Source organism: Pseudopodoces humilis, chromosome 21, assembly GCF_049639895.1.
Source record: "Pseudopodoces humilis isolate 2021_Gansu_Grassland_sample_001 chromosome 21, ASM4963989v1, whole genome shotgun sequence".
NCBI classification, from domain to species: Eukaryota; Metazoa; Chordata; class Aves; order Passeriformes; family Paridae; genus Pseudopodoces; species Pseudopodoces humilis.
This window is the reverse complement of record NC_142220.1, coordinates 142,939-209,510: the sequence shown is the minus strand read 5'-3', so window position 1 is coordinate 209,510 and position 66,572 is coordinate 142,939. Positions and strand designations below refer to the sequence as shown.

Genomic DNA, 66,572 nt, shown 5'->3' with positions numbered 1-66,572 from the left:
TCAGAATCACAGTCCAGTTCAAATCGTTTCTGGAGCCAGCTGCCCTTCCACTCTGAGAGCAGCTTTGGAAGCAGCTGCAGATTCTGTTGGGGGAGTTGTGTCCTTGTGTTAAACAGCATGTGATTTTGACGGCTGCTTTCAAGCCCTTTGATCTCTGGTACTTTTGCTGCTGATTGATTACATTTTGTTCCCTCCTCCACTCCTGCCATCTTCCACTCTCCTCCCAGCAGCAACAGCCAAGTAGGGCTAGCCACATGGCATCTGCTTTTTGTCCTTTTTCAGTCCTGAGGAAAAAAACCCAAAACAAAACAATTTATTTTTAAACATCAAAGGTCCATTTTTTAAAAGAATCTTCCCATTAATGCTTTGCCTGTGTGTGGTTTTTGAAGCTGAAGAGAGGCTGGATAAAATCTGTGCTGGCATCCCTTCGTTTCTTAGGCTAAAGATGGTTTACAGACAGCTGCAAGCTGACTTTGATGTCAGAATGTTAATTATTAGAAGGTAACTTTAAACCAGATTCACCATGAGATTAGAGCTCCCAGAGGTGGTGTGGAGGAAGTGGGTCTCTGGAGAGAGCTTGCTGCTGTGGAAAGCACAATGACCATAATTTCACTTAAACCGTAAGAGTTCTTCTTAGCTTACCTGCTTCCCTGGGACCAGGATGGTGATCACAGAGTGAACTGCATTCTTCCTGACACCTGGTTTTGTCACATGGGCTGCACATATGTAGGTGTTGCTGTGAACATACGACTTCAGCCTCATGGTGAAAAGTGCCTGACATTTCAGCTTTGGTAGAATAGACTTTGTAAAAGGAAGGTGCCAAACCTTAGCATAGCATCTTTGGCTCCTGGAAGAAGCAGGACAGCAAAATGCACAGCTTGCTTTCCTCCAAGTTTACAGGATGGAAAGTAGAACATCCTTGTGGTGGCCATTTATTGTTACAGGAGATGGTTATTGTTTGTCACAGTTGCAGAAAGCACTGCATGTGCGGTGGGCTGGGAACTGGGTTAGTATTCCTGGAGTCTCTTTTGTAATCATTGTGGGAAGTTAATTTTTGGATGATCTGTCTGTGCTTTAGGGTTGTTGGAGCCCACAGCAAGGAAGAGGAGTGAACACTTAGGACTGGAGTATATGTCTGCCTTGTGCCGTCTTGTGATTGCCACTGCCTTGGCAGATGCCATTAGCTGTCAGCATAATTTGTATGGGGACTGGCCTTTCCCTGTGGAATCCCACTGCTGTTGGGATTAACTAAAGTCCTTGTTAGAGCCAATACTAAATGGTAACTTTAGGATTTGCTAATGCAGACTTTGGAGTTCTCTCCATTGTATCCTAGCACCCTTCACAGCATGCCGTAGGATATGCCTCCTCAGTCTTTTGGGTTTGGGCTTTTTCAGAAGATGTCTGTTTTTGCTACATGTTTAGAATGAAATGAAATGAAACTCGAGCCTGTTTGAGGAGATTAAAGTACACTGGCTTCTTGGGGAGGCCTGATTAATATCTCCTCTGGGCTCTGACATAGATGTGCCCTCACTGGAGCATCAGTGGGCAGTGGTTTGGATCACAGTGCAGCCTGCTTCTTCCCAGCAGGTGGTCCTGGGCACTTGGGGTCCTTCCTGCAGCACTGGCACCCCCAGCCCAGCCCGGGGAACGCTGCAGTCGGGCTCCTTTGCCTGCTCCCTAGGGTTGACCCTGCTCAACTTTCTAAAAGTAGCCAAAGGCCCCACCCACACGACCTCGATCTTTTAATTTCTCAAATTACCCTTTGGTGCCCACAAGTAGAGTGAACATTGCCTTGTAATTTGTGTTGTGCTTTAGACAATTGAGAAGACTCCTGTTCCCAAGTGGCCAGTGCCAGGGGGAGGGGTGAGTGGATGGAGGGAGGACATCCGGGTGCTAATTAGGATTGGAAAGAGTGTATGAGAGAATGAGGGGAGATGAGGGTTCATTCACAGAGCGTGTGGTATTGTTAAGCTGGCAGCTGACTAGGAAGAAATGCTGGATGAACTACCAAAATGTGTTCCTGTGAGCCTCTTCAGCCATGAGCTGGGTCCTCCCTGCATCTCCTGTAGCCTTCAGTATGCTGTTCACTGTTTGCAAGCTTTGTTCCTTCCAACAGTTTGGGAATGTACAAAGTTTGACTTGTTTGAGAGCCAGGAGGTGTAACTGCCTCTCATATGCTTGTTTCTGGTCGTGGTTTGTTTTCTCATGCAGGCGCAGCTGCTGCTTTGGCCAAAAGAGAGAGTAGCCAGCACATAACCTTTCCTGGGGAGGGGTCTATTAAAGTCCTACTGCCTGCAGAGATGACAGATGCTCTTAATCTCAGTGGCTGGGTCTCTGGTTTGGGTTTCTTAGGGGATTGTGGGTTTTGGTATTGGCTTGTTTTGGTTTGTTTTTTTCATAGCTGCAACCACAGTTCTAGGCTAGGCCCAGTTGCACTGTAAGGTTTACCATCGTGACACCCAGCTCTGGGCTCTGGAGGCTGAGGGAGCAGGCAGCCAGGCTCTCTGTGCCCTGCTGGGCAGGTGAGAGAAGTGTCTGTGTGCAGCTTGGAGTGGCTGCTCTCAGCTCTGGTTTGTAGGAAAAGTTGGCAGGAAATGTATCAAGTACCTCCATTGCAGCTGATGCCTGCCGAGAGCTGCTCTCCGGCATCTGCGTGCTCTGGTTGCAGCAAAGGCTGATCTCAGGGTGGAGTACTTACTTTGTAACTGCAGAAAGAAAGGGTTTCACTGTTCAAGGGATCTTTCTGCACACCAGAAATCAGGGTAAAATTTTGAAAGGTGTGCAATGAAACCCTGTAGAGGTTTAGTTCAGAGAGCTGAACAGGTCGAAAGACAGTTTGCAAATACTGTTCTTTTACTCTTTTTCAGCAACCTTATAAGATAAGCAAAGCAGTGCATTTAAAACTAATTGAAGCGCATTTTTTTCCTCTAGCTTGTAGAACGTGAGCCCCTTATATGTCACCTAGACCTACTGGAACAATTTTCTGATGGCCCAGAAGAGCTTCCTGATGAATTTTTTGAAGTCACAGTGGACGATGTACGGAAACGTTTGGCACAGCTGCAGAATGAGAGGCAAGTTCCCTGGCTGCTGGGAGCGAGATTTGCTGTGTCCTGTTGTTGAGCAGAGCGACGGTGTTCAACAGAGCTTGTTGCATTTTTGGCCAGTTAGAAACACCTTATATTCTAAGTAGCAGAATTAACCTTTTGTTAGACCTCACCAGAAAGACCAACTTAGCCACAAGTCAGGACCTGAGAATGTTTGGAACAGGCACACACACGCACATATAGAAATTATAGGAAGCTGACAAACAATGTATTGCACTGTTCAGGTAGCTTGTTTTCAAATATCCATGATTTTACTTCATCGAACTTCAGTTCAATAAAAACTCAGATGAAGATAAACTGGCCTTCCTGTCACAGCAGGATTTTGCTGTCTGTATGTTCCATAAAGAAATTAATTTCATGAATGTATTTAGTTTCAAGTGAGTAAAAACATTCCTTTAAGCATTACAATAACTCTCCAAGACTATGAAACAGTTTCCTTTATGCTGTAGCTAAATCCAAGTTGAACTTTTTACTGAGAGTTGATTTTTTTTCCTACAGGCCTCTGAGAACATAGAATATGGCCTGAAAATTGTTCTGCTGCTTGTGGGTCTGGAGTATTTAGTGGTACAAATGTAGAGTCATTTCGTTGGGGGATTACTGAAATACAGGCCTCTCAAAAAAGACCCAGTTTCCAAATTTGGTGATGCTTTCTCCTTACAGCCAGGGATAAAAATAAAAGCAAATTACACATCAGTTACTCAAATACAATGAAAAGGTACTAAAGCTGAGCATGGGATCTGTTTGGTCTAAGCTAATTTCTTTACTTATGGGCAAATATGTAATTATTTTCTTATATTTATTGTTTCATCTTGAATACAAGAAGACTTTTATTTTGTTCCCACTATTCCTTTTAAGAGCTGCCTACAATGCCAGTTCTTGAAGAATCTGAAACTCTTCATTTTTTTTTCCCCTGTTGCTACTTGATACTAATTTTTTGTGCCGGTGTTATTTTTCAAGTTCAGTAACTCTTCTGCTGCTGTGTCATCATGTGCAACCAACTTTATTTGATTAATAAGTCCATCTCTTCTATAGTTGCCTCAGCAGACTTTCCTGTCCTCTTAGGATCTTTTCTTGCATCTGCTGTCACAAACTGACTTTTAAACTTGTACACTAAAAGTAATTTTATATGGTATTGTTGCTGATGCTCAGTAGTTTCAGGAGGTGGGGAAAATGCTGTGAGAAATGCATCGAACAGTTGAGCAGTTCTCATCAGCCCTGCTTAGGTCTTCTGCTAGCTTAATAAAGGAAAAATACATTGTAAAATTACAGACAACTTGCCTTCTTCCCATGTCTGTAGAAAACGTCTGGAAGAAGCTCCATTGATGACAAAGTCTTTGAAGGAGTCCCAGCTGAAGGAGAAGTTGGAGCGTTACCCAAAGGTAGTGTTTGCTCATTTTTCAGTCCCTCTGGCTAGTCCAGACTTGGGGATTGAGTACCTTGGGATTTAGTTGTGATCAACATGCCCTTAAGCTACTTATAGGAATATTTTTCAAATTCCCATCCCTATTAATTGTCTGTGGGACTTGCATAACAGTTGTGCCTTGTGAAAACAGCTGTACTGTGATATGGTAATATGTCACTGGTTGAGTGGCAGGCAGTAGAGTTGCTTCTGTTCTGTTCCGTTCCAGATGTCTCAAAACCCTTCTGTTGTGCGCTCATCAGTCTGTATGACTGAGCCTTCCCACCCGCCTCTCTGTAGACATCTTAAAATCTCATTGAAAGTTCAGTGATTCAATGTTACAAGTTAGATTTATTTTACTCTGTAACTGTGACCCTTATGCAGTTCTAAAGTTAAGTGCTTGCTGTCCAAGCTAGAAGTACAAAGGTCAGGGGTGTGTCAGGAGGATTCTTACTGCTGTGGACACATTAGGATGCCAATAAACTGTCTGCACCTCCCCATGAGGGACTGTCTTTGTTGTTTGTGCATCATTTAGCACAGGGAGCTCCTACTTTCTCAGCAAGTGCTGCTGCACTTTACATCGTAGTGCTTTGACAGATGAGCTCTTGTGCCCCATTTGACAGCCAGACAGCCCTTGTTCCCTGAGAAGGTGCACAGCACTGTTAGCCAGGTTGCTCTTCCATCCCTGTAAGTACCACAGATCTTCCCATTAAAAAAAAAAAACAAAACCACAAACAACTTGCAGACTCTAAGCCAAGGGCAGGTGTAACAAGCTGTTACAGGGCAGTGATAAACCACTGTCCTAATCAGCTTTGTCTCTGCTTTAGGTGGTGTTGAGAGTTCGTTTTCCAGACCGCCATGTTCTACAAGGGTTCTTCCATCCCACTGAAACTGGTAAGACCCATCACCCCTTCAGCCTGTGCAGCTGTAACTCATGACTCTCACTCATGACAGGAGAGAGTGTATCTGAGCAGGTCTTTCTGTTGCCTGGCGAAGTAAAGCTGCTCTGAAAAAGCAGCAGTAGGTAGTTACACTGTTGTTGTAAGGCCCCTGAATGGGCTAAGATGGGACTTGGGGCTAGTTAAGTTAGCTAAGGGCTACTTGGTGGAGGTGACAAAATACTTGTCCTTGTGTGCAGAGGAAGCTGTCCCACTTGCTATTCCCTTGTTTGTGTCAAAATGATATGTTACTGGATGCACTTGGAGACTTCCTCTGTGTTAATGCATAAAACATTTTTGGGGAAAAAACACCCCCTTCCCCAATCCAAATCAAACTCCAAAAAGCAGGAAGGAGAAAAAAAACCCAACTTTAACAACTGTTCTAAGAGAGGATGTGCCTTTATGGCTCTGTCAGTTCACAAAAGGTGATCAGACCATGCACCAAGTAGCTCTTACTGTTATTACTGGAGATCCTCTTATTTTCAGCTGTCAGCCAGGGTTACCTGCACAAACTTTTTTTGATAATTTTGCAGGCATCCTTAGATTTTTCCAGGGCACCAACATGCCAAAGTAATTTGTTTTGTTTGTTTTTTCTACAAGAAATTTGTGATAGTAACTGTGTACTTTGGAGGACAAGGCAATCTCCATACCTGCTAGAGGGAATTTCTGCTGTTACAAGTTAGCCTTCTTGCCCAACATTTGAAGAACCAAATGTAATTTAGCAAACCTTTCTCTCCTTTTTCCACAGTTGGCATTTTGAGAAACTTTGTAAGAAGCCACCTTGCCGATGCAGAGCTGCCATTTTACTTGTGTGAGTGCTGTTGGTAATATCTGGCCTTATTTTACAAAGGCTGTTTCTAGCTATGGGATGTTGATGCCTGAGAAATGACCTGGGAAGGAATGCCTTCCCTAAAACATAGCTTCACAGTGCAGAGAAGGTGTAACCTGCTCCCTTAGTCATGTTATGCTTCTGCCTAAGAAGCAGCATCTGTGGGCATGGGAACGTATCTCCCCTTCAGAGGGCAGGGATGCCTCCCATACCTTTGTCTGATGTTCTGGTTGCTAGGTGGTCCTGTTTTATAACGTGTTTTTTAACTTCAGTTGTTGCACCTCCCAGAATCGTCTTGAACGATGAAAGTCTGACGCTGTTTGAGGTAAGGACTCCCACGTGGGCTCTGATTCTCTCTGGTCTGTGCTCCCCTTAACCCTGCCTCAGGCTTTAGTTACTTTTAAAAGAAGCTGTATAATGCTGTGATCCCTGTAGGCTTCTGCTCAGCTAAGGCTAGTGGAACCAGGTGTTTTGGAGCACAAGCTGTTCACCAGAAGAGGTCCACCTTGTGCAGCAATAGGCAGAGTCACACTGGGGGCAGGGGTGGGGATTTGCATTGTTCAGTACACACTCCGTGCCCTCCAGAGCTGGAGCTGCATTTAACCTGGAATGTTAAAGAGAGCTGAGCTCGGTGGGCTCTGTCTGTAGCTAGACTAGGATAGTAAAAGATGAGACTCAGAGTGGACAGGGAATTGTTTTCAATTTCTGCAGTGGGAACTAGAGGCCGTATTAGACAGAAATCTGACCTTTTTGAAATCACAATGTGAGAGTCAATGTACACTGAGGAATATTCATTCTCTTTGTGTAATTTTTCTCTGAAAGTACTGAAATACAGGTTTTCAAATTCAGATTCCTGGAGGTTTTTTGCAAGTGTCAGGGTGGTCTTGAAGTCCCTGGCCAGAGACTATTGGCTGTGTAGATCACACATGTGCTGGGAGTGGTTGAATGATTTTGCCAGTGACTTTGCCCCAAAGTCACACTCTTTAAAATGTTCTGTCATTCAGATCTGCATGGACCATTCCAGACTAATGCACCAGAGATCATTCAGACTAAAGGCTCATGCAAACAAGAGAATTCTTCTTCGATTCCCCTGAGGGAGCAGAAGAGCTGGGGTGGGGAGGGGGATAGAGAAAGGGACTTTTCAGACAGCATGGTGAATTAGGTAGTGATTGGCATGCCTCGGAAGTTGTTTGCAATGGAGTTTTCCAAGTCTCACAACTTCCCGACCAGGCCATGTGGAAGAAATACACATGAAGATGCTTTTAGAGGTTTGAATGTTCAGATATGTATCTGCCTCCTGTTGATCCCCTGATGCTGGTTCTGGTCTCCTTTGTTAACTTTGGTCTGTTTTCTAAAATGTTCTAAATCTTCTGCTTACCTTCGTTTACCCCTTGCCTGCCTCCCCCGCCCTGCAGTGCTGTTCTTTTATTTTCTCTTCCTCAGTGCACATCTTGTATTTCTCTTTGAAATAAGAAGCCTTATGGCAGGAATTTTGTTTAATTTACTGCGTTAAAGCCTTTGTTCTGTACCTGGCACCACTACTGGTGCTTGTTACACGTGTGGCATTTTCCTGGTTTCCTAGTTGTGACATTTACTATGAAATTCATTCTCGTGGCAGGTCCCTGAAACATGAAAACATGTTCAATTAGTGCTCTTTAAAGACTTGGAGGTGCCTTACAGCTCAGTCTTAGGGATTTCATTAGAAATCACAACTTTGTGAAGAACCTGGTCAGTTTTAGTGTCAAACATCTCCAGTCTGCAGTGGCCTTCCGTGGACTGCAGTGCTTGTTGTGGCACGTGGCAAAGGTGCAAAGCCTTGACTTTGGTACAGAACTGGGACTGTTCAAGATGCTATGCTTAAAAGTGGAAAGTTCTTTGCAAATGAACTGTTTTAGGGAAAGGATTTTTTCTCATTTCTCATATCCTCTCTGTCACCGTGAAAGAGGAATAATGTCCAACTAAGTTAAAGGGTGTCAAATCCAAACGTGATTTAAGATATGTTTTATTCATGCCACATGTAATCACACCATAGTCAAATTAAACTAGTGGTTATGTTGAGAATTTGGGTGTAATTAAATAAAATTGAGTTTTTAAACACAATCTTAATTATACAGAATCAGTACAATTACTTGCAAAATGTGGAAAGCAAGTAAAATCTCATACTTAGAATATTTTTAGGGATTGTAACATGACATTACAAAGAGATTATTGTCACATTAGTTAACAGTTGGATGACTTCGCATTTTTGGCTTACCCAGCTGGCTCAACATAGGTAACTGTGATGATGTGCCGGGAAAGTAATCTGAGCTTCAAACACAGCTCAGTGAACTCTTGTGTTGATCATTATGGCTTTGGAGCAAAGTCTTAAGGTGATGAAATCATCAGCTCATTACTGAATAGCAGTCAAATCAAAAACAACCTCCTTCCAAAGCAAAGTATTCAGAACAAACTAGAGAACTTTGCTGTGTATGGACCAGAAGTTTGTCTGAATAACATCCAGATCTGGTCTCACAGATCTTCAAAAGGAACTGGTGAAGGTGCAGAGAAGGGAAATTGAGGTTCATCAGAGATCTGCTGTCAGAGTCTCCTGTCCAAAGAAAGACTGAGTAGGTTGGGACTTGCCAGTCTGTAAAACATGTGAGTGGAAAGGGAATAACATGCCAAGGAGAAGCTGAATGCATTGAGTTCTTGTTCTTGAGTATGAGTGAGTGGCGTCAAGTGAGACAAGCAGGAGCTAGAATAGATCAAAGAAGGTAGTTGCTCGTGTGTCAGAAAACTGAGGCATAGAATTCCTTGTCACAGGGTGCTATATACTAAAAGCATATAATGATTTGAGAGAAGTTTGGACAAGTTTGAGGAAGATGCTTAGTAAGTGTGTCTTAATATATTGAAACCTTCTCAGGAAGATTCTAAACTGCAACTGTCATTTATAAGCAAGGATACTATTTTCAGTTCATCTGGTTTTTGTTCACTATTAGGGTACTGGCTGGATTGAATGAACTACTGCTCTGCCTGTGGTTCTTCTGTCTTTGGTCGAGCTGTGTTTAATGCCAGTGGCTGTGTAGCCTATGTGCCTTGCTTGGGGCCCTTCAGCCCTTTCAGGTCATGGTCTGTCACGGCAGGAATGATTCTGTGTGTTTATAAACATTTTACTTGGATGAAGCATCAAACACGAAAAAAACAATTCCTAATGAGAACTTGTCATGCTGTTCTGGTTATCCAAACTGCTGTCAAAGAACACAGAACTCTGACCTGTGAGGATGGTGCCTTATTCCAGTTTGGGCTGGCTGATTCTGGGAGAAGCTTTGCTGCCATTAACCAATGTAAATCCTTATTCTTCTTTAACTTTCACCATGTTAGGGCAGGCCCCGTGCCATAATTTTCCTGCTCAGATAAGTTTCCCGTTCTGCTGGGGTCTGGGTGCCTGGAAGGAAGGGGCTGGAGGGCCTTTCTTTGGACAGAATCAGGTGTGGAAATCCCTGCAGCTGTTGTGTCCATGCCCACTCTGTCATTGTTGGATGCCATGTTTAGAGGCATCTGTTCTCAAGGAGGCTGCACTGCCTGAGCCTAGGGGCTCTCAGTAAAAATAACCCTGGCCCAGAGCAGGAATGAAAGAGCTGGGGGTGCGACCTGCTCACTGCTTCTCACATGAGCTTGTGGCCTTCTAAAAATCTTCAGTCAGGAGGTTTGTGTGGGCCAAGGGTTCCTGTTGGCTGCGAGACTGAGTGCTGTAGAGCAGGCTGCAGTGTCTGACTGTGCCCTGGATGGGGCTAGGCTCTGCGCAGGGGGGTTTGTGGAGACGTTTCCCTTTTCATTCATCTTGTGCTCCGTGGAAGGGAAACATCTTGTACTTTAGGCAGAGCTCCCCTCCTAGTCCCTAATCTGGAAGGAGGGATCTGAAAAGACAAAGCTGTTCTGTAAAGATAGGAGGGAGATGCTCAAGGTACTTTGTAAAATAGTGTGGCGTCAGGGCTGCAGCACCCCTGTAGTGAGAAAGCTTGTTCTGGAATAACAGTGTTTGGTGCATGTGAATGTGAATGAAGTGCTGTGGAATATGAAGTTCCTCCAGACATCGTAGGGAAAAGAGAGCTTGGGTAAAGTAACAGTACAACTAATTGCTCAAGGTTTTTGATGTATCTTTTTTGGGTTTGGAGGATGTGTGAAAGGTTTGGGAGGAAGTTTGTCTTTAGCAGTAATACATCTCTTTAAGGGTTCAGGTTGTATCATGCAACTGCTAAAATTCACCACTTTTGCCCCAAGTCATGTTAGCTGTGGTCTCTTGGGATGCTTGGCACCTGATGTGCTCCCCTTGCAGAGATGCCTGCACATAACCTGACGCTTGATTTTTCCAAAGCAGGTACTACCATAGTGTATCTAGCCATTCAGGATTTTTTTTCAGCATTTAATTTTCATGTTATTCCAGGTCCTAAGTTAGCAGTAGGCTATCATCTACTCTACAGACTATGTTGGTGTTGTTGGTAAGGAAAAATGGATGGTGTCTGAGGCAGTAATGTGAGCACATTTGAGCATTCAAATATTTATGAATTACTGAAATTTGTGCTGAAGCCAGTAACAGAAGAGACTGCAGATGGTGGAGTACCATATTACCAATACTTCTGCTCTTTCCACCTTCTCCCTCCATTCAAGCTGACAAGTTTGGCACCACATTCATTACATTTGATCACTTACAATGAAGGAAGAACCTTTATGCTGCTAGCAAAATCAGGAAAAAAGACAAATGTTGTTGACTTGTTTGCCAGGATACTTGGACTGAAAGAACTGTCTGAAGTGAATTCTCCCAAAATCTGTGTGTATTTACAGTATAGTGAACACACAGATTGGCAGCAGTGTGGAGTTTTTGGAACCCATAAAGACTTCAAGGCATTGCTTTGATTTTTTGTTGTTGCTGTTTTTGCTGGCAGCCTTCTCCTCATGTCCCTTGAAGTGTTTTATAATGTTCTGCTCTCCAGAGCTGATCAACCGCAGGCTTCCCTCTTGTAGCACTTGGCTTAGGGTTCTTTATAGCTTCAGTGGCTTGTTTGTGTTTTTTCTAGGCAGTCTGAGCTTTTCAGAGTTGCTTCTTAGCTTCTTTCTCCTCCCAGAAACAGGCGGTTTTGTAGTTGCGTTTCTGGGGTGGGTTAGTGGAAAAAAATCATTGATTGCTGTGTTAATACTAGGAAAGATTTAGCAGAAAGTAGGAGTACCAGTCACTGGAAAAGTGGAGGCAGCAGAGAGGGCAGGAGGCCATCCTCTGTTTACAGAGGAGCTAAAGGAATCCGCAGGCTTCCACGTAAATATTTAGGTCTTCTAGTCAGATCTTAGAGTGCACTGAGCATTTACTGTCATATACCACAAGGCAGAAATCCAGATGAGCTGTTTGTTCCTTTTTTTGACTTCGGTTCTCTTTCCATATCCTATTTGTTAATGCCAGTTTGGGCAGTGTATCTGGCATGCTTGTTCAATCAACCTGACTACAACCCAGGCAGTACAAAGCCTTCTCTTTTGGCAAGAGTCTGAATGCAGTTTCAGAAAAAATTGCTTCATCAGAGTCAGTCCATCAGAGGCATTTCCTGTGGCAAGCCTTATGGTACACTAGCAAAGAGAATTGCAATTAATACTGAAATTCATCCAGCACAGAGGATGGCATTCACCTGAAAGCCTTAGTCTTCTTCATCCAGGATTTTGTCATCTGACTGCATTTGGAAGCAATCTCACTTTCTCTTTGTGATGAGGTCTGTTACATATGCTCACAGAGACTGTCCATGCTTGCCTCATGATGCTGGCCTTGAGGGCAGCTGGGTTCTTCTGTCCCAATGAGAGGCTGCTTGCACAAGTGAACTAGGAATTGAAATCCTGCCCAAAATCTTCACTGCTACTATCAGTTTTGAAGGCCAGATCCTTCTGATCTCAGCTATCAAGGTCTCAATGAATGCTCTTTATACTTGGATTCCTTCATAAGTAGCCTTCTCAAAACAGTGTTTTAAAGTCTTATCTTTGCCTTATCTGCCCTAGCTGGATCAGACCTCCTCCATGCTGGCCACAGAATATCCATCTCCTCTGGCAGCTGAAGTCCACATTGGGCAGCTTTGTTGTCAGGTTATAAACGTGAGCTGTTTGATCTACCTCTTTCACCATGACTGTGGTGTTTATTTCTGTTTCAGCAATGCTATGCAATCCTGCTGAAGAAACTTTGATCCACCGGTCTTCCAGTTGAATTTTCCAAGAGGTAGTTTATGTGCTTGGGGTGTGTGTACTGTGCAGTATTTCGTGTTGGTAGCTTGGGTTTCTCCTTCCATGCGCGTGTTCCTTTGAAGTGCTTATTTTCTTATTCATCTTCCTAACATCAGTCTAACAGCAGACCTGTGGCACTCTGATCTTCTCAGATTGTGTAACGGAAAGAATGCTGCTCCTTCTGGCAGCTGCAAGTTCCAGCAGCCTCTGCCTGGTCTGACAACATTGCTCTGTCAGGGAAGAGAACAGCTTCCTGGGAATAATGTACATCATCTGCTATGCTCTGTTCTAGGATTTTTTTGCATATGTATGTCTGAGAAAGAGGAAGTATTGAGGTGTTATTTGGGGAGGGTTCTGCCTGAAATATCTTCCATGTTCTAGAGAGCAAGTTACTAAAACATGCAGTAAAACAAAGCAGAAATGCCTCTCTGCTGTATCACAGCTGGATTCATAAGGGACTGTTGTTCTAAAGTGGGTATTTTTATCATGGAATGTGAGATGCAGCAGCCCCAGTGTGCCACTCCACAGCCAAGATGCCATGCTGTCACAAACCACACTCACCACCGCAGTGTCTGAGTAACTGTTCAGTATCTCTCTGAGTAAAGCCGGAGTTACTCAGCTGCATAGTTTCAGACTAAATATGGCTTTATGAGTAACAGGCTGGTCTTCAGATCTCTGAAATAGAAAGTGTTCATTTAAACTTCTGCAACTGTAACTAAGCAAATGGATGAAGCTGTGTTAGATATTTTCAAAATCTGAGGAGCTGGTTATTTAGAGTGATACTTCTTAATTAAATGAGGAGGATAATAGGCGGGACATTGACTTCCTTTTCTCCTCGTCTCAGTGACTTTCTAATTCCTTCAGAAGAAAGCTGTCCTGTGATTATGATCTTGGATGGGGCTCTGGAGACTTGAATGTGTAGTTCTCATTGCTGCTGCTGCCATCCTGTGTGACCTTGAGTAAATTATCTCTTTAGGTCTCAGTTTTTCATCTGGATAAAAAAGAAAAGCCCCAAAAAAACTGAAACAAAGGGAAACCCACAAAAATGAAAGCAGCCCACAAACTCAAAGTATTCTTATTTACATCGCATCTATATAATTGCACAATGGGAACACGGTTTTCAATTGGATTTCTGGTGCAGTAAATCTAACTGTATGTTGTAAATATGCTTTGCACAGTGTGATTTGAACATTATGGTTCAATAGATTAATAGCATCTATTTCCCCAGTCAGAATGGCAGTTTTTTTGGCTGGAAATCAAAGCAGCAAGGAAGAGAAATGCTGTAGCAACTGGCTGTTGGCTCAGTCCTATTGTAGTAATTCTCTGCATATATGTGAGTGGAGCTTTTGAGTTACATGTTTTGAACATGCTTTGATTCTTTTGGTCAATCTGGCAGCTCAGTGTGATTCTAAGAGTTCTCAAAATCTGTTCTGATTCACAGATGTTCTTGCAAGAACTCTGTGCAGTGAAGAACTGCAGAGTTGTTCTTCTAGGAGCCTTGGCAGATGTATTAGAACAACTGCAAACATTAGAATAGCTGACTTGAGGTTACAGTTTTCAGGTGATAGTCTGCCCAGTGTTTGATCATTACATTCTTAGGTGCATTAGAGAATGCTAAAGGCTTTGACTTCGGGCTCATATGTTTTCATGGACAGAATCTACTAAAACCTTCTCATCTTTATGCCGAGACAGTCCTTGGACAGGTGGGATCATTCTGCTGGACTGCTTTTATTTTTTAATGTGAAATTGCTGCTGATTTAAATACTTTCAGATTATAAAAAACTCTGGGACAGCATTAGGTCCTGCCAGTGACTGGCTAGAGAATTCCCAGGTGAGGTGTAGCTCGCTGCCTTCTGCGCTGCACCCTCAGGGAGTGCTGGGATTGGGATGATGCCTGATAATTCCGTGCAAAGGAAGCTAGAGCAGGAGTTCTGTGCATGAGCCAATAGTTTGTTTGAATTGAAGAGAGATAACTTTGGAAAGAAGGAACTCCATGTTGGCTGACTCCTAGGAAAGGATAGGGATGCAGGGAAAGGAGCCACGGGAAGGACGTTGCGTTCTGTGTACTTGAGGGCTGCTGTCTAGCTCCTTTAAGTTTCTTTCAATTAAGGTTTTGAACTGAAGCATTTGGAGTGATGTTTTGCCAGCAATGGGAAATGGTTGTGGACGTGGATCCTGAAACTGAACTATGGTTATTTGACGACCTGTGAGTAAATAGGGTAGAGGTTTATATTGGGGCACAGTCTGTCTATGTGTTTGTTGGTTGAGTGAGTCTGTCTAGCTCTTGATCTGTTTCTCACTCTCTTTCTCTCTTTGTGCCTCACACAGGCCTTGCCATGAATTTTCTCTGACCCCTTGGGGCCATTCCCACATGAGGCTTTGATGTGTGTGCCCAGAGCTTGATTGACAAGGAAGTTTCGGTGGCAGCAGCAGGGAAACTAAAAGAAAAGGGCAGGGCTTTGAACTAAAGGGCTTTGAGTTCTGAGTTTCTGTGCTTACTTATCTCCTTCAGAATGTTAATTATTTACCAAGATAATTGGTCGGGAGGCAAAAAAAAGAGAGGGAAGGTTATTAAAAAATTCCAACACTAACACACTACAAAACCCTCATTTTCCAACTTGCAGCTGGCATGAAAAGGATGTTGTGTGTAAAAGGGCTTGAGTATATGTGTGTTGGGGGGGCCCTTTTTAAGGCACCCATTTCCTAAATAGATGAGTGCTGTAGAAACATCAAAGCTCCTGTGAGAGTTTTTTCTGGGGTTTCTAAACCGTGTCTGGTACTTTGTAATTAAAAAAGTTTATGGAGAGCTGTCTTTGTGACTGGAGCACAACCAGGCAATCTTAGGCCCTTTTGATTGAGGAATGAAATGTTAAAAGACCTAATAAATAATTATTTTGCTAAAATGTCAGTTCAAGGATGTGAATTCCCCTGGATGCTTTAGCAGGAGCCGAGTCTTGCAGTAGAGTGATAAATATCTCCTGTTTCAGCGTAGCGTGATGTTGACTGTACTGCATGACACAGTATCCTATGGCCTCTGGATTAATGTCAAAAAAATGCCTAATACCACATGCTTATCTGAAGCTTGTAAGCAGGAAGGGAGGTGAAGCTATTTCATTTTGCCTTAATGCAATTAATGTATTAATTTGCATTAATACAATTTTCTTAGTCTCCATATTAGACTATTATTAGACATATTAGCCTCCTGTGTGAAGATCAGGGTTCTGTTGAGTTCTGGTAATTGCTGTGCTGGATTGGGTCCAAGGACCATCATTCCAGTATCCAGCTTGGGCTGGTGGTGGCAACAGAGGCTCAAGATAACTCCAGAGCAGTCAGTCTGCCCTGCACAGTTTCCAAGTATGTATGAGTGATACCAAGTGGGGCAGCAACTTGCGTTTATCTGGTTATTTATTTATTTATTTATTGGATCAGTGTGACAAGTTTAGTGTTACTGTTTTGCCAGGGAAAATGTAGACCATAAATTAACATTTGCTGTATGGTTTCTGGCTGTAGCGGTACTTGCTTCTTTTACACCATGATGATTTAGTTTCTTTACCTGTCTCTTACTACAAGGCTTCCTAAAAACTTAATAGAGTTGTTTCAGCTAGTTATTCTTTATGTGGTATTATACTGGCATATAATGCAGGTAATAAATATGATGGTTATTTTTTCAGAATCCTTTCTGGTACAGCTGGTTATGCCATGTCATATTAATCTCCTGCATATCATACCCTCTTAAAAATCTAAGTCTGAGCTTGCATTGATGTCTGTTTTTAGCATGAAATTTAATAACTCTAACTCTCTTGCTCTGTATTTCATTTGGGAACACTTGGATGCACCATGGGATGTGATGGTGTAATGTTTTGTAATGTATCACTGAGTTTTTTGAAGATGTGGTGTGACACTGTGGTCACTGAAGGCAGCAGAGCAACCTCCCTAGCTAGGTCCCTCCTTTATACCCACAGGTGCCTTTGTGATTCCTTAGTTGAACAGGGGGTGTGTGAGTCCAGTTTCTCTGGTGCCCAGAAAAGGACCAAAAGATAATGAAGGGTCCTGCATCTGACATATGGGAAGAGGTAGGGAGAGTGTCAAGGTTGTTCAGCCTGGAAAAAAGAAGCTCTGGGGGGGTCTTGTCAATGTGTGTAGTAAAAGAGATGGGAAACAGCAAGGGATAGTCTTAGCAGTGCCCTGTAAAAGGACAAGATGAAATAGACACAAATTACAGGAACTTCCATTGACCATTGAAATAAAAGGAAAAAAAAAACAAAGCAACCAAACCTACTGGATAGAAAAAAATGTTTGAATGTGGCAGGTATTCTGATAAGTAGGAACTAGAAATTCAGGTTGGATTTATAAAAGGAAATACTTAATCCTGAAAAGGTGGTGAAACTAAATAAACTTCAACTATAGACAGGGTGTAAGTGTAATAAAATTATTTAGAATAGATTTTGGACGGGCATAACTGGATTTTTCTTCTCTTGGTGTCACAGCCACTCAGGTCTTAGATGATTCTTCATCATATTGATGCTATCTGCTCAGCAGTGGAGAATCTGGGTGCAGTACAATGGCCTGAGATATGGGGACGGAGGAGGAGGAGTGGCGGGGCATTCCTGCAATGAGCACTTGCTGTAGAGGTCTCATCAGCTGTTCACTGGAACAGACCATAACATTTTCCTTCATGTCTTACTCTGAGTGGCCTGTGCTCTGCACAAGTTTAAGTTTTCATGAATTACAGATGGTTAGTAACCTTGCCTTGAACTCCATGAATTTCTAGCTGTCTAACCTTCCTCCAATGTTGACAGTGAACTGTGTAAGCAGTGAACAGGCAGTGATACCTTATTTTCCCCTTTTGCTGCAGGCTAAACTTTTTCCAGCTGCTGTCATTCATTTTGGATCAGAGGAGTGCAGGGGTGAGTGCATTTCCTCTCTCCTTTAGCTGACTGTATAGTTCTTACAGTAGACTCAGTATTGCATCCTTACTGTCAGAATTCTTCTGTCAAAATAAACTGCAGTCCTTGAGAATGCTGGTGAATGTCCCCATTCTGACTGGCTAAAGGTCTTCAGAGGTGGTTTGGTCAGTTAGCTTGAGCACAGCTGTAGACACTGTACCTCTTTGATGGGATTTGATAGCCTGGGGAGTAGGCTTTGTCTGCCGTGGGATCAAGAATGACAGAAGAATGACTCCATAGGAAAAAAAAAATCCTGTTGTTCAAAATGCTAACTAGACAAATGTCTATGAAATGCTTTTGCAGAGCTCCTGTGGTAGTAGACTGGCTGGACATGGTAGAACAGATCTGAATCCTTGGTTCTTTGGCATCTCTGGTTTATGCCTAGAATCCCTGTTTCTCCCAAAGACCAAAGTATGCTCTGCCTTCACAGAAAAGTTCCAGGGATGTAGTGAGCGCTGAAAGAAAAAGTCAGGGTCTTGAGGTTTGGATGATGAAATAGACTTTGGAGTTGTGAAGAAACTGGCATGGTTTAGTTACGTTCTGGGTCGTTGGGGGAAGGTGATGTAGGTTTACTGTAGTATACAGGAGGTACTTTTTGAGCTGAGAGCTGTGTGATACTGTGGTGATTGATGTATCTGTGTTACCAAATCAGTTATTTGGTTCCATTTCTAAACAGCTTGTTACCTGAAATCAGACCTGCTGAGCTCTGCAGTTTCTCCTTCTGCAGCTGATTTATTAGTAGCCAGGTATGTTGGGGTTGAATACAGTTGCAAATGACTTAATATTTCAGGAATGGGAAGCATGAAATGAGCCCATCTTACTACCAAAAAAATATGCTTTGAAGGTACTAGGACTTCCTTCTCTCCAGAAACTTGACTTCATAGCTTTGTGAGTCCTTTGCAAAGTACGATTTCAGTGACTTAAGTAAATACTAGTGCTTCTATCATGGAAAAAGAGGAGCTTTTTCAATCTAACTTTAAAAGTTTAAAGGTGGTGGTGGTACAGGGGGCTATTATGAAAAATGAAGCTTAATTCTACTTGCTTGTTTCCTTTCTCCGATGTTTGTCCAGATCACTAGTTCCTTCTGCTTCATCAACTTTAGCATCAGTGGCTCCATCCCTGTCTGAACCAGAAGTGGGAAGTGAAAAAAAGACCACTGAGCAGCCAGAAGCAGCCAGCACTCAGGGAGCTCCGCAAGTGTTTAGAAAGGCCCCTGGGAAAATACCCAAATGGCTGAAGCTTCCAGGTATCAGTGAATCATAGGAGAGCTCTGCTCGTTCTGAGCTGCCCCAAAAGGCAGCCTCCTCTCTGCCAAACATGTTGGATATTGACGGTATTGTTACAGATGTTGGCTTGTGCTTGCAGGACATTTGGTTCACCACTTGTCATTCACAAATTTGTTGGTGACTTGAACCTCAGCCTTCACTGGAGAAGTATCTGAATGCAGATTCTGAGCATTGGGAAGTCTGATGCTTAATCCATATGCTTGTAGCATTTTTAACTGTGTTCTGAGCTTGTTGTGCTAAGCTCTTATCTCTGCCAGTGTAGTTCAAATATTAATAGGCAGGATATTCTGCATACCAAGGGCCCATGTAATCTGTTAAATCTCTGGCATAACTTTCCTTTTGCTGCTGTGGTCTGTTTTAGTACTTCCGCTTCTCTTGAATTTTTTAGTTAGTCATCCTTTTTTTAATCTTCACTGCACAGCAGTAGGGGTTTTCCATCATTCAGATTGTAACCAAGTGTCCATTATGATTTTTTTTCTTGTTTTATCCTGATCGGAAAACTGTGGCCTTGTTTTTAGTCCCAGAACCAATGGCTTATGTGTGTATTTTAGATGAGAATTTTTACAGAATGTGAAGTAATTATAAAAAGAATTACTTTTTATTGGCAATATTTGCTTTTTGATGCAGGGGGAAAGACAAGGGGAGTGGGGGGGAGAGGAAGCAAAAGAAAGGGGGGAAAAAAGAAAAGACATTCAGTCTGTTCCCTTAAGGGCAGCAAGTCTAGCAATTCTGATATGGAGTGACCTGGTTAATAGTGCCAAATGTTAACTTCAAGGATGAGAATTTTAGTATTTGTTTCTGGAGGACAGGGTGAGGCTATCAGCTCCAGCAAGCAGAGGGGAAGGTGCAAAGGCTGCGAACAGTGGGGTCAGTGTCTTAACCTTCTGTGACTGGTCTGATTTAGATTGGTGTTGAGATGCTGATGTGGTGGGAAACAGGATTTTCACTGTTTCCCATTTCCAGTATGTTTGAAGCATTGCACTTGAAATAGTTTTCTTTTCCAGGATTATCTGGATAAAGTACAAAATATCATCTCACCTACCTCTGCAGGTTTTCCATTTAACAGCTGTTATGGAAGGTTAATAATATGCTCTAAGCTGCATGTTAATAACATGAAGGATTATTAGGATAATAAGAAGTTCCCTGCTCCAAAAGTAGTGATGTATTTACCATTCCATCTCCCCAAGTGCTCTCTTGGGGTCCCCAATGCTGCCTGAGCACAGCAGTAACCAGAATCCTGAACCACCAGATCAGAGTTACTGAGAAATGAGTAAGTGATAATTACATGTTAAGTGTTTTAATGGTGCTATGTTTATTTCGTAGGTGGAAAGAGATGAAGCATCCTGGGCTGCTGGATCACTGAGCTGTCAGCTGTGCCCTTTCCTCTACAAACTTAATAAGAATGTGCAAAATGTCTTGGTGGCCCTGGAGAGATCTAATCTGTATGAACATTAGTTATAAAAAGAGAGTGGCTATTTGAGATACCAGTTGCACCTGGTGGTACCTGTTTGTGGTCTGTGTAACTAGAGAAGCAAGGTTAGAGGTTAAATTTAAGGTTTCTTGCATGCAAATATAAGAGTAGAGAATTAAGGGGGGCATGATATCTATATACTTTCTGCAAAGGACCTTGTTTCTATCCATATTTTTAAATTCAAATCCTCTCACTTCCACCTTCAGAGATCACTTGAGTCTAGCTGCCTGTTTATCTGTTCAGCTGCTTGATTGTCTAGCAGCAAGATACAATCTGGTTCAGCTTTACCTATAATTAAGTGGTGCCTAGAACAAGACTTCTCTCTGCCTCTTAGTGATTAGGGTTAGTACTGCTGATAATTCTGGACATAGATGGCTGGAGAATGAAGAGGAAGCATTTAAGTTACTTAAACCAGTTCAGATCAGTGAACTTACCTGTGAAGGACTTGGGCTGCTGCACTCAGGTTGTGTTCGGTTGCCCAAAATGTGTTAGCAAGCAACACAGGTGTCTGTTCATGGAATGCCTGTTGAGCTTGTTTCTGCCCTGAGCTCTAGTTCTATTTTCAGTGTGCCATCAGTAATTAGTTACAGCAAGGGAAAAACCATCCAGTTAAAGAGTCTCTTCAAATGACAGTTGATGGGTGGCCTGAGTATTCCCAGGGCATGGTAGCTGTGCTCTGCACTGCAGTAAATGTACAGGGAAAAGACCCAGTCCAGATCTTTCTCTCCTGCAGATGCTGTGGGGGGGATGAATATTGGTTAGAATTGCCCTTACACTGGAGATGAACTCTGTAGTGCCATGACAGCCATGGTGTTGGGCCTTTTTTGAAGTCTTCTCCATGGATCAGTGATCTGTAGAGAGCTGGGGTTTCATGGTACAGTAATACCATGTTTCCCATTTTCCTTATTTCCTCCCTGCACTACGTGTGCATCTGCACAATTTGTAGTTGTAATAAAGCAGAGTGGTCACGGGGGCCCTTTTGGTCGGTCCCTTTGATAGCTTCTTGCCCTGGCACTTGGTGTGTCTGTCAGTTCACAGGAACCTACTCTCTTTTCAATAGGCCTGTCATGCCTCATTCCCTTCCCCCCAGTTTTTTCAACAAAGCAAAACGGAACTTTGTACCATCTGAATGAACTTCAAAGTGGCTAGAAAGGGCACCCTGGGTTCCTGGCACTTGTCATTGTCTCCCTGCCTGGCCAACATTTCCCTTCAGGTCTAATTACTTCCAAATGCTCACAGAATGCTTTGAAGAAACTTGGAGGGAGGGAGAGGCATGAAAGAAAGGTAGAAGAGGGAGATTCAAAGCAGAAGGAGCACAGAATGCTTTACCAGGAAGGTTGATTGATGTCTTATATGACACCCAAACATAAACAGGGAACGTGTGCGGCCACTGGCAACAGGAATGCAAGAGCACTGTGTGCAGCTCCTGTCCTAAATCCTCCCTGTGGAAAGCAAGCCCTTCTGCCACTTGATAGGCTATAAAAGACATACCACAGCAAACCAAAAAAACAGTCAAATAATATTTAAAGTTTATTACTGTTTAGTGGATTAAGTGAGCCTATGCTGCATAGGACTGTTGGTATCTTGGTTCAAGTGCTGTATCAGGCTTATTCATGTTACACAAATCAGAGGTAGGCAGTAGCTGGAGCTGCCTTGCTGAATTTATACAGGATATCTGTGGGGAAACCAGGAGCCATTGCTAATGACAGGTGGTGAAATACTTCTGCTGGTGTTTTTGGTTTCCAGGATTAGAATATGCAGAAGCAGTGTGGTTGGGAGGAAGTTGCAGTGTGCCTTCAGATGCGCTAGTCCTTGTTTTTTGAAGAGCACAGGTGACATCAAATAGTACAATCTGCTTAACTGATTTGCTTAGCTGTTGTAATTATGTCAGTTTTTGTAAAGGGTTAGCACTATAAGTATCCCCTGCAAGTACATGACATGGCAAAACAGGTTTAGGGACACAAGCAGCAATATCAGTATTCCTGGGGCGGTTTCATGGCTTAAGTGTAGGGGTTTTACACTGCTGACTGTGTTCCCTCAGGCAGTTCTGCCCATGCTTGTCCCTTGTGTAATTTAGCTGTGCATCAAATCCAGTTCAACCACAAGAATGAAAAATTGCTACCTTCAACAGCTAGACAAGAGGTGTTATTCCCTTTCCTGATACATAGAGTTAATTTTAGCTGCTGCTGCTATTCAATTGCTGCTTTACTGTGAACGTCCACATCAGCAGTTCTCTGTGTGTCAGGGAAGGGAACTTGAGCATTTTTAGGGCAGCAACTTGGGGACTGCTGTTTCAGTAGCAGTCAGAGTGGAAGCAGAGATGAGGATCTGAAATCTGGAAAAGGCAAGGAAGTAGGAGTAAATTCTTTAAGGGGGACAGGACATCCCCACATTTAAAACAGAGGGCTCTTCACTAAGGTACTTGCTACAAGGATTCCTGCCCTGCCAAAGAATAGCACCTGCAGATACCTGATGAACTGGTTTTGTTTCAGTACCACTGCTGCTATAGTAGCTGAACTCATTCCTGGGGTTTTAGGGCAGTCAAAGGTAGTATCACTTGTTTTTTTGGTTTTTTTTTTTTGCTATTGCCTTTTTTTTACCAGTGGTTGTGGGGCTGAAGGCTGAACTAGGTCAGTTCCTTCATTGCATGTGTTGTACAGCTGAACAGTTGTCTCACTGAGAAGCTGCAGTGCTGAGGGCTGGGTACTGCCACCAAAATGTGTATTAAAACTACAGGTTTTGTGAGGTTTCCAAGTGCTTGGTGTCCTGAGGGAGGGATGACCCAAATAGCTCCTAGCTCAAAGTGCACAGTGAGCCCCTCTGAGCCTCTGCCTGTCACAGCTGTAGCTGAGAAAAAGACTGCTCACTACTGCTGATCCTGCAGTAAGTCAGCAAGCGGGCAGGCCCGGGAAAGAAAGCTCTTTTCCGTGCAGCCAGCCATGCATTTCCCAGCAAAGCCAGCTGGGTTGTGTGAGTCCTGCCCACATGTGTAAGGTTTCTTATTTCACAGTGGGCCCCCCCGCTGCCAGAGGGGCCAGGCTGTCCCGTGATGTGGGATTCTCACACATGCTGTTTGTTATTTTGTCCTTTTTTCCTTTCGTCCTACAAAGATTTAGGGAAGAGGGTGGGTGAGGGGAAGACTCTGCAAGTCTTTGAAGCAACTTGACTTTTGATGATGAATTGCAGCAAAGAGCCTACATAAGGAAGGGAGACTTGTTTTCAACTTACTGATGTCTCTTTGTGAGAACAAATTTATAGCGGGGGGAGCAGCCTCTGAGGGAAATACTGAATGATTAAATGGTTTCAAGCATTCTTTGATGTCACAGCCCTGGAGAAATACTGGAAGGTAGTGAGAGACAGACACTGTTTATTTATAAAATAAAGACCAGTTACCTGCTCTTGGCAAGAGCCTGTGCCTAAGCTCCTGTTAATGACCTATTCATTGGAAAGGCTTGGAGCTGCACCTGGAGTTGCTGTTACAGCTGCCTGCTTGAGGCAATGAGAGCCTGAAGGTTGGATGATATTTCCAGTCATTAAATCTTCTTCCCCTGCACCTCTGTGAAGCAGCACCTCTTTCTCACATTTCACACATCTGAGAAAGCAACAGCATCTTACCATGTTGTGAAATACAGGCCTCTGTTACAGGAGTGAGGCAGCAAGATGGAAACCAGCTATGCACTCAGCTAAACAAAATATAAGCCTGTGGCAGCCTCTTCTCAAAAATATTATCGACAGCATCATTGCTTTGGGCTCTGTTGTGCTTGGTAAAGGTGAGAGGAAACAGAAGCAAAATGGCAGAGAGAGAAAAAGCTGAGACTTTCTCGTAGAGTGTCTCTGAGGCAGAGACATGAGTCAGGTCAGGACTGTCTGCTGACAGGTGACCTGTGCTTCAGGAAGCCTCTAGAAATCCAGAAGCTGTAAGGAAAGAGCAGCAAGCAAGTCAGGACAGAGGCTGGGATCCCAAAACAGCTCCCAAAAGGTGAGGATTAGGCTGTTTCAGCTCATATCCTCACCCTGCACCCATGCAGTTCAGGCCCACAGTTACATACCAGCTGTGGCAACACTTTCTCCAGCTGCTCAGTGTCCACCTTCTTCAGGTCCTCTGCCTGAGCCTGCCGAGCTGCCCGTGCCGCCGCTTCTACAGCCCAAGTGAAAGAAAGGGCAGGTCAGGGAGAGGGGGCTGGGAGCTGTCACCTGTTAGTCTCGTCCGGGGCGCCGGGCTGGTGTCCTGGGAGGAGGGGGTGACCCAGCGCCCCGGATGAGTCGGGGCAGCTGGGCCAGGACTCCAAGTGCGCAGGAGGCAGCAGAGCCGAGGCAGGACAGGAGGAGTCGAAGGTTGGCCCAGGTGCTCGGGGAGGAGGCGGGAGCCCATCGCTCTACGGCTGGGGCCGGGATGGCCCCGCGCGCTCACCTCGGACAAAGACCTTCAGCAACTCGGCCAGCAGCAGCTGCGCGTCGGCGTTAACTGCAACGACACGGCGCTTAGGGGACGGGGGAACTCGACCCGCCCGGACCCGCCCGCCGCTCCCGCCGCCTCGGTACCTCGGGTCCTTCCGTCTCGGAAATGGAGGCGGAGAAGCCGATCCACGGTTTCCTGCGCGGAGAGAGGAACGGATAAGCGGGGCCGGGGCCGCACCCGCCGCTCGGGGTAGTGCCCCGCGCTCGGAGCAGCCGCACCTTCCTGAAGCCGTCGGCGCGGCCGCCCCGCTCCTCCATGTCGCGCGTGCCGGGGCCCGCCCCCCGGGGGCGCGCGGCGGCGGGAACGCGCGTCAGGGAGCGCTTCCGGCGGGAAACGCGCACGTCAAGGAGAAGTTCCGGGGCAGAACGCGGCCATGGAGCGGTTCGGGCAGGAGTACGCGCGGCTTTGCGCGGCGGCGGGCGCGGCCCCGCAGGAGGCCGTGCTGCGGCGCCTGCGGGAGCCCGACGGGCTGCGGGGTCGCCTGGACCTGGCGGCGCAGAGCCTGTCGCTGCAGACGTGCAGCGCGCTGGGCCGGCTGCTGCCCGGTGCTGCGCCCTTCGCCGCGCTGGCGCTCGGCGACTGCGGCTTGAGCGAGGAAGGTGCGCGCGAGCCCCTCAGGCTGTCCCGGCGGGCCCGCTCTCCCTCCCGCGGCGGGCGAGGCGCGGCGCTGGGCCGGGAGGTCGCTCGTACTGGACGCCGGTGAAGGCGCCCAGTCCGTGACCGTGCGGGTGGTCGCGCACCCCTCGGGCCCTCCTGCGGCGGCGGGGGCAGCTCTGCTTTCGTTGGCCGCGGACTGACGGGACAATTCGCTGGCTGAGGTGGCCGGCACTAAGTGAGGGCAGTACATCCCTGTCCGCAGAGCCTGGCCAAACGTGGGCTTTTCTCAGGGCTGTCAGGTAGATGTGTAAGCCGACATGTCTCTGTCCGGACACATTTTTGAGAATGTATAAGCAGTCTCCTGCCATGAAAGCTCAGGGTCGCGCTTTCCAACAGCGGTAGCAGTTTACCAAGTAATTTGTTTATCGCCAGGATGATATGCTGCCGGTTTAGGCAGAGGGTTTTGCAGATGAAATAAACAGCTCTTTTTTTCTGCTCAGGTGTAAGAGTTTTGTTGCATGGTCTTTGCTCCAACACCACAATCAAAACTTTGGATCTGAAGGTGAGTCTGTTTGAATAGAATTAAGAGTGTTCTGTGGTGGAGAAGGAAAAAGGAGCACAGGCTTAATCAGAAATAGACGGGACAGTCCTGGTGCAGGATTGTTCAACAAGATGCATACTTCTGTAAGGTTTTTGTTCTCATGTGACTCATTCCTTGACTTGCTAATACCATGTCACAATTTTCTGAAGTTACTGTGCAGATTATCCATTTTTATTCAGTTACCCTATTTTGATAAGTTATTGCTATTTGCCTTTTGTCAATTGCTGCTCGGGCAGATGAGGCATATGTAGGCTTTTTGGGGGATTCCTCTATTGATCAATGAGTTACTAGCTGTTCTGCTTGTGTTTCTGTCTTTTGACTAGCCTGGGCTTTGAACTAAGCATATGCCTTCAGATGTGATTGTCTTTCTACTGAGAGTGACTTTCTGTCTGCATTCCTCTGGCACACAGCTATTCCCTTGAATTTACCATCACAAACAGCATCACAGTCACAAACTGCATCATAACTTTCTTTCTCATTTGTGCTAGTGTTAACAAAGCCCTTCTTAATGAAGTGTGTTAAAATAGTTACAGTTATTTAAAATTGCTGTTTTCTGTCCCATTGTGGCCCATGCTTGTTCTGTGCTATTTTGTGATTTTTGCAAGCTCTCAGTCATGGTGCCCTCATAAGAGCAGTGGTGCATATGGATCCACTGTTCCTCCTAGGTTTTTCTTTTTGTGGAGGGCAATCAAGCAAATGTTGATTGGACCATCTTTGCCTGACTGCAATTGGCATTACAGCTGGGATGCATCTGGTGGTGTTTGTGGTCAAGGTGGACTGGGACAGGCTTAGCCTACTGATCACCTGGGGCTTCTGTTTCAGGGAAATAACCTGCGGACCATGGGAGCTGAGGCTTTGGGAAAACTTCTTAGGCAGAACAAATCCATTAGGAGGTAAAAAACTATATCTGCCTCTCTTTGTGCTATTCTTGCTGGATGCAGCATGACATTTGAAAAGGGTTGAGGGTGTTTTTCGTTGGGGTAGGAGGAATGCTAATCAGTGCAATTTCTTGTAAGGGGTGGGACAGGCAAAAGCATGAAAACTGGAGGTGCTCTTTTGGAGGATGCTGGGCCCTGGCAGTGTCCTGTTCTCTAAAACCGAGCCCACTCACAGAGCTGGGTGTTTGACTGTGTATGCCATGATTTGTGGATCATTCAAGTTCATGCCGCTGTCCATTTACTCCACAAACACCAATCCTGTCTGATTTCCCTAGCCTAACCTTAGAATGGAACAGCCTCGGCATGTGGGAGGAGGGCTTCTCCTTTTTCTGCCAAGGACTGAGAGCAAACAACTTTCTTCAGCGTCTGGATCTGCGCAATAACCAGATTAACCATCAAGGGGCTGGAGAGCTGGCCATGGCACTGACACAAAATACCAGCCTTCAGGAGCTGGGTAAGGGTTCTTTGTCCACATATGCATATAGGCATGCAAACATACATGTATCTTCAGGTTTCTTGCCTCAGTTTCTTCCAGCTGGTCGGTGTCATTCCCAATTTTTGTCAGTCTGGATTGCTTTGCTGGCTTTGTGCAGGGAGAGGTCACAACCCCATGGCCTTTGGAGAGTGGGAACTGAAATGGGAATCTCTGGAACCAAACCTGCAGATGAAGAATTGTGTTTTTTGAGCAGAACAGTCTTTAGTGGAGGAGGAAGTGTTTTCATTCCTGTTTGTGGTTGCAGTTGGCATGCCTCGTGACAGACTCTTGATACTTTAATTCGCACTCGCTTTGTCCGCGTTCTGTGGAATTTTGCTGGAATTTCCTTCAGGAGAATGTGGCTTTTGTTGCCAATTCTTTCTTATCCACAGGTTCTGTCTGTGGAAGGAAAGCTTGTGAGAGCCAAATGTGAGAGGTAGACTTCTGTCATGACATCCTGCAGTTTACTAAAGATTTATCCTTGCCTTTCCTGCTTTGTCACTTTCTCTTCCTCTCATTCATCTTGAAAGGGGCCAGAGTAGCCACCTGTGTTTGTGCTAAGGCTATCTGGGATTAGTTAACTGTGCTTGCAGATACATAAAGAGCATGGGTTCTCTTGAGCCCTGCAGTTTTCAGCAGATGCATGACTACCATGGTGAAAGTTTGCTTTCTGTGTAGATTTGCGATGGAATAACATTGGGCTTCTGGGTGGCCGAGCTTTGCTGAACTGCTTGCAAAGCAACAAGACCCTGAAGAAGCTTGAGCTGGCAGGGAACAATGTTCCTGGCGACATCCTGAAAGCTGTGGGTAAGTATAATGTGTGTACAGTAATGAATCACTTAACTCCTTTCCCAGCTCAGCACTTGGGGGATATAGGGCACCTGCTGCTCTCTAGAAAGAGAGCTAACCCTCTTTCCCTCCCTTTCTCAATAGCATTTCCACAATGCCCTATGTCACCGCTTCTTGTCCTTTAGTGAGAGCTAGTCAAGTAGAAAGTGTCATTTTCACCAGCAAAAGCAAAAAAATAATTTGGATTGTGTTATTAGAGATTGCTGTGCCATGTGAATGTGGGAGAACTTGATACTTTTGCTCATAGTTTGATGAGCCAAGTTTTTATGTGGCTTACGCAGCCCATCCTGTCCTGCCCACAGCAGAGTCAAACAGTTTTCCTTAGGCTGGCATGTTGATTACCCCTAGACACTGCTCTCTTTGATCCCATCCCACCTTGTGATGTAAGGTGGGACTCTCTCTACATGGGCCAGCCTGAGAAGGGCAACTGTCCTGGTGCTTCTGATAGCCAGTGGTCATCCTGAGTGCTGTCTCTTCCAGCAGTGCTTGTTATTCTCTTGCTTTAGAAACTTGTGCATGTTGTCCTGCTCTCTCTGCATCAGAACAAGCCTTGGATCACAACCAAGACCGTGAGGCTATCCTGAGTGAGGCGCAGAACCAAGTGGACATCCTCAGCAAGGAGGTTTTGAGTCTGAAAGATGAGAAGAACAAACAGGTCAGCAGATGTTGGCAGTTCAAATGGGGTGACTGGGATCCTTTGCTTTCCCTTGAGGTCCCCTCAGATCACTCAGTGGCAGTATTATTGTGCACCTGAAGCTGCATGTGCATTTTTGTGGCCAGGCACACAGCATCATTTAGTACATTGGGTCTGTCCTCTGAGCTAGGTTGCCTAGGAATCAAGTAACAGTATGAGTATGGACACATCCCTGCTGAACATATTCACTCTGGGTTCTGGAGGAGCTTTAGTTATTTGTGGTTTCATTTATTTTGCAATCAGTTTGATATTTTCCAAGTGGTGTAAACCTAGAGATCTGACCTTTTAGGGTTTCCATCTGACACCTTAGGATGCAGAGTCCCTATAGCTGATGACCTTATTCAGACATGCTGATAAACCAATCAAACTTCCAGTTTGTTTCCAGTAGAGTGGCTTGACACGTCTTCAGCTGTTGTTGGGAAGATAAGGATGAAAAATGTAAAGGTTTGTCACTGATGCAGTTCGTTTTCTCACTGAATTTTGCCTTGCTCACAGTTCATGGATTTTGTGGATACTGTAGACAAGCAGAAAGCAGAAAGAGCCAGGAGTGAGAAGTGAGTTAGATTTCTAAATGTTTTCTGCTCTTTGATGGGAGAATTGAGCACTCTCCATTTCCTGGCAGAAATTACCCACCTTTTTTTTATTTCCTTTTTTCCCCTTCCCAAATATGCAGAATGTCTGCGGCACGAGTCAGCCAGCTGCAAGAAGCATTGGATGAGCAGTACTCCATTATGAATTCACTGAAAACCAAGTATGGAGGAAGAAAATCTTTGTCTTCCCACTGTTTGCGCTGTTTAAGAAGTGCCGAGCAGAGCTTCTAAGAAGGGGGATAATCTTGTAGGGTAGCTGGATTATTATTTTGGTTAGTTCTGCAGTAATATCCAAAGTTACAGTCAGATCAAATCTTTGAGTTTGCCATACTAGATACTTAGACTGCTTTTAAGTAAAATTACAGTGCATTGGTGTAAGAGCAAGTGAACTACAGAGGGTGGGAAGAAAGAAAAAGGATTGTGCAGATGGGATGGGGGCATGTTCCTTGCATGGTTTACAGCCTTGCAGGAATCTCTGCCTTCTTCCCCTAGCAGCTGACTGCGTTCTCCAGAAACTGCTGCAGGTATGGAGGAGCCTGGCTTGGGAACAGTGAGGAAGAGGTGCTCAAAAGAAGTGCTAGGTTATGCAGAGCCATATGCACATGGCTGTGGTTTGACTTCAAACACAGCTGAGCCTGCCTAGTTTAGTTTTGCCAGGTAAAGGCAGTGTCATTATGCCGTGCAGTGATGTGGACATGTCTGTCTTGGACAGAACAAGCAAATTGCTTCTGCTACCCATGTTTAAAATCCTGTCTCTTTAATTTCAAACAGCTTTGCAGTGACATAAAATAGCCAGCTGTTTTCTGTGGGAGCAGGCAAATCCTGGAGGAGTCTGGGCAGGGAAAATGGCTCATGGAAGACAGTGCAGAGCAAATGCAATGGGCACCAGAGCACTGGGCCCTGAGAAGTCCCAAGTCACTGCAGATGCTGCTGCATACAGAAGTCAGTGGTGTCCTTTCCGTGGAAGCAAAAAATGCTTCATTTAGGTAGTCTGATTTCATCTACTGCAAGATGGACATTAGCACCTTGTACCAGGTGGCATAGAGAGCTTGCTGCAGTGTCTGCCTTGGAAAAGGCTCTTTTCTTTAAAAAGACTCTTTTCTTTATAGGCTGCAGATGACTGAAGCTGCCCTGGCTCTGTCTGAGCAGCGGGTGCACAGCTTGGGAGAGCTTCTGCATGCCATGAAACAGGAACAAAACTCTGTTGCTGACTGCCACTTCAGGGAGCTCCAGCAACAAAAGCAGGTGAGCTGGATAAGTCCTAGTTATGTTTGAGAGCAGGGCTATAGGTCATAAGTCATATAGGTCATGGTTTGTGTACATTTGGGGGATACTGGATGCAATAGGGAAGCATGATTTTTACCACGGCCGGGTTAAAGCCACCATGACAAAAAATCTTGTGTGAATTAGATAGCTGCCTGGTGTGGAGAGGAGCCCTTGTGTTTACGGTGTACATTTGACTTAGCCAAGTATGATGTTGGTTGGCATAGGTTGGTAGTGCAAGAACTAGGGGGAGTACAGGTTTTTAATTTTGGTTCTGTTTGCAGGAAGGTGCTGATCGGGAAGGCAAGCTTTTGCATGACTTGTCTGCTGCCAGTGAGAAAAATCTGCTGCTGAGAAACCAGGTAAACAGGAAACCAGGAAACCAAGTCCAAGTCTGAGAAGTGGCACTTGAACACGTATAACGTCTGCTCCATACGTATGGTCTCTATTTTGATCCTTGGTTGGGTGTCTCTTCATTGTCCTGTACAGCAAACTTTCTCTGCTAATAGGAAAAGCCTTTGTGGTGGTATTTTCCTTATGTAGGTGGATGAGTTGGAGAGGAAGTGCAAAGTTCAGCAGGATCAGCTGTTCCAGGTGAAACAAGACTTGACCAACACAACAGCAGAGCTGAAGCTGCGGGCTGTGGAGGCTGAAGGTGAGTGGAGGAGTAGAAACAGCTTGTGGTTGGGATCATTGTTCCTGAATCAACAGCACACGCAGCCAAGGAGAAAGGGTTGGCAGAGAGTGAAAAAGGATGGATACAGCTGTGTGGCAGGAATGCCAGAATTGTGATATGCCTGCTTTTAATCTGCAGAACGTCTGGAAATGGAGAAGAGAAGATTTAAACAAAGCCTTGAGGACATGGAATCCCTTCGGGTAAAAGAGGTACGGATGAGGTTTCTGCAGCATCCTGGTTAGTCATTCTTTGGTCCTGTCAGACATCACCACTGGAGGTCATTGTTTGCTGTCATGTGTTCTTAAAAAAGTTAGTGGGCTCAGATTTATTGTGGGAATAATGGGCCATTTCTTCAAGCAAAGCCTGATTGAACAGATCACAAGACTTTCTACCAGCTAGTAAGATTTCCTAGGTTTCGAGAGTATGAGCCAGAGTGGTATGTGATGCTACAAGAGATGCTGGCCTTTTTGTTGGTCTGTGCACAGAGGTAATTACAAATAAGGAATATTTTCCTGCTTCTGAAATAAATACATTTTAATGTTTTAATTGCTTATACACAAACAGTCCTTTATTGGGGCTCAGCATGCTAGTTCCTTCTCTGTTACGTTTCAAAGGGGTTGTGTCTGCGTGTGGACAGGCCAACAGACTACAAACAATTGTCTTTGTAGTGTTTCCTGAGGTTTGAAATCTCTCCAAAATAAAATTATTCTAATAGATTTCTCTGAAGATATTGGAATCTTTTAAGAAAAGACACAGGCCAGAAAGATTTTACCAAGATTACAGCTGGAAAATGAATCTGTTGTGTTTTGTACCACTTGACAATGAGAGCTTGGAGCTTACCTTCCTTGTGGCCTGGGAAGGATCTCTGTCTAAAAATTCCCAGTTTCTAGAGGACAGATTCTCTCTGCATTACGGTTTCTTAGTGGAATTCAGAGAGAGGTAGGAAATTTCTTTGCTGGTAGGCGGGTCAGTGAGAGGATGCTTCACTGTTGTGATGAGTAGCCTTGCTGCTTGCTGTGCCTGGAGATGGGAATGGTTTTCTGTCACTTGCTTGAATGGTTTCTGCTGCTTTGCAGGTGGATCGTATGACACAGCACATGGAGGCCAGTGAACGTTCCATGCACAACAGGATCCAGAGGCTGGAGGCCATCAGGATATCTCTGGAGGAGGTGAGAGAAAGTGCTCTAGGTGCGTTTGAACACTCATATAGCTGTGCACAGAGAAGGCTTCCAGGAAAGCGTTATGGAGTCTCCCACTGCAGACCTTTGTAAAGGCTGTTATGTGCTGTAAGAAGGAACAGAAAACAGCAATATACCAGCTAAAATTATTTTAATTCTTTGGAATAAGGAAGAAGATTCCAAGGAGAAGCTTGTAAATTCAGATTGGACAAAAATAAGGATTCCATTGAACATGGTTAGAGTCTTACTAAGATTTGACTTCACGGGTTTCTCATGTTGTCACAAGTAGTGTAGCATGTTTATCCATATCTATTTCCCCAGCTACATCCAGCACTGCTCTTTCGTATTCCCTTGTTTTGGAAAGCTTTAACCAATACTTGTCCTCATATAACTGAAATTCACATTGGATTATTATTGAAGATAGCAGTCTTGAAGTGAGGAAAGGTTTGTCATCTTTGTTTGCTTTTGCTGCCCCTGAGTGAGAAGGAGAGCTGTGACATATTGGAGCCTGTGACTGGAAGCTGCTACTGTTTCCTGGTCAGTGTTGCAGCAATGCAGCTTCTCTGTCTGGAATAATTTTCCATGTTTCTGTGGCAGGAGCTGAGCCAGGTCAAAGCAGCTGCACTAACTGAGCGAGGACAGGCAGAGGAGGAGTTAGTAAAAGTCCGGAGTCAAGCACGCTTGGAGGAGGTAAGGACAAGACCTGCCTGTGGGCCTGCCCCTGTGGGAAGGAAGTGGTTTGGCTGCCTAGTCTGTGTTTTAGTCTTGGGGAGCTGCTAAGTAACTCCTGTCTGGGTTTCATTGACCCAGAAATGGTGTGATTTCTGACAAAGGAGCCCTGAAAAGTCTAATTTGAATTGTCTTCAGTAGTAACAGAACTGATGAGGGTATGGCCATGGCAGATTTAGTTTAAGTTGCCAACATCTGAAGCCAACAGCCAGATGCTGATCCTTCTTTTCAATGGCAACTTTCATGGAGTGCTCCTGTTTCTCTGAACTCTGAGAAATTTCTTCAGGTGGCTACTGCTGCTAGATAAATAAAATCACAGTTGTATTGAATCTGTGAAAATGGCAATTAAGTTAATATCCTGTGAAAGAGAACAAGGGATGAGGAAAATACGCAAAAATTATTAGAATATTTACTTATTTGTAACATCACAAAAGAAAATGCTTCACTGAGTTACAGACATAGAAATCTGATGTGTGGGACCCAGCAGTTGCTTAGCTGCATGCAGTGGTGCTGCAGAGCCATTTGAGGTATGGAGGAAGTGAAGGTAGAGCATTGGTTGCGAACACTGGCAGTGACATCAGTGCATCTGCCAAGGACCTGTGTTTCTCAGCTGAGTGTTTCAGTCTCTGTCAAGGTCCCCCCTGGCAAGAGGAAGCAGCTTGAAGTCACTCCTGAGTGCAAGGAGCTGGGCTGTGTCCTCTGCTTGTCAGTGCCAGTTGATTCAATAAAGGGTTCACTGTATTAGGAACAAAGAGGGGATAATCTCTTCACAGGAATGAAGTGGGACTTGAATTTTCATTTTCCTTTGTGCCTTACAGCAGCAACGAGTAGAACACCTGGAAGAGAAGCTGCGTCTGATGACTGAGTCAAGGGATGAAGCTCAGAACTGCTGCCTTAAACAAAAAGAAATGGTTGCTGAGGCCCAAGCCAAAGCCAAACAGCTGACCCTATATGCTGATGGACTCAGGAGGAGGCTGGATGAACTTCAGCAGGTAGTTAGGACTGGAGTAGAGATAGTTACCACAGGGCCAGAACAAGTTGCTGAAGTTTTTTGGTTGTTCATGGATTTGTCTTTGTGTGTCAGGACCTGGACAGTAAAGAGGAGGAGAAAGTGACAGAGCTAAATAAGGTGAAAGTGGAATTACAGGAGCAGATTGGGCACCTGGAGGCTGAACGTGCAGCCCAGGATGGGCTGAGAGAGAAGATTGCAGCTCTGGAAAGACAGCTGAGAGGTGATGGGTCCTTTCATGCTTCTGAAATGGTATTGCTGAGTTACCCTGCACTGGGCCTGGAACTGAGCTGTGCTTGCAGGTAGCGACAGCAAGTGTTTCTTGCCTGTGTGTACACCTATGAGTTGTACTCTTCATCCATGTGTATTTAGTGTCTTCATTTTATAGAGACCAAGACACAGATGACCACCGAAAGCTGTACAGCAAGCAAAGTGTTTGGATTTCCAGTCCCATGAAGTGTGCATGCTGTCTGTGCAAAACCTCTCATGTTGTCTCATGCAGCTCCTTTTGTGTGCCTATTGACCATACCACTTCCATTGCCTTTGGCCTGTTCTTATTTATTCTAGTGATACCTTGATTTTCTTTACTAATGCTGCTTTTTCACAGCCCTATCCAGTAATCACCGTGAAGCACTGCTGGACAAGGAGGGTGAGATCTCACTGCTGCTGGAGAAGCTGAGAATGAAGGAGGCTGAGATCTCCAGGGTGAGGGAAGAGGAAACCCAGCGAGCAAGTTTCTTGCAGAGTGCCATCATGTCATATGTGCAGGGATCTTGCTTGGGAACCCACAGTTCCAGGATGTGAGAGTGTGGCTTAAAGGATCCAAATACCTGCTGTCAGGGAAAGGGTGAGCTACTCAGATACAACTCCTTCTTCTTAAATGGGACAGTTTTGTCAGAGTGTGGTGACGCTAGGGCTCACAAAGAGAGATACTCTTGCTGTTCAGAAGTCTTCCTCCTGACAGCGTAAGGGAGAGGAGGAAACAACCATCCAGGCTTGTGGCTCTGAGTCCTTGATGGTCCCTTGGAGTCCCCTCCCCTGCACTGCCACAGCCTGTTTCTTCAGGGGGTTATTGGTTACTGGGGGGAGCTTGTATGTTCCCAGGCAGGGTCCTGCTGCAGCATTTGTTTGGTTACCAGGACTGTTCACAGAGAAAAGTGAGAAAAAGTGACAGGAGTGTTTACATTTTCCTGTGGGCTGGAGCAATTTGCCTTGCTAATGGGATCCTGAAACTGCTTGAAACACCAGATATTATCCACCTGTGCTTTTTCACCCAGTGTTTACAGACAGAAGCAGAGTCTGACGGAGCCCTCTCTGGCTTGGTTACCCTCCCTGCTGTGGCTCTGGCTGTATTGGTGGGCAGTAGATACACATTCAGCATACATAGAAGCAGCTGTGCCAAGAGGCTTCGGGTAAAGTGCTGTCCATGTCCTTGTGGGACAGCTGGGCTTTGGCAGTGGTTCTACGTGTACAACAATGAGTGGCAAGGTAAGGGTGAGTGGGTGATTGGCTGTCAACATCTGTGCTTCTTCACTGTGAACTGCAGCCCTTAGGTGAAGATGTTGTGGGCAGTACTGCTACAGGATTTAGTTTCACTATGGCAAATGGCAAAACTGTTCTCCTGGCTTCTCACATTCCTAGAACTGAGTACTGTGGCCTTAACCTGGAGAGGAGCGATGCTTCTGGTGTGACACTGGGAAGTTGCTTCTCAGAGCACAGAGGGGAGAAGGAAGTTCCTCTCTTGACAGCACAAATCCTTGCATGACCTGGAGAAAGGGAAAGGCTACAAGAGTCTGAATTGGAGGGAGCAGGAGCTGTTGTCAGGCCAGCTGTATTGAGCCTTGAGGGAGTTCTTATGCGAGTCTGGGGTGGGAATGTATCTTAGAGTACATATTTTAAGAGACACCTGGAAAATGAAAGTTTCTGTGTGGACCGGTTGCTTTGTGGTCATGATTTTTTATATTGGGTTTTGCTCTGCTTAATAAAGAACTTTTGCATTTTGTCATTGACACTGGACACTTTGGCTGATGTGGAGGGTGGGGCCTTCTGCTGTGTTACTCTCCTGAAGACCCTATCAGCCTGTTCTGGAGCTAAAAGGCTGTTACAGGTGGACAACATGGGGATAGTTTTGGTTCTGGACTAAGATAAAAGCAAAGAAGCTGGGAAGGTGTTCCCTAGTCATAAGGAAGAGAACCTGTGGCAATAGCTATTTTTTGGCTGCTGGGCAGCACTGCAGACCTGCAGGTAAGGGAAAAGCAAAGCCTGTTCTTTTCAGGCAGGGCCACTACTGTGGACACCTGGCAGGCTAACTTGGGGACCGGGGGGAAGCCAAAAGCCGTCTTGCAGAAGGATTTTTGCTACTCCATCTTTGTTCTTCAGCAGCTCTGGGCAGATGACAGCGAACTGTGCAGCTTTCAAAGCTTTGTCCTTGAGCCGGTGGGCCCCAATGCGGTAAACGGCCCCGAGCAGCACTCGCCGCTTCTCTGCCCCAGCGCCCGCGGCGGAGCCGCATCTGGCCCCTGGAGAGCGGCGGGAGACGCGGGCCTGGCCCCGGGGCCCGGCCCGGCCCCGCCCCGCCCCGCCCCGCGGGCGGTCAGTGCGGCGCAGTCGCGGCGCCGCCATCGCGGGCAGATGCAGGCGATCAAGTGTGTGGTGGTGGGCGACGGGTGAGTGCGGGAGGGGCCGCTCCGGCCCCGCAGCCCCGCACCGAACGGGCCCGGCGGCGCCGAGGGAAGGAGGGAGGGCTGGCCCGGGCCTGCGCCCCGGGAGAGCTGCTCCGCCGGCGGGAGGCCCCGCGCCGGGCGGCGAGGCTCGGTCCGGCCTGGAGCCACGGGAGCCTGGCTCGGGTGGAGCGGGGCCGGGGGCGGCGGCAGCGGGAGCGGGGGGAGATCGGGGCCTCGCCGCGGCCTTGCAGGACCCTGCCCCGCTCCTTTCATAGTTCGTGAACTTGGGTGCTGCCTGGGTAGCAAACGCAGGCTTCTCTTGGGTTTTACGTTTGCCTCCTTGTTGTTTTATTTAGGTGCCGGCATTTTGCCGTTTTTCATTGTACCTGCTTTATTCCTGATAGAGTTCTTCCAAAAATCTCGATGTTCGCAGGTCTCATATGTCGTTTTGTTGATTGTTCCGAGGTGAAATGGGTTGCTCTTTATGATTTCACCATGTGCTCCTTGTCACCCTTTTTGTTTTCTTCTTTAGGCTCTTCCTAAATGCCTTTTTTTGGGAAGACATTTGCCTGCAAGATGCACGCATGCACTAGATTTATGCTTCTTTGTAACTTTCCTAGCTCATCCTACATATTTTTCCTCACAATTCAGTTTACTTTTCTGATCACCTCGGCAAGAACAGAGCTGAGGTACTCAGACCTAAATGTGAACTGGTCTTAGGCAGGGACTAGACTTCTCCTTTCTCGTGCATGCCACCCCCTCAAATACACATTTGCGGTGAGGCCTTCCTCAAGAAGGGAGTAGGAGAAAGCACAGCCTTATTGCAGAGGGGAGAGGAATGACTGGGAGCTGAGGATGTTGAAAATGGAATTCAGCTGAAGGTTTGCTGTCTTGTGTTTTGCCTTAAGACCAAACCAACAGTGCAGACTAAAAGAAATTGGAAACATATAGATACACAGTTTTTTGTAAATTGCAAGCTTCCCTGTTTGGTGGGAAAGTGAAGTCACAGTTCAGGAGTATCAGGAAAATTAATCCACAAACACCAGAGGTTTATGTCCAAAAAGGAGACAGAGGAGTCCTTTTACTTTATTTGAATAAAGGGAGAGGTCATGGGGCATTCCCCTGGGGTCTCAAATTTTTGGAGGGCACAGCCTCCTTTTTACCCTAATTTCCTGGCTGCTTGTCCCTTTTCTCTTTCCCCATTGGGTGAGGTACTTGAGAGGTACAGACTTCCCGGAACGCCGGATACCCGAAACCACCCCCCCAGCGCATAATCCCTACTTAATTCTTAATTTGTAGAATTCGTGGTGCTTCCTCAGTGCCTCTTTCATCTTTCAATGGAATTCATCTCATTGTTTCTGTTATCTCTCAGTGATAGTTTCATCTTATCAGCAGACCCACAGCTTGTTTGTAAAGACAAACCTGTCATTCCTCTCAGGAGCAAAGTTGGACCAGTGTAGTGGTTCGTGACAAAACCTCACTTCTCAGAACAAAGGGACCTAATCCAGAGGAAAAGTTGTAATACTGGTGAATTGTCTCTGTGCTTTCTGTCATCCTGGTGTGTGCAGGGGACTGTCAACTCTTCCTCTCTTCTGACATCTCTCTTATGTCAGTCTGGTTGCAGAATTGGGTGGGGGATACCACTGCATACCCATTTCTGCTAGCTATTCACCTTCACCCAGGCACCTCACAGCCAGCTTTCCCTGGCACTGGCAATCTTTCTCTGGAAGGCTGGCTGCAGTTCACAACTTTCTCCATTATAAGGAGGTGGCTCACACTGATGGTACTCCTCTGTTCTTACAGTGAAGCTCCATTAGGAAATGTACAGGACTGGTTAAGTCCATGTGCCTGTGCTCTTGCCAGCCAGGTCTGGCCTGGCCCCTGCCAGCTGTGCCACTGCTGGGCTGACCAATCCCACCAACCTCGAGCAAAGCCCTGAGCTGGAACTAGGGAATTCCAGCCTGCAACAGGTTTGTTTTCTCACATGGTAACTTTTTACCTAACCATGTGTTTTCGGTGGGGGAAGGGTGAGTTTTACTGCCTTAGTGCTCCATCCCGTACCCTTCTTTATGCTTGTTGCTCTTACCCTCTGCAGAGCTGTTGGGAAAACCTGCTTGCTTATCAGTTACACCACAAATGCCTTTCCTGGAGAATACATTCCCACTGTGTAAGTAATGGTCGTGGGCTTCAGTTGCTTTTTGATCTGTATGCATGTGTGTGTAAAAGTTGGGTTTGTATGAGAGGAGGTGGCTGTGGCAAATCAGACTGCGAACTTGGCAGGTAAGGATGATGCTGTGGCTGTGTGTGTGAGGAAGGCAGATTGTCCCCACTGTAACTGTGCTGCAGTATCTGTTCCTGATTCACTGCCCCTTTGAATTCCATATAGAGATGTGAAGGTCACTACAAAATTGTCACTGATGGGAACTCCTCATTGGCAGGTTTGATAATTATTCTGCCAATGTGATGGTAGATGGAAAGCCAGTGAACCTGGGCCTCTGGGATACAGCAGGGCAAGAAGACTATGACCGACTGCGTCCTCTTTCCTATCCACAGACGGTGAGTGCTGGGCTTGGACTGGCTTGTGACTGCTCCCTCTCAGAGAATGGGAGGCTCCCAAGGACAGGCATGCTTCTTTCCCTTGAGGAAAGTCTGAGTTCCTGGAGCTACACCCATAATTCTGGTTGCTTAAGTATCACAACTGATTTTCTCCTAAGAGATTGTCCTGTTCTAGTCTCTTCTTTGTAATGGTCTTTGAAGAGTTATGGGTGGGTGCCTCAGGGAGGTTTAAGTAAAAGGAATGCTGTAGGGCTGCTGTGCAGCATAGTCAGTTCCATATTCTCATTGTCTCTCAGCAGGACAGATCCCCATTGGGGCTGCCCTAGGAGTGTTTCTGGGTGTAGCAGTTCCTAAGCAGCTGTGCTGGTGGTGAAGCCCTTAGCGCTGTTCAGATGTTTGAGGCCTCAGGCGCTTAACATGCAGAGCCCAGCATTGCGAAAGATGATGTAATCATGCACTCAAGGTCCATTCCTTCCCTCTCTGAATTAGTTTAACACCCTTAATGGGGAAGAATTTCTTCAAGCCACAGCAGTCCTTGCTTGTGGGAGATTGTCCTTTCTCAGGCTCCCTCTGCAGCCTCCCTTCACTCTAGCTGTATCTTTCTGCACAGCTGACCCTCTTGTTTCTGCACAGGATGTTTTCTTGATCTGCTTCTCCCTTGTGAGTCCAGCCTCCTTTGAGAATGTCAGAGCTAAGGTAAAGTATTCTCCTCCTGGGTGAAACAGTAGAGGGGAAAGAAACAGTGATGCTCCCTGCCCCACCCAGCACCACACCTACAAGCCCAAAACTTCAAGGAGTAATGTTTTGGTGAGGGAAAGTCACAGTCTGCAGATTTTAAGTGGGGCCTGCTTTTTATTTATGACTTCTTTGGCTAAGTTACTGCCTTTCTGAATCTGTGTTTTAAGATAAGGGATCTCTTAGAAGCTAAAATACAGTTAAGGGAAACATTGGGTGCAGAGTTGGCTAGCAGTGTCTGTCAGGATTCTGTGTCTTGGTGCCTTTATTATTACATCTACACCAGTCTCTTTTTGCAGAGAACATTAGAACTGTAGGAAGCAGTATCCTGTTCGGGTGTTGCCATCATGAACCTCTTCATTCTCAATAGTAGCAATTCATCCTCATGGTTATGGCCATTCATATAACTACTTTTCTTATCATGCCTCTCTGTTTCAGTGGTACCCTGAAGTCCGACACCATTGCCCAAATACACCTATTATCCTGGTGGGCACCAAGCTGGACTTGAGGGATGATAAGGACACCATTGAAAGGTTACGTGATAAGAAACTGGCCCCCATCACCTATCCCCAAGGCTTGGCCATGGCTCGGGAGATTGGTGAGTCTCATGAGTAGGCAGATACCAGTGGCACTGAACTTTGTGAGTGGGTGAGGGACAGTGCATGGTGGTGGTACTGGAGTGGTTGAGCTGGAGCTCTCTTTCCCCAGGGTCGGTAAAGTACCTCGAATGCTCTGCCCTGACACAGCGGGGCTTGAAGACGGTGTTTGATGAAGCCATCCGGGCTGTGCTCTGCCCACCACCTGTGAAGAAGCCTGGCAAAAAGTGTACCATGTTTTGAGGGCTGTGGCCTAGGTGTTGGCTCAGCATGCTGTCATCCCTCTGACAGATTGCATATTAAGCTGGGTGTTTCTGAAGGGGGCTGGGATGTGTAGGGCCCTTCATCATGTACGAAGTCAGTGTTTTTTAAATGTCTCTTTGATTTAACGTCAGTGTTGATGTGAAGGGGCAGTGGGGACAGGAGACCAGCTGGGGACTATACAGCCCCCAGGGGATGTACAGTGGGGAAGGCAAGGTAGCTCCTTCGGGCAACAAGCTGTTTTGGCTCTCCTGAACTCGGAGTGGAAAGGGCTGAGACATCCATCCTGTTCTGGAAACGCCTATTTTCAACCTGCAGGTGAACATCCTGGTGGGAGTGGGGAGGGAGCTGATTTCAGTGGTGCTGAAAGACAAGAATACCTGGGAGGGTGGTAGGGCCTCCTTGCCCAGCCTGCTGTGGCTAACAGTTAACAAACTGGTGCTCTAGCAAAATGTTCCTGAGACTGTTAAAAAAATCATAACCAGCCCTGGAAGGGGTCAAAGTAAATGAGAAGCTGAAAAAATCAATCATTAGGTGCTTTATTGGGTACTAGCCAAACTCTGTGAGTGAAACAGCTCTGTGCAATCAATGCATTTGCCTTTTTGTGTGTGCACACCCTAGGACAGCATGGTGCTGCTCCCCCCCATTAGTCTTTAGCAGGGCCTCCCCCCAGAATCCAGTCTCTGCAGAGCAGGGCTGGGGTTGTTGCCTCTATTTTTTTTTTTTTATCCTACTAAAGACAACAAAAGAAGCAATGAGGAGTCTGCTAACTTCTTTCCCTTCCCACTGGAAATGCAGACAGACTGTGGATTTGGATGGAACAGGGAGAGCTTCTGAAGGGTTGTGGGGGGGGGAACAGGATTGGAAGAAAGGTCCAGTTTCTAATCATCATGTAGAGTGACAAGATAAAACCTTATTTGGTGCAATAAACATTCTCCATGAAGGTGTATGTGAGCTTTATTATATAGCAGCCTTGCAAAGCTGATTTTTCTGCCTCACTTCTAATACAGTCTTCAGCCCTGCTGCCCCTCCAGCAGGAAGTCTGTCATTGTTTTCTATCCAATTTACATCTAGGCGGTATTCATATGAAAATTGAGGACAGGTGTGAAATGCAGGTGTCATCTTAGGAGACAAGGAAGCCCCCGTCAATCATCAGTGAGCTGCCAGTTGTCATAGCACTCTTGTCACTCAGCAGGAAGAGAATGCTGTTCACCACATCATCCACCTCTGCAATCAAACACAGAGAACATCTGATGCCCACCTCAACTTGTACCAGAAAAACAAGCACCTAAAAAGGTCTGCCTTTGACCTGTACAGGTAATGAGAGCTGGAAAGAGTTTCTGTCTTCAAACTGTGCTTGATGAAGTGTCTGGGACAGTGTGGCTGAGAGCTGGACATCAAAGTGTCCTTGTGATCAAATGGTGCTTAGGTCACAGCAAACACCCAGTCAGGTTTATGAACAACAGAGTTCATTTCACTTGTCCCAAGATGAGAAGGCTGTAGAAAAAGAGGAGGGTTGTCTCACCCTGTCCTGATCAAATACTGCAGCAGTTCAGCCAAAAGGCATTCAACAGAGCTGTCGCTTTGCCCAAAAGTCAGCAACTTCTGGCTATGATGTCAGTGAGAAGGAAGGCTTGGAGGAAACACTGGAGACATACCTACATCACTGACCTGCAAACTTTCCCAGGGGAATCCGATTAATCATGGCAGCAGATTTCTGAGGGTCACTCCAGTTAATTCTCCCCATGTCAGTCATAACCACAGTGGGGTTCACAGTGTTCACCCTAATCTGGGACCAGGAGCAAAAAACAATCTAAACCCAGCTGCTGTGGTTGTGCTCAGGTTCAGCTTTCACACTTTTCTCTCACAGACTCCTACCTTGTGGGGTCCCAGTTCCATTGCCATTACTTTGCTCAGCATATCCAAAGCACTTTTTGTGGAACCTTTAAGAGAAGGGGAGAAGAGGAAGTACTTAGCTGCATAGCACCTGTTGTGGAACACATGGGTATTTTGCTGCCCAAAACTGGCAGCCAGCAGCTTGGTGACTATGGGTCTCCAGCTGGTCAAAACCGAGAAGGGCACTGCTGAAGCTGCACACACTTACAATAAACAGCGTGATCCCTCAGCGCACGCTTCGATGCCTGGCTGGAGACATTCACAATAGCCCCTGGCACCCCCTGTGCAATCATCTGCCGAGCAACTATCTGGGAGGGGGGAGGAGAGAAAAAAAAAAAAAAGAGGAAGGCCAGAATCCTAACAAGAGAAATCATTATTTCACTCCATAGGAATCTTGCTGGGCTGTTATGGTAGACCAAAGAACAAAAACATCTGGAGGAAGGAAGTCCTTACTGCCTCCTGCTTACAAGAGTCAAAGCAAGAGTGTGAAGGGGTTGTACATGTAGTTTATCTGATTGACTTTGGACTGCAGTCCTTTCTGCCCCCACAGTGGACACATACCCCTGCTAGGTACCACAATTTAGTCACTACTATTCATGGAGGCAGCTGCAGTGACAATTCTTCCTCACCTGGGAAACATGAAGCACAGCTCCAAAATTCACATCAAGAGACCTACAAATAAATCAAATTTAAGTTACGGAGTGGTTGTAGCCCAGCCCAGGGAGCTGTTTTGGGAGCCAGCAGAGGACGAGTGGTGCTGGTCTCTTGGAAACACTGGTGATATTCTAGGGCATGGACAGAAATGCCAAGTTGTCAGGTGAGCCAGGATGGTCAGGTGGGATCTCAGCAATGAACCAGAACCGTCCATTGGCAGTGTGTGGGGAGGTGAAGGCATGCACCACTTACATTTTTCACAGGACTCTGCTCTTACGCAGCCTAATGGAATTCCTCTGTCAAAGATTAAATAGAGCTCTGGGTCTCAGCCAGGGTAGATGAGTCTTAGGTCAAGCAAACACTTTACACAGATCTATAATGCAAAGCTGCTGTAAGGTGGGGAGAGGCAGCACTTCTTCTATTTGCCAAAACATGCTTCCTTCGTCTGGCTTCCACCTGCCAGTTCTGCAGAATGATCTCAGTAGAATCCATACAGTTTATGTTCTAGTCACAAACCTTTATTGCAGATTCTCAACACCCATTTTTAACATAGGGACACAGCATGACCCATATTCTCAGAAGGACGTGGACTCAAGATAGCCTGTATCCTAAAGCGTACTCACAACAAAGCTATGGAGCTTTTCAGAGAAAGAAGATGTCATGTTATTGTAGTTAGCAAATTTAATTTCCCACCATGACCATTTTTTACTTCCTTACCTGGCTTTGTAGTCTCTATTTCTGAAATGTCTTAGTGACAACTGCCTTTCAGTTTAACCAAGCTGGAACTAGACTGGGAGCTCTGAGGTTGATGAGCAGCAAAGCTCATCCTCCCATGCCAGTGGGATGGCAGGGGCACCCCACCATTCTGGAAGTGAAACTGCAGAATGTTCTGCAGGTTCTGACTACTTAGAAAGTGATGTAAGAGCCAGTGCTTTGGTTCATTTTGCTGTTTAAGGCATGAAAGGTGATGATGTAAAGAATGAAAAGACAGTGAAGAAAAAGGACATAGCAGTAACAATCGACCAATACTGGCATTGCTAAAAGTGTGCATGTCAGCCTATCTGGTGTTTGTATACCAGTTTCTGTCTGTGTTCTTTGCAGCTGCTTCTCCTCTAATAACACCCTTTTCTGGAAAGCTCTGCCGCCGTTTTTGACGTTCACAGCTTTGAGATTATTTGGCGGGCATCCTCGGCCCCAGAGCTCCCAGTGGAGCTGCGGCGCCGTGCGGGAGCGGCGGGGGCCGGGGCCGGGGCCGGGGCCGGGTACTCACCGCTGCAGGGCCGAGCGCGTCACCTCCAGGAAGGGCTGCAGCTCCGCCACGGCCGCGTTGTTAACCAGCAGCTCGAACGGCCCCGCAGCTCCCACCGCTGCCTCCACAGCCTCCCAGTCCGCCAGCTCCACGCAGAGGGTCTCGATGCCCGGGCACTGCGGCGAGGGCAGCAGTGGGAGGGAGCCGCAGGGAGCCCGGGGCCCCGCTGCGGGGTTACTGGGGCGGGGTAGGGCGGCAGGAGGAGGGGGTCCCGCACCTCCCGTGTCAGGCACTCCAGGTCCGCCGCCGTTCGGCTCAGCGCGGTCACGCGGGCCCCGGCCCTGCTCAGCGCCACGGCCACGGCGCGACCGATCCCTGCGGGGCCATGGCGTCAGACTCGCCCCGGCCCGACCCCCGGCCCGGCCCCCGCCCGCCGTCACCTTTGCCGGCCCCAGTCACCAGGGCCCGCCGTCCGCGGAAGTCGAGATGCTGCTCCATGTTTCGGCTGGACTGTGGCCGGGGCGGGGTCCGGGAGCGGGGCGGCCCGAGAGGCCGAGCGAGCAGCGCGGCTTGACCCCGCGGCCGGCCCCAGGCTTATCCAGAAAGACAGGCACACAGAGGTGGAGCTTCGTGGCTCTCACCCTTGACTGAAGTATCATTTGAACCAGCACAGAAAAACCAGGCGTTTTAGAGTCTGATGAAAAAGACCCGCCAGCTCTGCCCCTTCGAAGTAGCTGCTGATGACAATTAAAATCCTCATTATCTCAGTTCTTTGACTGTACTGTTAAGAAGCAGCTGCAAGGATTCTTCTTATCCATCTCTGTTCTCCGCGTCCCAGTCAAGTATACTTGCCTTTTGTCCCTTGGCACCACGTTAGCCTGAGGAGGGCATAGTTTTCTGAATTAGTGAGGTTATGTTCCATTTTTGATAGAGAGCACATGTGAAGAAATATGACAAAACACAGCCTTTGACATATTTAAATATTTATTTTATAGAATCGCTTTATGTACGAAAAAGTAGTTTGATAAAAAAAGCTACATCCTGATAGCCACACAGCTTACTGTATTCTCAACACAAGAAACATTGCAACGAGCCTGAACATACTGAACACCTTCATGTGGCCCTGCAGAAGAACATGGTCCTTTTTTAAAGTTCCATAATCACACTCCCAGCTTTGAGGGCACTGCCTCTTTGGCACACCTAGTGTGATCAGTGACCACAGTGTGAAACTTCTACCATTTAGTTTTGCTGCCATCAATATAAAGTGTTGTAATTTTTTAACTGCAGTTTGCCACAATTGCTGCCCAGTCTTTGCTTATTCTGTGTTATCTTACAAGAGGCTTTTTCCAGTGGGAGGGGAAGAAAAGTTTCAACAGAAGAGTTCAGAAGCAGTGCTTGAAGACAAAATCAACTCAAGAGGTCATGAAATTTCACAGTTTTCTTCTATAGGATGTTAAAACCAAGAACCCAACAAGTGTTTTTAAAAAAAATATATGGATACCAGAACTATTAATGACAATTAAACCACAGGATGCCTCAATTCTAGTTAGCAGAACTAATAAAGAGGTAGAACCTACTATTCCACAAATCCTCCTGTTTTCTGTGACAGCCCATTATGGAACAGCCGGTGTGCTAACTGGGCTTTGATCCAGTTCCCTGCAGCTTTCTTATTTCCATACCTCATATGTACCTTAGTACACATGATAGAAAGGAGAAATACAAGAATGAGCTGCAGGACTGTAGTAAGTAGCAGTCAGCTTATTTGCTCCTCAATGAAACTACCTGAAATCATGCAAAGAGGACATTGTATTGAGGTAAACCCTGAAAGGTTTATTAAAATGCAGGCAACAGGGTGTGTTTCGGGAGGCTGACACCCGTGCTAAGTGGCATACTTGAATACACTACAGATATTCTCCATGAAGTTAAGTAACTAGCACAGCTGTTTAGAAACCTGAAACTTCTGCCAGGTCCACAATCAAGCCAGTAATCATAGCTCCAGATCATACAATGACATGCTATTAGTCTTCCCTTAATTTGGCCTCAAACTAGCACTAAACAAGCAAGTATTTTTTATAAGAGTAAACAGTGATTTTGAAAAGGTAGTTTTTAATGGTATTCTTCAGGTCAGGTACAATTTGCACATGGCCAAAGTCTGGGCTAACAAAAAAGTAAACATATGGAGCCACATTCCTTCCACTTTCAAAACAAAGTTTACTTTCTTTAAAAAGCAGCAGATGATACTGCTAGAGCACTGAACTGCTTGTGAGTGTGCAATCTCCTTTTAGTGACTACATGAACTATTTGTTGAAATATTAAGGAGTAAAAACAAGCACTGATCTTGACTTTATGGTAATTAAAAGATTATCTGAAGAAGCTGGAGTAACCATGGTCATACAATTAAAGGTCCTCAAATGATACCATCAAAGCCCTCCTCAGTGCATTGCTGCTATCTAGCATTCCTCCCCCCTCACACTGCTTCAGAAACAGGGCGTGTTTTGCCAGCACAAGCCTCTCCAGCTCATGTGACCAACAACCAGCCAAGTGGGAGGAACAATTACCATCTTGTCAGGCAGATATTTCTTCAATATCAAATATCAAGGGAATAGATCATAATCATCAACCATTGCAATTCAGTTGGCATGCGAGCCAGGTCTGACAATTACCTCCACAGGAGGAACACATGGATGACAGGGGTGAGTGCATGTTATAAGCAATTTATCCAGTCCTGAGTAAGCTTACCCTCAACACAGGGTTTTCTCATGACAAAGGCTTTCAGCCTTGTTTACCCTAGTGATTCCAGGATTTCCGTATTCTGGCCCACTGGAGTTTTAATGTGGCAGGCCACAGAAGCTCTTAAATAATTCTGTTCCCAAGAAAGATGAATGAAAACTTCCTCTCTCTTGTCACCATGGGGACTACAGTCTGCTCTAGCACTCCAGCTTCAAGACAGTGGCTTCTAAAGACCCTTAAGTGTAGTAAGAACACTCTCACTCCCAGTACTGCATTTACCTCAGATGTGCCCAAGCACAGGTTCACATGACATCAGAAAGTGTGAAGTGACTCATACACACAGGACTGCCGTCATCTTATGAAGAGCCACTAGACAAAAGAACAAAGATTCTTCTTGGAATGTCCCAGGCTGCAGCTGAACAAACCTTATTGCTTTTCTAAACAGAGTCTGTCTACCTCCTTTGTAGATACCACTGGTTGTCTCCCAGAATAAGAACAAAACCACCAAAAAACTCCACAACTCCTGCGTTATGCAAACGAGCTAAGACACAGGTGTCAGTGGCTGGTCAAGAATTATGACATCTTCTTAGCAGGGCACCAAATAGTGTCAGGATAAAGCAGACAATGGACAGATTTAAATCTATATAAAAAAAAAAAAGAAAAAGAAGACAGTATTAGATTGAAATTCTCCATACATGGAACATGCTAGCATTGAATATGCAGCAGTCTGATGGAGCAGAGGGTGGGTCTGCCTGCTTTTGGCACAGTAACATGAGCTGACATGAGAAAATAAGCCCATTACTGGGTCTGATCATCTTACAGATGACAAACATGAACAAGGTAGGGAGATCTTGTTTTGGAAGTGGACACTAACCGGGTTGGATCTTGCTGAAGACCAAACACTCCTCCCACACTCACGACATTGTGTTTGTTCTCAGGGTCACCATAACTCAGGGTTACCTGTAAAAACAAGTAAGTATTCAGAACTTGTAACACTAATGCAGAAAACCAGGGTGGAGACTACAGGGTTATTAATGAGGTACCAAGAAAGTCTCCAAAGATGCTGTCTAATCTGAACACAGATCACATTTGGAGGACAGCAGCTAGTTCTGACATAAGCAACATTGGCGCTGAATGGCACTAAGGGCAGTGTGGGAGAATACACAGAAGATCTGAAGTTGCATTGCCCTGAAGGACAAAGTGAGTTTTAATTCCAAGCTTTGTAAGGACATTAATCCTGCTACTGTCTGTACCTTCACTAAATAAACACGTTCATCCTCACCAGACATTGCCTGAAGTCTGCAATAGCAGTATTTTAGCACAGGGGGAAAATATAAATATTTGCATGTTAAATGGCATGGAAGGATTGTCATGTTTCAAATCTGGAACAAAATTTAAATCTTTGGAACCCCAGGTGAGGGCTGTTCCTCCACACAAGCACGGCATTAAGAATTTTTCAGGTGTCAGGTACAAGACTTATGTTTTCTTTATAACTGTACATTTCCTGGGTTTTGCATTAGCTGTGTTCATCTCATTGAATTAGTGATCACCTGTGAAACAATGTATTCACGCTACAGTCAAATTCACTAACATGAAGGAGATGACATCACAGTGGAACTTGGTCCCAAGAACACATTTCTGCTGCCTAATACAACTGCCAGAAAAATATAACCACGCAGCACACAGGGGCAAAACCACACTCCTGTTTACTTATGGTGCCAAGCAGTGTGAGGCAGGCAAGGCTGCTGGATGGCCTTGTGGCGCCATCTGCTGCCCGGAAGGTAAAATGTAGCCCGGCAATTAAAAAACAACTGGATTTTTCAGAAGCAACTTTAGGTTTCTTGAGATTCAGACAAATTAATCTTAAAAATTATCAAACATTTAATTATGTCTTAGCTACTGAAGAAGTACTTACTATACCTGCCTTTTTGAACAGTATGAATTAAGATCGAAACTTTGTTAGGCAAACCCAGGAAGACTATTCAGCAAACTTCTACACTTCCTGCTACTGTTGTAAGATGTAAAAAGTCAGGGTTTAGAAGGATATGAGGAACACCCTATTTAGGTGTAGCAGAATGTGTCCCCAAAGGAGGGGACAGCTATATGACCTAGTTGGCTAGGGTGAAACTGCACTTTTTACCTAAATGAAGGAATTGAGCAGGACACAGCTCTGAGTGAGTCTGTGGATATCCTTCTTTGCTGAAGAGTGCTAAGTCTACACAGAGTATTCTTTCTGATTAGACTGAGGTGTAATTATAAGAACAGGAGACATGAGGCATAGCCCTACCTGCTGCAGCACAGACTCGCCTTGCAGCCTCTGAAGATTTTCTAGGTGGGAATGGAACAACGGGCTGTGTAGCAGCTTTACCTCCAGCAGCCCTTCGATGATGTAGCCAATAGTGCAGTCATCGGGAAGACGCACTCTTTCTGCAGTACTAATGAAATTGCCCAGGCTGTGACAGAGAGCATAGGAGACAAGGCAAAATGTGTTTTAAAGCCTCCCAAACATGTATTGATGGAGCTCAGCTAAGAAAAGTGCTTACCTGGCCCAGGGACTCATCTTCAGGGCAAGACCTCGGCTGATACAGAACCCAGCTCCACCTGTAGCAAACCAGAATTTCACCGTTGTCTTCTGAAGAGCAAAAAGAAAAAACACACAACAGTTACCGATAATCAGCTTTTTGTGTTTGGCTGGGCAGGGAAGGGAACTCAAGGTTACAGATGAAGCCCTATTTTTTAGGCTGCTAAAAGCACAGTTAACTGTTCTCTTAAATGAAACTATTTTGAAACAGACAGCAGGTGAACCATCAAATTAGCATAAGAGAGGTAGCACACATGAAGTGGAAAATGATAGTCCCACTTCTACCCAATTCCATCTGTCCCCTTGCTCATTTTAACCAAGGGTCATAGCCAGCTAAGCATTACTGATAATGTAAAAGGTGGTCCATATATATTGGCTCCATGTCCAAGGAGACTATTTTGTTGTGCAGAGTGTTCCCTAACAAGATGCTTTATAACTGACTTTCTGGCCAGTGGATTGATATATCTTTAAAGATACCTGGCAGTGCAGGTGACCTGATTAGGACTTTTTCTTAGCACATGCATCTTGTGATTGATATACATTTGCTTCCAGTTCTTGGAAACCTAGTAACCACTTCATATTGGAAATGCTTTATCTGTCCAGAAAGCTTTTGTCACCCATCTGAGGTTGGTTCAAGATGATAATGTGTGTGATACTGCACTCAAAACAAATAAAAATCCCCTTAAACTTCCACTCAAACTCCCAAGCCCTAAAACAAGGAACACTGCCCACAAAGCCACCAAAGGAAAAGTAAGAGTCGGGGGGGGAGGCTCTACTAAGCTCAGTGTGAGGGAGATCACAGCATATGTGAGTAAAGGAACAGAAACAGATTGCTATCCAGGAGACAACCTCCATTGGGCATGCATATGCATACAACATTTGAGTGAAGGTGCATTTAACCTAGCATCCTACCACTGAAAATGACCATCACTAGGTTCATCTCCTGCAAATTAAATCACTTGGGTTTATTGGGGAATCCTATGAATTGTCAATGTTTTAAAAGCTTAGAAAATCGGGGTATCTCTCAGACAAAGTGAAAAAACTTGCTTACTGATCCATCACTTTGGACATGGTCAGCTGCTTCAATGGGATGGTCCAGACTCGGTCGCCCCACATAGACATCCTGGCTGTGTGAAAAGGCAGACAGGAGATGTAGGAGAGTCCGAGGGTTCACATAGTTGTCATCGTCCACATGGCAAAACCACCTTCAAACAAAACAAAGCAGGAAGTTATAGGGACAAAGAAATGAGTTATAGGTTTACAACTGAGTCATAGTCTTTCAGGCTCGGAGCAGAAAATATTTCTTATTGTCCCAAATTACAGAATAGGAAAGATGAAAGCACCCACAGATGCTAGGTCTGTAAAGAGGCTGAAATTAATAAACCCCTTAGATTATAAACCTTTCCACCTTTCAGATGATGCCTGTTTATAAACACTGCTTCATGCTGTGCTCCCTTTCCCGAACTCATCCCTACATTTTAGCTAATACTGCATTCCTTACTGGAACAGAGATGGTTACTGAAGTTCCCTTTAAGCACAGAACTGGAAGAAACAAAGTCAATTGGAGCAATGTGTTTCACTTACTTTTGCCCAGATTCCAGGAATTTATCATATTCCACAGACATCTTGCAGCAGAGAGCTTGCCGGGTATGGACAGCAGAACAGTTGGTGTTGATCATATGATCCCCTAGAAGAATAAAGATCGGACCTTTCAGGTTTGAGAAGCATGTGTAGTCAAAAAAAGACTACAAAAGAAGCACACATCAGCACTAATACTATACATCCGAGGTGCACATGGTGCATGCATGGAGAAACTGCAGCATAGGCAGGGCTCATAGGTTATCCATCTGGCACGTAAGCTGCAGAGGTCATAAAATTGTGTGAATGCATAAAAACAAGTGAGGGTATATAAATAGTGTCATGAGATGTGCACAAAATAAGTATCTGCTATAACTTTGGACCACATAAATTTAAGCTTACTAACAAGAAAAAAGGGGTTGCAAAGGTGAACCCAGTATACCAGAAGTTCCAGGCATCTTGTCTAGGTGGCAATTAGGGAGAAATTTTCTCTATTTTCTCCATCTTAACTTCCCTAATTGCTTGTACAGCATGAAATAAGGACTTCTATAGAATGCATGAAAGAAATTAACTCAGTTACAACAGACAGTATATAGTATAGTATATAACAGACAGAGCTACACAGCTCACCTGCTTTCAGGCGTAGCTCCCGATCCTCCCAGTCTGTGAATATAAATGTCTGTGGGAGACAAAAACAGTGTGCCCACATTTAAGAACTGCAGCGGCTAATGTTACATATGCTCCGTTTCAGTCAGAATTCAGAACGCTTTGTCTGTCTCGATAGTTTGTTTCACAGTATCCATTGGAATGAGGGAGGAAGTAGGAGTGCGGACACCCCCAGCAACTTCAACCCCTGCCTTATTTGTTACATTTTTTCACTACAAAGCAGAAGAGTGTCATTTCAATAAAGCAGGCTGTATTTTACCCTCCTTGTCTCAGGGTAAGGCAACTGATTTCGAGATAGAAAGGATTTTGGTCTTTTTTGGTACTACCTTCTTTCTCTGACTAAGAATCATCCACAGCTGTCAAGCAGGTTAGGAAGAAAGAATGCCACTCAAGGTGGGAAGTGGCAGGTGGTTAACATTGTCTTGTTCCAACTGCTAGACAAAATTCCATTAATATATTTGAACAGACTGAAATTCTGAAACAAGGGAACAAATTTTATGTTCTACAGAAAAACTTATGTGGCTGAACAACTTAGTCCAAAATATCGGCTTAGATGCATCAGCACCAGGAATCTTTCACTATCATGGAAGCACTTTCCACAGTCACAGAAAAAAACAGCGAACTATGTCTGCTTGGACTACCGATCCCACATTGCAGGTAACTGACTTAATCAGCAACAAACTCTTTCGGACGCATGTTCACACCAATCATTTATACAAGACGACCTTCCACAGTCTTACAAAGAAAGCCGCCTTTAACACAAGTAAGAGAAAACTCGTGAGAGTGCAGCAGCTGCCCCGGAAAGCCCAGGGCCCAGGCTCCCGGCTGTCCCTGCCCGCTGGCGAAGTCTCACCTGTCCCCTCGCCTGGGAGATCCAGGTTTGGAGGAGCAAGTCCAGCCGGCTCTTATGGTACTTCCTCGTGGTCTTCACCGCAATAAAGATGTCCTTCAGCTCCAGGCTCTCCCTGGCCGAGTTGCCGGCAGCCCCGAGGCGGCCCCTCCGCGCCAGCTGCGGGCTACCCGCGAGGCCTGCGCCCCCCGGCGCTCCGGCAGAGCCCTCGGGGCCCGCGCGCTGCGGCGAGAGCACGCTGGGCCCGACGGCGGGCGGCGGGCGGGGCACGGCGGGGCGCTGCCCCCGCGGCAGCAGCAACAGCAGGAGGGCGGCGGCGCCCAGGGACAGCAGGACCCCGGCCCTGCGCAGCCCCAGGCAAGGGCCGCTCATACTGCAGCCCCGCGGGCCCCCGCCGCAGAGCGCGGCCGCCTCATGGCCCCGCGCTAAGGGAGGAGGCGACGGCCCCGCGGAGGGAGCGCCCGGACGTTGTCGCACCGCCGCCGCCGCCGCGGGGCCGGGAGGGGCCGCGGCCCCTTTAAGAGCTTCACCTGTCGGCCGCGGCCTGCCCGCGACGCGCGGCCCGGAAGCGGAAACGGAAGCGGAGCTGGAGGGGCGGGCGGCCGGAAGCGGCGGTGTGAGGGGAGGATGCCGCTGCCCGTCCAGGTCTTTAACCTGCAGGTATGGGGCAGATGCGGCCTGTCGGTCCGGCCCGTCGGGCCTTGCCGCGCTCCGCCGCGCTCCGCGTCCCTCCCACGCGGGGTCTGGGACCTCAGGTTTACCGCGGCCTCCGGGGGCGCCGTGCGGCCTTCTCCCCGGACTGTACGGGAAGGGAACGGCTTTCGGCTGGCCCTGGGCCCTCGCTCGTCCTTCCGTCGGGTCTGTGTCGCTTCCGCCGCCGTTCGGGAGGAGCAGTGCTCAGCTGAGCGTCCTCCGGCACCCGTGGCGTCCCGGCCGCTGCAGCGGCCCCCGTTTGATTCCCGCGCTGTATGTGCTGTAGGCAGGGCTGGAGTAGTGGCGGAGGGTACGGTGAGATGGCCCAATGAGGAGGAACTGAGGGTCTGCAGTGCAGGGGAGAGCCCCAGGAGCGCCGAGTGGGTCGGTGACACTAAGTACTTCCGAAGGCTACCCTTTGCGAATTTCAGCAATTCTCTGTCAGGGCACGAGGCTTTGGGGAGTGAGGAGAGGAAGAGGGAGAGGAAGAGGGACAGTTCGGTATCCAACTCAGCTCCTTCAGTAGTGACAGGTCTGTACTGCACGCCCTCCAGCAACAGGTCACACCTATTCCTGCTGAGTACAGCAGGAGACTTCAGCTCAGACACCACTTTATCTGCTTGTGTGAGGCCTGGTGTGATACCCTCAACAGAGTCCCCACTGGGGCTCAGGAAATCTCGGGACGTGGTTGTTATATTATTTGCTCTGTGAGTAGTTTTTAAGTCAATCTTGCATCTTCCTTTCAAAATAAAGAGCTTGAAAATGAGTTTGCTTGTCCTACTGGGACTTCTGGCCCACTTGCGTTTCATCTTGTCTGGGAGAGTTAAGTGAGAAATGCAGAGTGCAGCCTCACAGCGTAGCAAAACACAAGAAAATTGTTCTGTTCCACCAGCTGGAATTACATTTACCTTGGTAATGCTGTTTTCTAAGGAGTCTGTAATTGAGTTTTTACTGCGGTAGGCAAGCACAGCCTAAACAAGCTAACCTTGGCAGTTAGTGTTTATGATATAAGAAAAGATAGAAGGTAGATAAAAGTGGAAAACGTAACGCTCTTAGCATATGGTGAGTTACATGTTTTTATGCACAGTTTGCCTGAGGGGTGATCTAGACAATCAACATTTCCTCTGTGCCCTTCCTCCCTGCCTCCCTCCTTCCCTTTACTTCAGGAAAAGGTTATTAAACTAGGGAACAAATTCTCTTGCTTTTACTTCAGATTTAGGGAGATTTCAGTGTTGAGATATGTATTTGATATGTACCAGTTTGTGAAAAAATAAGACCCCCAGACTGTGGATGAGTATAATTTTTAGAGATAGGAAATGTGGATCTGCCCTGTTCCTTCTCACAAAAAAACAAACCAACACACAATCAACCCAGTCAAAAAAAAAACCACCCTCAATCTTTAATTTCTTAACAGACAGTAAAATCAGTAAAAATATGGAAATAATCAGATGTGTATGGGGGCAAGATGGTTGGCATGTCTTTTTTGAGATCCACTTTTGCAATTTACACCAAATCAAGCTTATATAATATGTGCACAAAATCAGCATTCTATAAGAAGACATTCAGCTAAGTTTTCCTCACTTTAAATGGACAATTCCTAGGAGGACTATTCAGCACCCTTTGACTAGGAGGAGAGAAAGAATTTTGTTCCAGCAGACCAGTTAGTTTGTGGAATGGGATAGCAAGCTGGTCTTACTGGGAATACATGCAAGGGCTGGAACAATGCAGCTGTGATGAAGTCAGTGCATGGGTGTGAGTCCTTATGGCTCAAAGCAGTGCAGGATGTACTAGGAGAATAAAATGTTGTTGTTTCTCTGAAAGAGGCTCTGTCTGAGCAATTGGACTTGAAAACTATGGTAAGATAGTTCAACTAATGGCAGGTCTCTGCGGTGCAGACAAATTATTCCTTGCTATATTGGAAACCCTGAAATTGTCATTCTGAGTTCTATTCCTTATGGTTTTTAATACTTCAAAGAAGTGTAACAGTTTTTGCCTCTTTTCTCCCCAAAAATATTCTAAGCATTAAAGCAATTTTGAAAGGTTGTGGTGAGTTTTTTGGTATATTTTGCCTTTTGGAAGTTCTTGAGCTGAGTGTTAACACCTGCTCTTGCTCAAGGAAGAGAAATGGAATGCATATGCATACCTCAGGTACTTTGTAGAATCAGATTTATTCGCCTCTTCACTTTTTTTGCTTGATAATTTACCAACCCAAATACCAGCAAATAAACTGCTCTATGTGAATGCTAAGCCATGCTGCTGCTTGTGTTAGACTAAGCATCATGCTGGCTGGTGGTGTTGCTACTGAAAAATCCCGAGTATATCAAAAGACTGAGGAGTGCTTTTTAATTTTTAAAATTTAACACGTATTTAAGCAAGTCCTTAATAGATTGAATATCATAGTTATTTCCTGCTCAAATATAGGATGTGCACTACTTTTGATCTCATTTTGCTATTTCAGGGTGCAGTAGAGCCCATGCAGATTGACGTAGATCCACAAGAAGATCAGCAAAATTCACCTGATATCAACTATGTGGTGGAGAACCCCACGCTGGTATGTGCTTCTGAGGGCTGTGGGTATAGTTCTTACGTGTGGTCTCTTCCTTTAAGAATTTTGAAAAAATCCCCTCTGAAAAATCATAAAGTGAAATTCAAAAAAAAGTAAATTGTAATGTAGAGCGTATTTCTGAGAAAATAACTTAAGTTTGAAGAAAGCAGACATGGACTAATCTTACTGATTTTTGAGTTGTGTTGTCCTCCTCGAGGGGGTCAGGTCTGCAGGAAAACCTGTGCAGAGCACAGTGAAGTAGCCTGATTTAGTGTGTCCATTTTCACCTTCTGAGGCCAGGTTTTGTTGGCAGGATTTGGAGCAGTATGCGTCCAGCTACAGTGGGCTGATGCGAATTGAGCGGCTGCAGTTCATTGCTGATCACTGCCCACAGCTGCGGGTGGAAGCTCTCAAGATGGCTCTGTCATTTGTCCAGAGAACTTTCAATGTTGATGTGTATGAAGAAATCCACAGAAAGCTGTCTGAGGCTACGAGGTACTAAGAGGCCATGGGAACCTGGGGAGCTTTCCTGACATAGTTAAGAGTGATGTACCACAGTGGAGAACTTTGCATGTAATACCAGCATGTACCTTACACAAATTGTCTTTGCCTTAGAATTTAATAGCAGGGAAGGCCTTATCTCATTCTGAAATCTTTGTGCTTTAAAAAGCTGCAGGTAGATATTGAGGTGAGTTTAGTCCTTGCAACTGCCTGAAATATTAATGAACATATTTGTTTTTCTTGAGGTAGATTATGGAGATGTATTCTAGATGTTTTTGTTTTCATAAGTTAAAACCTAATCTAACTCTTTGCCTTGTTTTGGTTTGATTTTTCCTTCCTCCCCCCCTCTAAAAACAGATATGCTTTTAAGGATAACCTTTGATATCTTACTTATCCATCCACGCTTCCCATCTTTGTGTTATTTTTGTTGCTATGCTTATTTCATGTTTTCTTGTCTGTTTTGCATGGGGAGTCTTTATCATGCGTGTGAGAGTATGTTCGTCCTAAGATCATTAGGATAATTCTGTGAAGTATTTGTAAATATCTGTGATGCTTGTGCTAGTATTTGCACTGGAGATTTTAGCAATATTTTTATTTTTTTCCCCACTGCCTTTATTTTCTCATTGATCTATTTTATGTATGTGGTACTGTTTGTTAGGGTAACAGTGCCAGGCACTTAGCAGACCTCTGTTTTGAAACTTATTGAGCCTAATAGCCTCATTCAACACTTTCCTTTCAGAGAACTGCAAAATACACCTGATGCTGTCCCTGATAGTGGAATTGAACCCCCTCCTCTTGACACAGCTTGGGTTGAAGCTACACGCAAAAAAGCTCTTCTTAAACTGGAGAAACTTGACACAGATCTGAAAAATTACAAAGGGAACTCCATCAAGGAGAGTATCAGGTGAGATGCAGAAGGCTCTGCTGGAGCCAGGAAGAGCATTTTGCTCCTCCATGCACTTAACATGGGATGTGCCCTTAGGCTAGTGTGCTGAGTTACTTGTTTAGAACAAACTGACTTTGTCCCTTTCTGAGCATACAGTTCATTGATGTTTTCATTCCTATTCTCCAGGAGAGGCCATGATGATTTAGGTGATCATTACCTGGACTGTGGAGACCTCAGCAATGCTTTAAAGTGTTACTCGAGAGCCCGTGATTACTGCACCAGTGCTAAACACGTCATCAACATGTGTCTCAATGTTATCAAGGTAGGAAGATTTGCAGGCAGAGGTACCTGGTGTCTTTGTGATGTCTGCTGTGAAGTTGCCCCCCATACTTGGCTCTTGTGTCTGCAATGATGCTGCTTATCTAAGGAGCGCCGTTTATCCATGCCTGCCCCACACTTTTTCTGGCTTTCTGCAGGTCAGTGTCTACCTCCAGAACTGGTCTCATGTTCTGAGCTATGTAAGCAAGGCTGAGTCTACACCAGAAATTGCAGAAGTAAGCTCCTGCTCTTTAACTTGCATATATTTTCCCTTAGTTTTCTGTTTCAAAAATTTGTAAAGTGATTTCTTCCTTTCCTCCTTTATGACTTCTCTCATGATGTATGGGTACAAAATCTGGCTCATGGTAAAACTGTATACTTCCCGTCCTCAGTTTTGCTGTATTTCCCAAGACAAATAAGATTGAGTTGTTGGGCCATTGAGATTGGCAAGTTAATTATCAGGGTGAAATATCCTGGGGACAATAGTAAGCAAAATAGCTTTCGTACTGCTTGCTCACTACTGCTTTGTTTTATGCTCTAGCAAAGAGGAGAAAGAGATAGCCAGACACAAGCAATTCTCACCAAACTGAAATGTGCAGCAGGTGAGTGAGTCCTTCAGCTTCCTGTATAGTTTGCTTGTCTTTCTACCTGTTAGCTGTCCGTAGGGCTCTTGGGTTTGTTTTTTCTCTCGTATTTGACAGACTTTGTATTTCCACACCAGACATGCAAAATTTAATGAAGCTGATGAGATACAGCTGTTGGTTTTTGCCATCTCTTTCTTCTCCCTGAGTTTCTTCAGAGAGGATACCTGTGTGAGTGACTGTAGTTCAAAGGATGCTTGATGCAGTCTGAGGATCTTGTTTCACTTCAGTAGTGAAGGCACTAGCGGCCATGTGGGGGCCTTTCCTATTCCCCAGATTTCAATTTGCCCTGATTTGTGTACTGTCATGACTTTTTCTGGTTCCTAGGCTTGGCTGAACTAGCTGCCCGGAAGTACAAACAGGCAGCAAAGTGCTTCTTGTTGGCATCATTTGATCATTGTGATTTCCCTGAGGTGAGGACCAAGAGGCAGCTGTGTGCAAGTCTTTGAGGGGATGTAGTTCTTCTAAGTATTAGGTTGTAAAATTCAGATATTGTAGTTATTCTTGCAGCATTCCTTGAACTGTTCTGTTTGGTTGGGGTTTTTTGTGGTTTGTTTTTTTTTTGTTTGTTTGGTTTTTTTTAAAGTCTCTGTTCTTGGCTTTTCTAAATGTTCTACTCTAGATCACATAAGAGTTAGCTGTGATAATGTTTATGTTATATACATATATATATATATATGTGTGTGTGTATATATATATATTTGTATATGTCTATATTATATTAGTTAATATGTTAGTTTATAATTCTGTCAATTATTGTCAATCAACCAAAATTTCCTGAAATTGGTGTCTGCTGTCTTAGCAGTGTTACTGCTCTGGCCCTGTCACCCCCACGCACTGTGGGTGAGAGCAAGCTGGGTGCTTCCACTGCATTTGATAAGGACTGATCTTGTCACTGCATGAAAGAAAGGCCTGGGGTAGAAGACTCAATGCCACCCTTAGGCCATTTTGGTAGTCAGTGACAGCTAGTTCTGTCTCTTCCTCTCTCTGTAGCTGTTATCTCCCAGCAATGTGGCTGTGTATGGTGGGCTCTGTGCCCTTGCTACATTTGACCGTCAGGAACTGCAAAGAAATGTTATCTCCAGTAGGTGAGTGATGCCTTGAGTGATGTTTGTATGTACTGGACATCTTTTAGAACATGGGACTTCGGTTAAGAGTGGATTCTGGCCAGGAGTATTTCTCATACAGGAGAGAAAGAACCACTGAGCCTTAGTTTGGCTTTAGCATTAAACGGTGTTTCACAGCACAGTGGTAAATCACAGCTGAAATTTTCTTAGTATAAGTTTCCCACACAGGTTAAATCCAGCATCTGCATAGCCCAGTTTTCTGTCTCCATCAGTAGTTCATATCAGGTATTAAACTGGGGGACACTGCCCTCTGTCAAAAGCAGCTGTTAGGATAACTTGCCTTTGCCCCTTGTTCTGGTGTATGTTAATTGTTAAAACAATTTAGTAATTATTTGTACACCTTGGAGTGTAGTCTATGACATACAGAAGATTAAGAGATGTGTGGTCTTTGGAAGAAAGTGGATATTTGTGTGTCATATATTGAATTGCAATGACACTGAATTCCTGTCAGCTAGCTGTACAGAAGCAGTAATCTTAAATTGCTGTGGAAAAGGGGTTACCCTTTTTTATGGGTTGATATGTAGGGTGAGATCCCAAGATTGAAAAATCTATAATGGAGAATTGGGAGTGTGCTGAGTAAAAGTGTATATCCCTAAGATTTACCACACTCACAGTAGGTTGTTTCTCTGAGAAACTGGCAATGCTTGACTTGTCTATGGCATGTTGTACTTAATGAAGGCTGTGCTTTGAAAGGGGGCACAGAGCTGGCCAGCACAGATTACAGTATGACATTTGTTAGCTGGTGATGTATCCTGATTTTGACCTATTCACATTCATCATTTTGTTTTGTGTGGACAAACACTTCTACTACTTGGTTTGTCAAATGTCTTTTGTCTTCCTTCATCACAGCTCTGGTGCTGTGCTCTGTCTCTCTGTGTTCCAGTCTGTCTGGTCTGTTAGAGGGTAAATTCTTGGAATCTTCAAATAATAGTGAGAGTTTGTAACCTTCCGATGAGTGATGGGATTATGGGGTATTTTAGTGGTGGGTTCCAGTGTTTGATCACTGCCATCTTTATCTGTAGCTCCTTCAAATTGTTTTTGGAGCTGGAGCCACAGGTTCGTGACATCATCTTCAAGTTTTATGAATCTAAATATGCTTCATGCCTGAAGATGCTGGATGAGATGAAGGTGAGTTGCAGGAGAGCAGTGCTGAGCAGACTTTAAAAGTTCCCTCTGCCTGGCCTTTTGTGAGAAGCAGTGATACTAAATGTTCAGCTCTTCTGTCTCCTGACATGGTGCATGGAAACTGGGAGTAGTTTATTAGTAGAGAGAAATTATAAATGTTTTAAACAAATTCCTAATTATTTTATTCATTCTTGTTTTATCGTTTTGTCTTGCTGCAGTGTAATATTCTTAAGGTTTAAGTATATATGCATAAATGTTTCAGAACACAGGAATAACATAGATTTCCAGGTTGCTTCTCAGCTTCTGATGTGGTTTATTGTTTTGCACAGGACAACCTGCTGCTAGATATGTACCTTGCACCTCATGTCAGGACACTTTATACCCAGATTCGAAATCGTGCCCTTATCCAGGTAATTGTTCCTGTTGTCCCAGAGGTGGATAAACAGGGAGATAGGCCATCTCTTTGCAATTGCTTTTCTCCTGGTTTCTTAGAGGGTGGAGAGTGCCCTTGGCAACTGAATATTTTCTTCTTCTTAGTACTTCAGCCCCTATGTGTCAGCAGACATGCGCAAGATGGCCACTGCTTTTAACACCACAGTGGCTGCTCTGGAAGATGAACTCACTCAGCTGATCTTGGAGGGACTGATAAATGCCAGAATAGACTCGCACAGTAAGGTGAGTGCAGCGTGGGTTAAAGACTGAACAGGTTTACTTAGTTTATAAACAAACTCTCCATTCCTGAGACATTTGGAAGGTGCATTCATCTCTTGGGTCTGGTGTGTTCGGTAGGGGTGAGCTGTGTTTGACTTCAGACGCCATAATGCCTTAGCTGTTTTCCTCCTGTGGAACCCTGGCATAACTCCCATGTACTGCTCTGTATTGGTCACAGATTCTGTATGCTCGAGATGTAGATCAGCGCAGCACAACTTTTGAGAAGTCTTTGCTAATGGGCAAAGAGTTTCAGCGCCGTGCCAAAGCAATGATCCTGCGAGCCGCAGTCCTGCGCAACCAGATACATGTCAAGGTATGGGCATGCTAAACAGGGACTTAAAGGCAGTGTTAAGATTTTAATGGTTTTTTTTAACTAAAACTGTGAAAGTTGGTGAAGATGCTGGAAGGGAATGAATCTATCATGTTCCTGATTGGACAAATTCTTACAATAGTAAATACTAAATAATAAGGATCAGGTGTTTCTAGCCAGTACATTATTAATCTGCTTGTACAGCTCAGAATCTTCTTTGAAGTTTATATGGTTGGGTTAATTCTGAATAATTCCTTTGGTCCAGTTCTTGATAGACATATCTTTTACCTTCTCAGTAAAGATCGTTTGAAGTAATTTTTTCAGCAGAGGAAGTAAAAAATGCATTAATTGTTAGGAGTATTCCTCCTGGAATGCAATTTCAAAAGGATGCCTTTAGGGAAGATAGGCCACCTGCACAGAATGTGTTAATTTCTATAGTATATTAATCCCTGTGATTACTAAATGCCAGGTAGGATTCACTTTCTGAGGTCAACAGCACCTTGTACATAGTAAATAAGAGCGGCTTAAGAGCTCTGGTTTGACTTTTTTAGGAAAAGTTTTTGTGAGCTGTAGAAGTTGTTAATACAAAACTATCATTAATGAACCTGAGGCTATGCTCTCCCCCTGCTGCCATCCTGCTGTGCTTCACCTGTGCTTTATTTTGTCTCTCAGGAAGCAGGCTGCAGAATATTTACACATCACTAACTAGGATGTGTTTTGGTCTTGTTGCAGTCTCCTCCGAGGGAAGGTAGCCAAGGGGAGCTCACTCCAGCTAACAGCCAATCCAGAATGAGCACCAACATGTGAAAAACTTCATGCACTACCAAAAGAAATGGTCCCTCAGGACTGTACCCAGTGTCTCACCCAGTAACTGCTGAGCTTCACAAACTGTCCCGATCTCCCTCACTTCTTGCTCGGATTGAGAGTCAGGGTTGGTGGTGGATAATACGAATATTTCAGTAACTTCAATTTTCCTTGAAAAAAATTCTTTTTAAAAGCAGCATCCCTGCAGAAGGCTCATCATTTCAGTTTGGTAGAAAACCTTCACTCTCCTTCACTCCATAAAGAGCTTTCAGGTTATTCATACAGATGCTGAGTTGAGAGTTTTTCAGCTGCTATTAGTTTTCTTGTTTCAAAGCTGCAAAAATAGTTGAATGGACAGGCATGATACAAGATGAATTTTGCTGGCCTGAAAGTACTGCCTTGATTTTGAGCAATGCTGAGCTTTCTGTTTACCAAATAAACTTACAAGTGCATTGCTCTCAATTATGGAGCTAGAGTTCTGATGGGGGAGATTTCCTTTGAGAAACTCTTGGAGAATTTTCACCTGTACCAGAAAACATGGCATTACTTCAGTGTGTTCAGTCACAGGCCTTTATTTTAGGGTTACGTGTTTTCCTCTTGTGTGTGACCTGGCTTTGGGGTCCAGTGTTATCATAGCAGTAAATCTCTACTTCATGCAAATATTATTGCTTGCCCATTCTTACTGCCATAGTGTGTGATGGTTTCCCCACATGTGCAAACAGTTGTTTTGAGAAGAATGGATAAATGCCATAAAACACCAGTCAAGTCTTGTGGAAGCGCTAAGAAGAGTCAGTCTAGGTGCCCACTCTCCATGTGCATTTATTCTGCTTTTCCTTTTATAAAGGGGTTAAAGATGGCAGCCGTGTGTGTGCGTGCGTCTGTGTGTGTGTTCTTCCTGTGTTCATGAAAGGAGATATGCACTGAATTTTCTGATGTAACTGCAGCCTTGTATTCATCTAATTCATAAGGCAAGCTGAGAATTTTGATCCAGCCCTGACTGGTCTGACAACTGACTACAGATGTTACTTTTAATGTGTTAATGCTTTTTTTTAAAAAAAATAAGTTGTTATATCTAGTGCATTAAACAGCAGGATTGAAAAGCTTCTGAGTATTTGGAGTTTTGTGTTAAAGTTGGGTTTTAGGTATTTTGATCTCAAGCCACTGATTTTCACTGATAAGCGTCATGATGTTTCATAGGCGATTGTGTTTTGTCTTCTGATATGGTTGGAGATGCAGCTTGGATGAACTGTGAAGAAAGTGCAGTTTGAAGGAACATTCAAACAGCAAAATTCCTATAGCAACAGTGGTCTGTCCTGGCTTTCGATGCTTTTTAGGACTTAGGTGCTAAAAATGGAAGCAGTAGTTTCTGTGAGGTCTTCAGTTACATTTGGCATGGAAAAATTCTCCCATTTTTGAGGGAAGAACTTGGTGTCGAGCATCACTAATGGCCAGTTTAGTGAGAAAGGCAAGTTGAGTCCATGGGTAAATTGCTGTATATCCTTATAAGAAATGCAGGGAAAGTACTGTTATGCTTTCTGTTCATGCTGAAGGAAAGCTTTTTAGTCCGAAAATGCTACTCAAAACATTCTTAGTTTCTTCCCCAAATGGGCCAGTGATTCTATTTATAAGGAAAAGATCTTGCACTCTGCTCTTTAGAAGATGTTTTCGCATCCCAGTGAAGTGCACCATGCCACGTCTCTGTGTTTCCACTTCTGGGATTTTATTGACTGGTATCTGTTCCTTGCTGGAGGGCTCCTCAGTGGTCAGTGATGTCTTGAGCTGACTGGAGTCCAGCATCAGACATCCCTCAGCAGCCACAAGGGGCTCACTGGGTGGCAACAGCATTCTCCAGCTCTGGCTGTGGCCCGAGGCCATTCCATAGCGTTGGCAAAGGTGGTTAAGTTTTAGTCCCCCCAGACAAAAGTGCTTGCAGCCTCAATAGGAGTGATTGAGCATTCCTCTTTTATTGCATTGGCATACTGGATGCTTTGTGCAGAATTGCTGGCATGTCTCTCCTTTAGCCTGTGAAAGAAACTGCTGTTGCTTTAGGATATTGTAGATGGGAGTCAGGGCTGTCCAGGCACGTTTCTTCTGCCTCAGTCCTAACTGCCTGCCAATCCCAAATGCCACAAAATACAACACAGTATGGATATAGTTCTAGGTAAATTGCATTCATAAGCAGTTTCCCCCAGGAAAAATTATTCTTACCTTAAATTTCTATGTAATTTCCCAAGTAATAAATGGAAAAATAATAACCCACATAGAATGAACTTTAAGTGATTCCCTGTGACCACCAAGGTCATTCAGTGAATGAAGCTTTGTGGAATGTGTAGCATGTTGGTATGTCTGAGATATGATCAGAGGGGCTCATTTGTATGTATCTAATGAATGTATGGATTTAATTTATGAATTTGTGCAGCACCTTTTTATTAACGAAATGCCAGCGGTAGGCCATGACAGGTTCCTCATGCAGTGTAAGTCCTGCTTTCTTTACATGACCTTGCTAGGAATAAAGGAAAAATAGTTGGAAAGAAGCTTGTTCTTTTGGCAAAGGCAGTTTTAATTACCACAATCACTCTTAGTGGTAGAAGCTGCCGTTGTGAGATTTGTGTTAAGAGTAGTTGGGGGTGATTGGTAATTATCTGCCCAAAACTTGTCCAGCACAGTGGTCTGTGATGCCAGGTTTTGCAGGGGGAGGTCTCTTAGAGGTGATTATGGACCATGGCTGGTGCAGCAGCACCTGTGAGCTGATTTTGGCTGAAAGGCATCAGTGGGTGAGGGGAAAAATAACAGCTCAGTCTTTGCCCCAGGCCATGGGAGTATGATCTGTACATCTCTCCTGGGACTCTGCAGCAATGTGCCATCCTCTGGATAGCTTCCAAAACTGCCACTGAATAAGGTATTATTTCTGATATGTGCAATGTAATATAAACTTTCAGAAAAAGAAAAAATGAGGGAACTTTAATCTAATGAAGACCCATTGTGTATTGGTAGAAAGTTCTTGTCAAGCACTGATTCATTTTTCTTTTTAAGTCTCAGCCAACTTAATTTGACTATTTGAGATTCTTCTGCCATCTTCATTACTCTTTATGAAGCAGATAGTGTGGCAGCAGGGTGCTGCACAGGACAGTGCTCTTAGTATTTTTTTATATCACCTGCTTGTGACAGCTGAGGCTGAGACAAGTCAGTGTTTCACTTCTCTGGTATTCCATCAGCTGTGAATTTGCAGTAGGGTGAAAAACACCAAACTGGCATGGAACTGCTGGTTCCTCTGATGCTGTTAGGGAATAGGGAAAGGATTTACTGTCTGCTTTGCAAATGAGCTTTGTACTTAAACTAATGTTAAAGTATTTTGGCTTCTGTGTTCTTATGGATCTCTGAACTGCATTCAACATTTCATAGGGTTGCTGTGAAGCTTTAGCTTCTCTCATAGGATAACTTCATCAGGCTAAATTAGTTAGAAAGGGAACAGAAACTGGCTAACAGGGCATGTCAAGCTCTAAGAGAAAATGCACAAGATTCAGTAATTAGAAGCTTTGTAAATTCATAATGCAATTAAGTCTCTTCACAGGAAAGAAATAATTCAGGCTTAGGCTTTTAGTAGAGTTATTGAAACTACAAACTGAAGGGCAGC

The 66,572-nt window shown here is 45.1% G+C and overlaps 7 protein-coding genes across 13 annotated transcripts in view; 4 read left to right on the top strand and 3 right to left on the bottom strand.

Moving 5' to 3' along the window:
- ASPSCR1 (ASPSCR1 tether for SLC2A4, UBX domain containing) overlaps positions 1-20,226 on the top strand; it is a 35,089-nt gene extending 14,863 nt beyond the window's left edge. The window contains exons 8-16 of one of the 2 annotated variants that reach the window (XM_014259454.2): positions 2,932-3,071; positions 4,402-4,483; positions 5,331-5,397; positions 6,190-6,252; positions 6,543-6,595; positions 17,357-17,408; positions 18,124-18,193; positions 18,518-18,693; positions 20,057-20,226. In XM_014259454.2, coding sequence (XP_014114929.1) covers positions 2,932-3,071; positions 4,402-4,483; positions 5,331-5,397; positions 6,190-6,252; positions 6,543-6,595; positions 17,357-17,408; positions 18,124-18,193; positions 18,518-18,693; positions 20,057-20,070 — 717 coding nt within the window. In that variant the 3' untranslated portion in view covers positions 20,071-20,226. Of the gene's footprint in view, positions 1-2,931; positions 3,072-4,401; positions 4,484-5,330; positions 5,398-6,189; positions 6,253-6,542; positions 6,596-7,274; positions 8,276-17,356; positions 17,409-18,123; positions 18,194-18,517; positions 18,694-20,056 lie in introns of those variants that run through there. The other variant, XM_014259456.2, reaches the window with a different exon arrangement.
- Positions 20,227-23,554: 3,328 nt separating this feature from the next.
- Positions 23,555-24,972, bottom strand: CENPX (centromere protein X). The gene is made up of 5 exons (XM_005530693.3): positions 24,882-24,972; positions 24,747-24,798; positions 24,616-24,669; positions 24,254-24,342; positions 23,555-24,119 (listed from the first exon to the last, which is right to left on the bottom strand). The coding sequence occupies exons 1-5, from the start codon at positions 24,918-24,920 to the stop codon at positions 24,105-24,107; spliced, it is 249 nt and encodes an 82-aa protein (XP_005530750.1). The 5' UTR covers positions 24,921-24,972; the 3' UTR covers positions 23,555-24,104.
- A 49-nt stretch (positions 24,973-25,021) lies between these two features.
- On the top strand, positions 25,022-38,860 carry LRRC45 (leucine rich repeat containing 45). Of its 4 annotated transcripts, none has more exons than XR_015774308.1 (18): positions 25,022-25,262; positions 25,761-25,822; positions 26,684-26,754; positions 27,075-27,253; positions 27,953-28,081; positions 28,666-28,778; positions 29,313-29,371; positions 29,491-29,568; positions 30,517-30,652; positions 30,955-31,032; positions 31,214-31,325; positions 31,485-31,555; positions 32,423-32,515; positions 33,122-33,214; positions 34,072-34,245; positions 34,338-34,485; positions 34,870-35,750; positions 38,729-38,860. XR_015774308.1 is itself a non-coding variant. In XM_088065270.1 (18 exons), the coding sequence occupies exons 1-17, from the start codon at positions 25,037-25,039 to the stop codon at positions 35,064-35,066; spliced, it is 2,019 nt and encodes a 672-aa protein (XP_087921396.1). In that variant the 5' UTR covers positions 25,022-25,036; the 3' UTR covers positions 35,067-35,109; positions 35,540-36,271. The 4 variants fall into 4 exon arrangements, 2 of the variants coding, with proteins under 2 accessions (XP_087921396.1, XP_087921395.1); XR_015774307.1 differs by lacking the exon at positions 38,729-38,860 and adding an exon at positions 35,904-36,271; XM_088065270.1 differs by lacking the exon at positions 38,729-38,860 and having other exon boundaries at positions 34,870-35,109; positions 35,540-36,271.
- On the top strand, positions 36,853-42,022 carry RAC3 (Rac family small GTPase 3). The gene is made up of 6 exons (XM_005530628.2): positions 36,853-36,928; positions 39,021-39,092; positions 39,364-39,481; positions 40,115-40,177; positions 40,655-40,814; positions 40,925-42,022. Exons 1-6 carry the CDS (start codon positions 36,894-36,896, stop codon positions 41,053-41,055), a joined length of 579 nt encoding a protein of 192 aa, XP_005530685.1. The 5' UTR covers positions 36,853-36,893; the 3' UTR covers positions 41,056-42,022.
- Positions 42,013-45,475, bottom strand: DCXR (dicarbonyl and L-xylulose reductase). 2 transcript variants are annotated; one of them, XM_088065272.1, is made up of 8 exons: positions 45,313-45,475; positions 45,150-45,247; positions 44,894-45,048; positions 43,599-43,641; positions 43,178-43,277; positions 42,952-43,016; positions 42,732-42,862; positions 42,013-42,300 (listed from the first exon to the last, which is right to left on the bottom strand). In XM_088065272.1, the coding sequence occupies exons 1-7, from the start codon at positions 45,368-45,370 to the stop codon at positions 42,737-42,739; spliced, it is 645 nt and encodes a 214-aa protein (XP_087921398.1). In that variant the 5' UTR covers positions 45,371-45,475; the 3' UTR covers positions 42,013-42,300; positions 42,732-42,736. The 2 variants fall into 2 exon arrangements, with proteins under 2 accessions (XP_087921398.1, XP_005530686.1); XM_005530629.3 differs by having other exon boundaries at positions 42,745-42,862; positions 45,313-45,471.
- Positions 45,476-45,838: 363 nt separating this feature from the next.
- Positions 45,839-53,664, bottom strand: RFNG (RFNG O-fucosylpeptide 3-beta-N-acetylglucosaminyltransferase). The gene is made up of 8 exons (XM_005530626.3): positions 53,281-53,664; positions 52,392-52,440; positions 51,768-51,870; positions 51,235-51,388; positions 50,146-50,234; positions 49,890-50,055; positions 48,477-48,562; positions 45,839-48,242 (listed from the first exon to the last, which is right to left on the bottom strand). Exons 1-8 carry the CDS (start codon positions 53,647-53,649, stop codon positions 48,176-48,178), a joined length of 1,083 nt encoding a protein of 360 aa, XP_005530683.1. The 5' UTR covers positions 53,650-53,664; the 3' UTR covers positions 45,839-48,175.
- Positions 53,665-53,800: 136 nt separating this feature from the next.
- On the top strand, positions 53,801-64,041 carry GPS1 (G protein pathway suppressor 1). 2 transcript variants are annotated; one of them, XM_005530622.3, is made up of 14 exons: positions 53,801-53,937; positions 56,429-56,521; positions 56,829-57,010; positions 57,756-57,920; positions 58,089-58,224; positions 58,379-58,456; positions 58,762-58,822; positions 59,189-59,274; positions 59,855-59,949; positions 61,011-61,116; positions 61,443-61,523; positions 61,651-61,788; positions 62,003-62,137; positions 62,867-64,041. In XM_005530622.3, the coding sequence occupies exons 1-14, from the start codon at positions 53,905-53,907 to the stop codon at positions 62,939-62,941; spliced, it is 1,464 nt and encodes a 487-aa protein (XP_005530679.1). In that variant the 5' UTR covers positions 53,801-53,904; the 3' UTR covers positions 62,942-64,041. The 2 variants fall into 2 exon arrangements, with proteins under 2 accessions (XP_005530679.1, XP_087921734.1); XM_088065608.1 differs by lacking the exon at positions 53,801-53,937 and adding an exon at positions 54,656-54,677.
- The last annotated feature ends 2,531 nt before the right edge of the window (positions 64,042-66,572 follow it).

Excerpts from the sequence above, each read along its gene's own strand:
- RFNG (XM_005530626.3), bottom strand. The coding sequence starts at position 53,649 with ATGAGCGGCCCTTGCCTGGGGCTGCGCAGGGCCGGGGTCCTGCTGTCC. Across the intron at positions 51,389-51,767 it reads TTCCTGGAATCTGGGCAAAA|GTGGTTTTGCCATGTGGACG; the intron begins GTAAGTGAAACA and ends TTTTGTTTGAAG. Across the intron at positions 50,056-50,145 it reads AAGATGAGTCCCTGGGCCAG|CCTGGGCAATTTCATTAGTA; the intron begins GTAAGCACTTTT and ends TCTCTGTCACAG.
- CENPX (XM_005530693.3), bottom strand. The coding sequence starts at position 24,920 with ATGGAGGAGCGGGGCGGCCGCGCCGACGGCTTCAGGAAG. Across the intron at positions 24,670-24,746 it reads CCGAGACGGAAGGACCCGAG|TTAACGCCGACGCGCAGCTG; the intron begins GTACCGAGGCGG and ends GTGTCGTTGCAG. Across the intron at positions 24,343-24,615 it reads GCTGAAGGTCTTTGTCCGAG|AAGCGGCGGCACGGGCAGCT; the intron begins GTGAGCGCGCGG and ends CTTGGGCTGTAG.
- RAC3 (XM_005530628.2), top strand. The coding sequence starts at position 36,894 with ATGCAGGCGATCAAGTGTGTGGTGGTGGGCGACGG. Across the intron at positions 36,929-39,020 it reads TGTGTGGTGGTGGGCGACGG|AGCTGTTGGGAAAACCTGCT; the intron begins GTGAGTGCGGGA and ends TACCCTCTGCAG. Across the intron at positions 40,815-40,924 it reads GGCCATGGCTCGGGAGATTG|GGTCGGTAAAGTACCTCGAA; the intron begins GTGAGTCTCATG and ends CTCTTTCCCCAG.
- LRRC45 (XM_088065270.1), top strand. The coding sequence starts at position 25,037 with ATGGAGCGGTTCGGGCAGGAGTACGCGCGGCTTTGCGCGGCGGCGGGC. Across the intron at positions 26,755-27,074 it reads CAGAACAAATCCATTAGGAG|CCTAACCTTAGAATGGAACA; the intron begins GTAAAAAACTAT and ends TGATTTCCCTAG. Across the intron at positions 31,326-31,484 it reads GCGGGCTGTGGAGGCTGAAG|AACGTCTGGAAATGGAGAAG; the intron begins GTGAGTGGAGGA and ends TTTAATCTGCAG.
- DCXR (XM_005530629.3), bottom strand. The coding sequence starts at position 45,370 with ATGGAGCAGCATCTCGACTTCCGCGGACGGCGGGCCCTGGTGACTGGG. Across the intron at positions 43,278-43,598 it reads CTGTGCTTCATGTTTCCCAG|ATAGTTGCTCGGCAGATGAT; the intron begins GTGAGGAAGAAT and ends CCCCCCTCCCAG. Across the intron at positions 42,301-42,744 it reads TCCCCTGGGAAAGTTTGCAG|AGGTGGATGATGTGGTGAAC; the intron begins GTCAGTGATGTA and ends GTTTGATTGCAG.
- GPS1 (XM_005530622.3), top strand. The coding sequence starts at position 53,905 with ATGCCGCTGCCCGTCCAGGTCTTTAACCTGCAG. Across the intron at positions 53,938-56,428 it reads TCCAGGTCTTTAACCTGCAG|GGTGCAGTAGAGCCCATGCA; the intron begins GTATGGGGCAGA and ends TTGCTATTTCAG. Across the intron at positions 59,275-59,854 it reads ATCATTGTGATTTCCCTGAG|CTGTTATCTCCCAGCAATGT; the intron begins GTGAGGACCAAG and ends CTCTCTCTGTAG.